This window comes from Rhineura floridana, chromosome 6, assembly GCF_030035675.1.
Source record: "Rhineura floridana isolate rRhiFlo1 chromosome 6, rRhiFlo1.hap2, whole genome shotgun sequence".
Taxonomy (NCBI): domain Eukaryota; kingdom Metazoa; phylum Chordata; class Lepidosauria; order Squamata; family Rhineuridae; genus Rhineura; species Rhineura floridana.
This window is the reverse complement of record NC_084485.1, coordinates 70569027-70641115: the sequence shown is the minus strand read 5'-3', so window position 1 is coordinate 70641115 and position 72089 is coordinate 70569027. Positions and strand designations below refer to the sequence as shown.

At 43.3% G+C, this 72089-nt stretch overlaps 2 protein-coding genes across 2 annotated transcripts; both read right to left on the bottom strand.

Moving 5' to 3' along the window:
• Positions 1 to 25849: 25849 nt before the first annotated feature.
• Positions 25850 to 45090, bottom strand: LOC133386677 (gastricsin-like). Its single transcript, XM_061630387.1, has 9 exons — positions 44825 to 45090; positions 32438 to 32588; positions 31429 to 31546; positions 31163 to 31281; positions 29955 to 30154; positions 28526 to 28648; positions 27852 to 27999; positions 27349 to 27447; positions 25850 to 26172 (listed from the first exon to the last, which is right to left on the bottom strand). Exons 2-9 carry the CDS (start codon positions 32561 to 32563, stop codon positions 26017 to 26019), a joined length of 1089 nt encoding a protein of 362 aa, XP_061486371.1. The 5' UTR covers positions 32564 to 32588; positions 44825 to 45090; the 3' UTR covers positions 25850 to 26016.
• Positions 45091 to 51711: 6621 nt separating this feature from the next.
• LOC133386676 (gastricsin-like) lies at positions 51712 to 61808 on the bottom strand. Its single transcript, XM_061630386.1, has 9 exons — positions 61753 to 61808; positions 57721 to 57871; positions 57083 to 57200; positions 56817 to 56935; positions 55607 to 55806; positions 54178 to 54300; positions 53504 to 53651; positions 53002 to 53100; positions 51712 to 51955 (listed from the first exon to the last, which is right to left on the bottom strand). The coding sequence occupies exons 1-9, from the start codon at positions 61806 to 61808 to the stop codon at positions 51800 to 51802; spliced, it is 1170 nt and encodes a 389-aa protein (XP_061486370.1). The 3' UTR covers positions 51712 to 51799.
• Positions 61809 to 72089: the final 10281 nt, after the last annotated feature.

The window sequence follows — 72089 nt, the reverse complement described above, 5'->3', positions numbered from 1 at the left end:
CCATAAAGGACCCCCCTTCTGGCCCATGAAGGAACCAGGTTTTCACCCCAGCACCAAGTATGATGCAAGCTAAACTATTCTGGGATAGTTAGCCACCAACAATGTCCTCTTTCCCTCACCCTGACAATAAAAGATACAAGCTGTGGCCAATGAAGGACCCCGCTTCTGGCCCACGAAGGACCCCACTTCTACCCATAAAGGACCCTGCTTCTGGCCCATGAAGGAACCAGGTTTTCACTTCAGCACCAAGTATGATGCAAGCTAAACTGTTCTGGAATAGTTAGCCACCAACAATGTTCTCTTTCCCTCACCCTGACAATAAAAGATGTAAGGTGTGGCCCATGAAGGACCCCACCTCTGGCCCATGAAGGACGCCACTTCTGGCCCATAAAAGACCTGGCTACTGGCCCATAAAGCACCCCACTTCTGGCCCTTTGGGGACCTGACTTCTGGCCCATAAAAGAACCAGGTTTTCACTCCAGCACCAAGTATGATGCAAGCTAAACCATTGTGGGGCAGTTAACCATCAAGAATGTCTTGTTCTCCTCACCCAGACAATAAAAGATGTAAGCTGTGCCCCATGAAGTACCCCGCTTGTGGCCCATAAAGGACCCCGCTTGTGGCCCATAAAGGACCCTGCTTCTGGTCTATGAAGGAACCAGGTTTTCGCCCCAGCACCAAATATAATGCAAGCTAAACCATTGTGGGGCAGTTAGCCACCAACAACGTCCTCTTTCTCTCACCCTGAGAATAAGAGATGTAAGCTGTGGCCCATGAAGGACCCCGCTTCTACCCTAAGAAGGACCCCATTATGGCCCATAAAGGGCCCCGCTACTGGCCCATAAAGGGCCCCGCTACTGGCCCATAAAGGGCCCCGCTACTGGCCCATAAAGGGCCCCGCTACTGGCCCATAAAGGGCCCCGCTACTGGCCCATAAAGGGCCCCGCTACTGGCCCATAAAGGGCCCCGCTACTGGCCTATGAAGGAACCAGGTCTTTGCCTGAGCACCAAGTATGATGCAAGCTAAACCATTGTGGGGTAGTTATCCACCCGCAACATCCTCTTTGTCTCACCCTGACAAGAAGAGATGTAAGCTGTGTCCCATGAAGGAGCCCGCCTCTGGCCCATAAAGGACCTTGCTTCTGGCACATAGCGGACCTCGCTTCTGGCCTATGAAGGAACCAGGTTTTGTCCCCAACACCAAGTATGATGCAAGCTAAACCACTGTGGGGCAGTTAGCCACCCACAAGGTCCGATTTACATCACCCTGACAATAAAAGATGTAAGCTGTGGCCCATGAATGACTCTGTGTCTGGCCCATAAAGGACCCCGCTTCTGGGTCATAAATGACTCCATTCCGCCCATAAAGGACCCCGTTTCTGGCCCAAAAATGAACCAGGTTTTCGCCCCAGCACCAAGTATGATGCAAGCTAAACCATGAAGGACTCCACATTTGGTGCATAAAGTAACCAGGTTTTCACTTCAGCGCCAGGTATGATGCAAGCTAAACTATTCTGGGGCAGTTAGCCACCAACAATGTTGGCTTTCGCTCACCCTGACAATAAAAGATGTAAGCTGTGCCCCATGAAATACCCCGCTTGTGGCCCATAAAGGACCCCGCTTGTGGCCTTTGCAGGAACCATGGTTTCACCCCAGCACCAAGAATGATGCAAGGTGAACCATTGTGGGGCATTTAGCCACCAACAACGTCTGCTTTGCCTCACCCTGACAATAAAAAATTAAGCTTGGCCCATGAAGAACCCCACTTCTGGCCTATGAAGGACCCCCCCCTACTGCCCATAAAGGACCCCCCTACTGGCCCATAAAAGCTATAACATCCTCAACAACAACATTGACAACAACATCATCACCAACAACACCATCAACATCAAGGCGGGGGGCCATAAATAAACTATAACAACAATAATAGCATCATCATCATCATCATTGACAACGACATTAGCATCAACATCATCAATATAAATAAACTATAATAATAACAATAACATCATCAACTCACCTTTGCAGGCTCGTCCTCGTCCAGCAGGGTGGCGGGTGCATCTTCTTCAAAAAGATTGTCATCGTCATCAATAACAGCATCAAGAACATCAACATGAGCATCAACATCAACATCAACATTAACAATATGTCATAGTGATCGTCGTTTTCATTGTCAGTCGTCAACATTGCAATCAATATCATCAACACGTCATCATGATCGTCATTGTCAACTTCAACATAACCATCAACATCATCTGAAGCAATAACATCCTCAACAAAAACATCATCAACAACAACGCGTCATCGTTAACATCAACAACAATAACATCCTCAACAAAAACATCATCATCATCATGATCAACACATCACCATCATCAACATCAACATGAGCATCAACGTCAACAACATCAAGGCAGAGCAACAACAACACGTCGTCATCATCATCATTGTCATAGTCGTTGATATCCAGATAATCCGTTTCATCCAGGAATCTCTGGAGCTGGGAGGCCACCACACGCTCTATTACCTTACCCAGAAATGGAATGGTGGACATTGGCCGATAATTATCCATTATAGAGGGACACAGGGAGGGCTTTTTCAGCAACGTCCTCACTACAGCCTCCTTCAGGCACATTGGAACTCTGCTTTGTTGTAGGGAGGAATTAACCACTCCTCTCACCCACTTGTCTAGTCCCCCTGTGGCACTTTTAATGAGCCAGGAGGAGCAAGGGTCTAGCAGACATGTGATGGCTCTCACCTCTCCAAGGATCCTGTCCACATCCTTGGGCTGCACAAACGGAAAAGAATCGATTATTATTGGGCAAGCAGAAGCCAGAGCTACATCCCCTGAGACTGTATCAACAATAGTATCCAAGTCGGAACAAATCTGAGCAATTTTATCTGCAAAGTGCTGTGCAAATTCTTGACAGCGGGCTGTTGAGTAGTCTGTATTACCCTCACGAGGGCCAGAATGTAAAAGACCCCTGACCACTCAAAACAGCTCCGCTGGACGGCTCCCTGTAAACGCAAGGTGGCAGAAAATAATAATTCCTTTGCTGTCCACACTGCCACGGAGTAGGCAGACTCGCTCCAGGTCTTCTGCCAATGTCGCTCTAGTCCCCGTCATATAGGTTTCATCACCGCCAGTCCACCACCAGGGGGCTGGTTTGGATCCACTCTATAAGAGGGGACACTCAGGAGCGATCGTGACCACCGCCCTGGCCAACATCAACATCAAGATCAACATCATGAACAACATCAACCCACTCACCAGCTTCAGCATCCTGGCCGCCATCAACATTGCAGGTACGCCGTGGATCGCACTCATCCAGCAGGGTGGCAGGTGCAGTTTCTCCAAAAAGCTCTATGTGGCTGCATCAACATCAACAACAACATCTACATCAACAACATCACAGTATAGTGACAAATCCAGAAGTGCAGAGTCCCCTCATGATAATCATGCCACGGCCCCTTGCTCACTTACTCTCGGTCGTCATCTCCACACTCCTCGGTCCTTCCCGTGTGTGCCTTCTCCCACAACAACAAAAGTTCCTAGAAGCCAATCAGCATGGAAGGGGAGTGTGTTAGTTACTGAGAAGAGTCTTCTCAGTGGCTCTCATCTTCTTTCACTCTGATCGGCTTCATTCAGCAGGAAAGAACAAGGAAGCATGTTAGAATATTCTTCTCAATGGCTAACACACTTCCCCTTCATGCTGAATGGCTTGTAGGATGCTGAAGACATAGGGACCCTGCTCCCAAAAAAGTATGGGGTCTAAGACCCCCTGAGGCCCCGTATGAATACATCCCTGGTCTTCAGGATATGACAAAAGCTGTACACTGAAGGTGCCAGAAGCATCTCTACAGGGAGAGAACTGGACAACTTAGGGCCTGCCACAAAGAATGCCCTTTCCTGGCTCACCACCAGCCAAACATCTGAGGGTGATGGAACTACCAAGAGAGCCACTTCTGCCAATCTCAACACCCTAGAGCAGCCTTTCCCAACCAGTGTGCCTCCAGGTGTTCTTGGACCACAATTCCAACTTTTGTGACCATTGGCAATGCTGCCTAAGGCTGACGGGAGCTGTGGTCCAAGAACATCTGGAGGCACACTGGTTGGGAAAGGCTGCCCTCGAGGGTGTGTAGGGAAGGAGATAGGCCCCAAACATCTGAAACACCAAGTCATTTAAACAAGCATAAGCACCTTGCATCAGGCCCAAAAAGAACCATAGTCGTCATCCTTCCAAGAATGCACCACCCTTGATGTCATACCATCTAAGGCTGATGGGAGTTGGAGTCCAACAACATCTGGAGGGCACAAGGTTGCCTATACCTGGCCTAAGAGAGATGCTCCAACCTAGAACTCTGTGGGTGACCACATGGGGGCACACATGCACAGCGATGGGGGCTCCCCATTCTAACCCCTGGGAATCTCTCTGCCTTCTGCATTAACAGATTTCTACTGAGATGTGGTAAGGCCCAGGTTGAAAGTCTCACTGCTGGGAAGCAAAGGCAGAAAAATATCTTCCCAGAGTGCCACCATTGAGGTCACTCCCTACTGTAAAAAACAAACTGGAGGAGAAAGAGGGGGATCACTGCAGCAATCAAATTTCCTGAAGCATCGTACCCAAAGATATCCCCACTGTGCAAGTAATAATTTGACATTCAGCTCCACAGGCCACCAACAATGTCCTCTTTGCCTCACCCTGACAAGAAAAGATGTAAGCTGTGGCCCGTGAAGGACCCCGCTTCTGGCCCGTAAAGGACCCCGCTTCTGGCCCGTAAAGGACCCCGCTTCTGGCCCGTAAAGGACCCCGCTTCTGGCCCGTAAAGGACCCCGCTTCTGGCCCGTAAAGGACCCCGCTTCTGGCCCGTAAAGGACCCCGCTTCTGGCCCGTAAAGGACCCCGCTTCTGGCCCGTAAAGGACCCCGCTTCTGGCCCGTAAAGGACCCCGCTTCTGGCCCGTAAAGGACCCCGCTTCTGGCCCGTAAAGGACCCCGCTTCTGGCCCGTAAAGGACCCCGCTTCTGGCCCGTAAAGGACCCCGCTTCTGGCCCGTAAAGGACCCCGCTTCTGGCCCGTAAAGGACCCCGCTTCTGGCCCGTAAAGGACCCCGCTTCTGGCCCGTAAAGGACCCCGCTTCTGGCCCGTAAAGGACCCCGCTTCTGGCCCGTAAAGGACCCCGCTTCTGGCCCGTAAAGGACCCCGCTTCTGGCCCGTAAAGGACCCCGCTTCTGGCCCGTAAAGGACCCCGCTTCTGGCCCGTAAAGGACCCCGCTTCTGGCCCGTAAAGGACCCCGCTTCTGGCCCGTAAAGGACCCCGCTTCTGGCCCGTAAAGGACCCCGCTTCTGGCCCGTAAAGGACCCCGCTTCTGGCCCGTAAAGGACCCCGCTTCTGGCCCGTAAAGGACCCCGCTTCTGGCCCGTAAAGGACCCCGCTTCTGGCCCGTAAAGGACCCCGCTTCTGGCCCGTAAAGGACCCCGCTTCTGGCCCGTAAAGGACCCCGCTTCTGGCCCGTAAAGGACCCCGCTTCTGGCCCGTAAAGGACCCCGCTTCTGGCCCGTAAAGGACCCCGCTTCTGGCCCGTAAAGGACCCCGCTTCTGGCCCGTAAAGGACCCCGCTTCTGGCCCGTAAAGGACCCCGCTTCTGGCCCGTAAAGGACCCCGCTTCTGGCCCGTAAAGGACCCCGCTTCTGGCCCGTAAAGGACCCCGCTTCTGGCCCGTAAAGGACCCCGCTTCTGGCCCGTAAAGGACCCCGCTTCTGGCCCGTAAAGGACCCCGCTTCTGGCCCGTAAAGGACCCCGCTTCTGGCCCGTAAAGGACCCCGCTTCTGGCCCGTAAAGGACCCCGCTTCTGGCCCGTAAAGGACCCCGCTTCTGGCCCGTAAAGGACCCCGCTTCTGGCCCGTAAAGGACCCCGCTTCTGGCCCGTAAAGGACCCCGCTTCTGGCCCGTAAAGGACCCCGCTTCTGGCCCGTAAAGGACCCCGCTTCTGGCCCGTAAAGGACCCCGCTTCTGGCCCGTAAAGGACCCCGCTTCTGGCCCGTAAAGGACCCCGCTTCTGGCCCGTAAAGGACCCCGCTTCTGGCCCGTAAAGGACCCCGCTTCTGGCCCATAAAGGACCCCGCTTCTGGCCCATAAAGGACCCCGCTTCTGGCCCATAAAGGAACCAGGATTTCGCTCCAGCACCAAGTATGATGCAAGCTAAACCATTGTGGGGCAGTTAGGCACCAACAATATCCTCTTTGCCTCACCCTGACAATAAAAAGTGTAAACTGTGGCCCATGAAGGACCCAACTTCTGGCCCATGAAAGAACCAGGTTGCACTCCAGCACCAAGTATGATGCAAGCAAAACCATTGTGGGGCAGTTAACCAACAATAACGTCCTCTTCGCCTCACCCTAACAATAAAAGATGTAATCTATGACCCATGAAGGACCGCACTTCTGGCCCATATAAGACCCCGTGTCTGGCCCATATAGGAACCTGGTTTTCACCCCAAAACAAGTATGATGCAAGCTAATCCATCATCAGCTACAACAAAAACACCACCATATCTTACTCATATAAATCAACTATAAAAATAACAATTATAATTACATCAACAACATCATCACCATCATCATCAAGGCAGGGTATAGATAAACTATAATAATAAGAATAAGAATAAGAACAACAACAACAATAATAATAATAACAACTCCACTCACCAGCTTCACCATCCTGGCCACCGTGGCGGGTGCAGCTTCTCCGAGAAGATCTACGTGACTGCAGCAGCAGCAGCAACATCAACATCAACATCACATCATCATCATAGTCGTCAACATTGTCATCAACATCATCGACAACAACACGTAATTTTCATTGTCATCATCAACATCAACAACATCTTCAACATCAGCAGCAGCAGCAGCAACACATCATCATCATCATCGTAATCGACATCATCATCAATATCAACATCAACATCAAGGTGGGGTATAAATAAACTATAACTTCCTCAACAACAACATCGACATCATCACCAACAACACCATCAACATCAAGGCACGGCATAAATAAACTATAATAATAATAGCATCATCAGCATCATAATCGACAACAACATTAGCATCAATATCATCAATATAAATAAACTATAACAATAGTAATAATAATATCATCAACTCACCTTTGCAGGCTCGCCCTTGTCCAGCAGGGCAGCGGGTGCTGCTTCTCCGAGAAGATCGTCATCGTCATAATCAATAACAGCATCAAGAACATCAACATGAGCATCAACATCGACATCAACATCAACATGTCATTGTGATTGTCATTATCATCGTAATTGTCATAGTCGTCAATATTGCCATCAACATCAACATCAACAACACATCGTCGTCAACGTCAACATCAACAGAAACATCAACATCATCATCTGAAACAATAACATCTTCAACAAAAACATCAACACGTCACCGTCATCGTCAACATCAACATCAAGAATAACATCCTCAACAAAAACATCATCATCATCATGATCAACAACAACACATCACCATCATCAGCATCAACATCAACAACATCAAGGCAGAGCAACAACAACACGTCATCATCATCATTGTCGTCATTGTCATAGTCGTCAATATCCAGATAATCCGTTTCATCCAGGAATCTCTGGAGCTGGGAGGCCACCACACGCTCTATTACCTTGCCCAGAAATGGAATGGTGGACATTGGCCGATAATTATCCATTATAGAGGGACACAGGGAGGGCTTTTTCAGCAACGTCCTCACTACAGCCTCCTTCAGGCACATTGGAACTCTGCTTTGTTGTAGGGAGGAGTTAACCACTCCTCTCACCCACATGTCTAGTCCCCCTGTGGCACTTTTAATGAGCCAGGAGGAGCAAGGGTCTAGCAGACATGTGATGGCTCTCACCTCTCCAAGGATCCTGTCCACATCCTCGGGCTGTACAAATGGAAAAGAATCCATTATTATTGGGCAAGCAGAAGCCAGAGCTACATCCCCTGAGACTGTATCAACAATAGTATCCAAGTCGGAACAAATCTGAGCAATTTTATCTGCAAAGTGCTGTGCAAATTCTTGACAGCAGACTGTTGAGTAGTCTGTATTACCCTCTCGAGGGCCAGACACTCAGGAGCGATCGTGTCCACTGCCCTGTCCAACATCAACAACAACATCAACATCAAGATCAACATCATGAACAACATCAACCCACTCACCAGCTTCAGCATCCTGTCCGCCATCAACATTGCAGGTACGCCGTGGATCGCACTCATCCAGCAGGGTGGCAGGTGCAGTTTCTCCAAGAAGATCTACGTGGCTGCATCAACATCAACAACAACAACATCAACATCATCATCATCATCATCATAGTACAGTGGCAAATCCAGAAGTGCAGAGTCCCCTCATGATAGTCATGCCACGGCCCCTTGCTCACTTGCTCTCGGTCGTCATCTCCACACTTCTCGGTCCTTCCCGTGTGTGCCTTCTCCCACAACAAAAGTTCCTAGAAGCCAATCAGCATGGAAGGGGAGTGTGTTATATACTGAGAAGAGTCTTCTCAGTGGCTCTCTTACCTCCTTTCACTCCGATTGGCTTCAATCAACAGGAAAGAACAAGGAAGCATGTTAGAATATTCTTCTCAATGGCTAACACACTTCCCCTTCATGCTGAATGGCTTGTAGGATGCTGAAGACATAGGGACCCTGCTCCCAAAAAAGTATGGGGTCTAAGACCCCCTGAGGCCCCGTATGAATACATCCCTGGTCTTCAGTATATGACAAAAGCTGTACAGTGAAGGTGCCAGACGCATCTCTACAGGGAAAGAGTTGCACAACTTAGGGCCTGCCACAAAGAATGCCCTTTCCTGGCTCACCACCAGCCAAATATCTGAGGGTGATGGAACTACCAAGAGAGCCACTTCTGCCAATCTCAACACCCTAGAGCAGCCTTTCCCAACCAGTGTGCCTCCAGATGTTGTTGGACCACAATTCCATCTTTTGTGACCATTGGCAATGCTGCCTAAGTCTGATGGGAGTTGTGGTCCAACAACTTCTGGAGGCACACTGGTTGGGAAAGGCTGCCCTCGAGGGTGTGTAGGGAAGGAGATAGGCCCCAAATATCTGAAACACCAAGTCATTTAAACACAAGCATAAGCACCTTGCATCAGGCCCAAAAAGAACAATAGTCATCATCCTTCCAAGAATGCATCACCCTTGACCACTGATGTCATACCATCTAGGGCTCATGGGTGTTGGAGCCCAACAACATCTGGAGGGCACAAGGTTGCCTATCCCTGGCCTAAGAGAGATGCTCCAACCTAGAACTCTGTGGGTGACCACATGGGGGCACAAGTGCACAGCGATGGGAGCTCCCCATTCTAACGCCCTGAGAATCCCTCTACCTTCTGCATCAATAGATTTCTACTAAGATGCGGTAAGGCCCAGGTTGAAAGTCTCACTGCTGGGAAGCAAAGGCAGAAAAATATCTTCCCACAGTCCCACCATTGAGGTTACTCCCTACTGTAAAAAACAAACTGGAGGGGGAGAAAGAGGGGGATCACTGCAGCATTCAAATTTCCTGAAGCATCATACCCAAAGATATCCCCACTGCGCAAGTAATAATTTGACATTCAGCTCCATAGGCCGTCTTGGCTGAGCATGTAAACATCATCATTAAACAGGCCCCCCCTCCCGGCCTTGTGTCATACAGGTTGTTTCTCTAGTCACGGATCTGCAATCCCAGCAGTCACCAACCCCGTTAAAACCATTGCGGTGTCCTGTTGGCCTTTGCAGAAGCTGAATTAAACATTAGCAACTCCATTTGGGTCAGCCTCACGTTCCTACATAAGCAGAACTCTTCCAAGGAAAGAGAAAGGCTGCCTTTGAGCAAGCGAGACATCCACTTACCAGAGACAAAAAGGACATTTGGTCCCTGACTGAACAATTAGGATAGCCTTAGGGTTGAACGAATAATGCAGCTTTGGTCTGGGAAGAACGGGCATTAGCCAGAAGATGATACAGGGCAACCAGTTAAGACCAGGCTGAACACAGGGCAACCACAGCAGAATTAAGAGTCTGTTCTCCAGCTGATATAGGTTTTGCCAGGTAAAAGCTGAGTCACCTACCCTGTGCTGAGCTTCTAGGATTCTGGGGGCCTATGTTGATTGATCCTTGTTGGAAACTGGCAGCCCTCCAGAAGGTTACACTACAGCTCCCATCATCATCACCCCTACCTGCTGGCCATGCTAGCTGCTGGGGCTGAGGGACACTGGAATCAAACAACACCCGAAGGGTCCCCCGCTACCTCTGGCATAGGCAAGATGAAACTAGATGGAGTAATGGCCTGGCTCTGTAGAAAACAGCTTTCTATGTTTATTAAGGGGAGTATTCACACGTTACTCTGTACCCAGGTAGAAGCCCCCTGTACCTGGGTACAGCTGCTCTTGAGAAAGAGTTTACACGTAGTGATTTCAAAAATCACCACATGTACAGGTACCCTGAAAAAGGACATCTTCTGCTCACGTGGTGATTCTCCCTGCATGCTGTCCACGTGGAGCTGATCGTGAGCAATTTGTTTTTCTCCCCTGGACAGCCTGAGCCTTTGTTCTAGCAGCAGCAGCCGCCAATCAGAAATGGGCTCAAGCAAACGTCAGTTGCTGGAGCCACAGAGCGGGAAAGAAGAATGAAGCTAAAATGGAGGCAAGGGAAGGGAGACCAGCCTGAAGCAACGAATGAGCTTGAGGGAAGGAAAGAGGCAAAAAACGGGGGGGGGGAGAGCTTTGAAGGACTCACTGCAATTTTTAAAAAGTCTACTCAGAAGTAAGTGCCATTGAGTGCAGTGCTTCTGTGTGCTGGCAATGAGTGAGTTTGAGGAAAGGACAGAGGGGGAAAAATGGAGAGGAGAGAGCTTTGCAGGATTCACATTTGAATTTTAAAAATGTCTACTCAGAAGTAAATCCCACTGAGTTCAGTGGGGCTTACTCCCAGGTAAATGGAGTGACTAAACATGTGAGAGGGACTTGTCAGGAAGCTAGAGCTAGGTTTAAAAAATAAGTTTGTTTTACAAACTTCAATGGAGTTTAAGCCTCTTGTGGGCTCAGACAAGTGGAAACTGCTATTTTGAGAGAAGGGCAGAAGAAAGGAGCAATCAGAAAGCTAGTGAAGAGAGACAAGGGGGAGAGATTATGAGGGCTCGCACTGTAATTCTAAAAATGTCTAAGAAGTAAGTCTCACTTGGTTCAATGGGGCTTACTCACAGGTAAGTGGAGTTAGGATTGCCTAAAAAAAAGGAAGTGTTCTGTCACAGAAGCTAGAGCTAGGCAAGGACTGTTTACATTGTTAAAGTACAATGTGGAATACGTAGTCCTGCACCTCTCAAATATATCCTCAGAATAGGTAGTTTAGGCTGAGAAGGTGACTAGCCCAGAAGTCACCCAGTGAGTTTCATGGCTGAATTAGGGTTTGAATCCTGGTCTCCCAGGCCCTAGCCCAGTACTCTTATCACTACACTACACTGGCTTTTGCAGAACTTGTACACTACAGTACCTCTATAAATCCAATATAAATTACCCACTATACTTCTCTTCCTTGGTCTTTTAAAACCTATTGAAATCAATGGTAAGGTAAATTCTGTTGTGTGCTTTCTATTTCCTCCTAAAGGTCAAGAAAGAGAAATGTAGCCAAGACTCTTCCAATAATTTGATGATATAGGTCAGCAGTGATACATGGGGGGGGGGAGAATGGTAGTGGCACAGAGATGGCAAGGTTGGGGGTACTTTGGTGGAATGCAGCACAAGCTTGCAGGTGTGTGCCCACATGCTGCAGGATGGTGGTGCCACCAGCCCTGAACTTGCAGGCGCCCTGTCCCATTCAGTGAGTGGCAATGTTGCCATTACTGAGAGAGCACTGCTACTGCAGAGTCAGGGATCCACCCTGCGTTTTACTAGAACCTCAAGAACCACCAACTGCAGCCAGCTGCAAAAGACATTCGTCTAGTATGAAAGAACATGGTGTCTGAGAAGCTGCTGAGCACAGGGTTATCAGAACTGAGATGAGCTCACAGTCTTTCCACACATAGATCTATTCCTACTTTCCACAAGTATTCTTAATTTCAGTTGTCAAATTTCCAAACAGATGTGTGTCCTTTTGTTGCTATTGTTAAACAACTGGAAGCCAGAAGCGCTTGCCAATTAACTACAAATCTCTCAGGGATCTACCAATAGATTACAGTCTATCTTCTGGCCATCCCTGCATTAAATCATTTGTATGGGCACAGACCTACCTTGCAGGGTTGTTGTAGCATGGTTCAAAGGAGTGCTTGCAAGAATGAAACTACAATAGCAGAGGTAAGACTCTTCAAAACATTGCCAAACAAGGCATTCTCAAAAAAGCAATGTCACCTTTCTACTGTGTATCCAGAAATTGAGAAGAAAAAAATTGTGGATTTGCTCATCTCTCTGCAGCTCTTTTCTATATCAAGTGTCGTGCATCAAAATTAGACACACCTGATGGTCAAACACATGTTAATGGCTGCCTCCATCAGAAACTGCTGTCAGAAGCAGCTGGATCACATGGTTTTATGGTAACACAAACCTGCCTTGTAGGGTTGTGATGTTTTGTTTATTTATTTATATATTATTTGATTTATATCCTGCCCTTCCAGCAGGAGCCCAGGGTGGCAAATACTCTATGGTTCGGATGGTTAGACTAGATCAGGATCTAATACTCTAGATCAGGATGGTTAGACTTCAGGTTTTTTGTATTGATCTTTTTATTATTATTATTACAAAAACCCAAGATCCAGCAACCAGAGCAAGCCACAAAATATATGCACTTAAGAGTTAAATAATTCTTAGCCCAGGAATTTGTTTGGAGTTCCAAAACTGAACTGAGCTCACAGTATTTCTTCTGTGAGTCATCCCGACATACACCAATACATTTTGATCTACGTTCTGCCCACCCTGCATTTAAAGTGCTATCCAAAAGCTAAATATTATGACATAGATCAGTGGTTCCCAACCTGGGGGGTGTGAAGTAATCCGGAAGGGGCTGCGAACAGTAAAGAAATTAATTATTATTTTTAAAAAGTCTTCACTCCCTGGACACTGTCTGCTCCCCACTGCCGCTGCAGATGACACCTCCTCCTTGCTCCAAATGAGGAGGGAGGAGTTTTGCTGAAGTGCTAGAGCATCTTTCAGGTGCACCAAAGGCAGGCATCTGCCTCTAAAATACATAGCAGACACCAAAGGAGGCTGAGGGTGGAGCTACCAGAAAGAAGAGGGAATTACTACCACTGACTGCCGTCTCCTCACACTACCACTACTGATGACGTCCTTACTCAGAATGAGAGGGCTTTTTGTGAAGCAAAAAGAAGCAAGGCTGCAAGGAAAGGCCGCTTTCCTCCTTCCCTCCTGGCAGCCAAGCTGCCTTCCTGGAGGGAGTTTTATGTAACATAACAGGAGGAGGTCACAAAACATTTTGAGCTCATAAAGGGGGTCCTGTACTCATAAAGGTTGGGAACCACTGACATAGATCATAAAAAAAAGATACTGATGATCACTTTTTGATACTGAGCTACAAACATTTCTACTGAACAACCACAGCCCAGAGCTTTCCTGTTTCCCAAATACCAGGAAAGGTTTTCCAGGGGACAGAGTATGTTACAGCGGGAGCAGTAGGCTGGAAAGCCCAATTGATAAATAATTTTCCCCACCTTTATATTTTGAATGTAGTTTTGTGTATTAAAACGCACGACATCCTCAAGAAAGAATCAGGTGTACCATGTTGGAAGAATAGTTTCAGTTCATAATCTTTTAAGCAGCTTGTTTTTGTTGCAGCCCCCTCAAAATATTTTCATATATAAACATTCAATATATTTAGGTCTGCACTTTCACACATTTATCTATGAGTAAGTCCTATTGATCTCTATAGGACTGTATAGACATGTATAGGATTGTTCCATGAAAGCCTACATCAAAAACCACACATACTCTAATAACAGGCAATGAAAAATGCAATATTTTATTATAATTATGATAGTTTCAGGTTAGTATTGTCTTTTTAAAAGTTGGTGTTTTGATTTTAAAAACTTAAGAATCTGCAGGAAAAATGAAAAGAGTAAAACTACATTCCTGTTTCTGCCAACACACTTTCTATTGAATGCACCCCTTGATAAGAAACAGTTTCAGGAAGTATAACAAACCCAGCATGCCTTGCCTTGTTGCCAGTAAAAGGGAATTGCTTCAATGGCGCTTTTAATAAGTGTCATTGAAGCCATTTTCTTTCCCTGGCAGCAAATGTGTATATAATAGACTGTACACTCGTTGAATGTTACATGTGAATAACTGTACGAGTGTACAGCCCAGCTACTTGTGTACCCAGGTACACAGATTGTACACTCGTTGACTATTACATGTGAATAACTGTACGAGTGTACAGCCCAACTACTTCTGTACCAGGTACACATACTGTACACTCGTTGACTGTAACGTGTGAACAGGGCCATAATCATCATAATCATAATATAATTTATATCCCAGCCTTCCGCCTGAAAGAGCCCAGGGCAGTAAAGCAATTAATTATTATTATTTTTAAAAAGTCTTCACTCCCTGGACACTGTCTGCTCCCCACTGCCACTGCAAATGACACCTCCTTGCTCCAAATGAGAGGGGAGGAGTTTTGCTGAAGTGCTAGAGCATCTTTCAGGCACACCAAAGGTATAAAATACATGGCAGAAACCAAAGGAGGCTGAGGGTGAAGCTACCAGAAAGAAGAGGGAATTACTACCACTGACTGCCGTCTCCTCACACTACCTGATGCCCTTACTCAGAATGAGAGGGCTTTTAGTGAAGCAAAAAGAAGCAAGACTGCAAGCCAAGGCTGCTTTCCCCCTTCCTTCCTGGCAGCCAAGCTGCCTTCCTGGAGGGAGGTCACAATTTTTTTTGAGCTTATAAAGGGGGTCCCTTACTCATAAAGGTTGGGAACCACTGACATAGATCATAAAAAGAGATACGGATGATCACTTTGATACTGAGCTACAAACATTTCTACTGAACAACCACAGCCCAGAGCTTTCCTGTTTCCCAAATACCAGGAAAGGCTTTCCAGGGGACAGAGTATGTTACAGTGGGAGCAGTAGGCTGGAAAGCCCAATTGATAAAGAATTTCCCCCACATTTACATTTTGAGTGTAGTTTTGTGTATTAAAACGCATGATATCCTCAAGAAAGAATCAGGTGTACCATGTTGGAAGAATAGTTTCAGTTCATAATCTTTTAAGCAGCTTGTTTTTGTTGCAGCCCCCTCCTCAAAATATTTTCCTATAAAAATATTCAATATATTTAGGTCTGCACTTTCACACATTTATCTATGAGTAAGTCCTATTGATCTCTATAGAACTGTATAGACGTGTATAGGGTTGTTTCACGAAAGCCTACATCAAAAACCATACATACTCTAATAACAGGCAATGAAAAATGCAATATTTTAATAACTATAATTATGATAGTTACAGATGAGTATTTTCTTTTTAAAAGTTGGGGTTTTGATTTTAACAACTTAAGAATCTGCAGGAAAAATGAAAAGAGTAAAACTACATTCCTGTTTCTGCCAAAACTCTTTCTATTGAAGGTACCCCTTGACCAGAGCTTGGAAGTAACTAGTTACAAGTAACGAATTACTTGTAATTCATTACTTTTTTGAGTAACGAGTGGGTAATCCCTTTACATTTCGATTCTAATAGAACTAGGTGTAATTTTACTACTTTTGTGGAGTAATTGTAACGTTTCCAGAGTTACTTTTGGGCATTACTTGGGGGGGGGAGAGCAGGGGAAGTCTTCTGCTCCTCTGATTTGTGGATGAAAATCATGTGCCTCAAACTGGGCTTCTGTGCAGTGTCGCTCTTTCCTCATGCTCTGTGGATGGGTAGGAGGTGACAAGGGAGGAGGTGGAGAATGAGACGGAGTGGAGTGGAGAAAACAATTATTTAAAAAAATGGGTAGTGGTGGTGAAGAATGGAGTGGGGTGAAAAAGGATCTGGAGGTCAAGAACATGGATAAAGGAGGAGAAGGAGGCAGCAGCAGAATGGAGATAAAGAACTGTGGAGGTGAAAGATGACTCTCTGTGTGTGTGCGTGTGTGCCTGTGTGAATACTGTGTTTGCACTTGGCACACAAAGTGGCCTCCACCACCCTCTCTGGCTACTGGGCTGCATTTGTAGTATTTTAACTTTTTTGCATCTCAGGGGAAAATGTTTGCTTGAGTGAGTGTCCCTTAGTTGGTGGCAGGGCAGGGTCTGGGAGGTGGTTAAGTGAGAGAGATTATGCTGGCTGGTTGAGTGGGGGGGTTGCACTTGGTTTGATGTGCAAAGATCTGAGTAGTGGCCTCTGCCTCCCTCCCCACCACCCTTACCAGTGGAGAGACCACCATTGCTATCTTATGGATACAAATAATTATTCTGCTACCTCTGTATGTGTTTGTTTATTTTTAACGTTGTTTTAGGCAGCAGCCAAGGCCAGCATCTTGTAGGCTTTTTTTTAAAGTAACTGAAATGTAATTGTAGTGATTACTTTGGAGGAAAAGCAAAGTAATCAGTTACTTTCAGAGCAATTGTAATTGTAACAGTAATTACTACTTTTTTGGGCCATGTAACTGTAACTGTAATTTATTACTTTTTAAAATTAATCTTCCAAGCTCTGCCCTTGACAGGAAACAGTTTCAGGAAGTATAACAGACCCAGCATGCCTTGCCTTGTTGCCAGTAAAAGGGAATTGCTTCAATGGCACATTTAAAAAGTGTCATTGAAGCCATTTTCTTTCCCTGGCAGCAAATGTGTATATAACAGACTGTACACTCGTTGAATGTTACATGTGAATAACTGTACGAGTGTACAGCCCAGCTACTTGTGTACCCAGGTACACAGACTGTACACTCGTTGACTATTACATGTGAATAACTGTACGAGTGTACAGCCCGACTACTTCTGTACCAGGTACACAGACTGTACACTCGTTGACTGTAACGTGTGCACAGGGCCAGAGAGACACAGCAGTTCAGAGAGGAGCTGAAAAATGATAGCAGTTTGAATATAATAAAGGAAAAAGCCCTCCAAAACAGAATCCCCTTTACAGAGACTCTGAGGGATCAAACTGTGTGGGAGAATGGTGTGCTGTACAGGCTGTGGTTGCCTAATGAATGGGAGAATCACTGTGAACCAGTGAAACAATTGGTGGTACCTAGCAAATTTAGAGCCAGATTGCTAGAGGTAGCCCATGATGTCCCATGTTCAGGACACCTTGGAATAAAGAAGACCAAGAAAAGATTGGCTGCACACTATTATTGGCCCAATATTTCTAAAGACGTCAAACAATATTGTTTATCTTGCAACATATGCCAAAAGGTGGGGAAAAGTGGAGTAAAGACAAAAGCACCATTGAAACCCCTTCCTATAATAGGACAACCCTTCTATAGAGTGGGAATAGATTTGGTGGGCCCTTTTTCCAAACCCACAAGGCATGACAAAAAATACCTATTGGTGGTGGTGGATTTTGCCACCAGATACCCAGACGCTGAAGCACTAAGATCCGTGGAAGCCCCTGTAGTGGCAGAGGCTTTATTAAAAATCTTTATGAGACGGGGTTTCCCTCATGAAGTGTTGACGGATCAAGGCAGTGTATTCATGGGAGAAGTGATGCAGTGTATGTGAAGGTGTTGTGGACTAAAACATTTAAAGTCAACTACTTACCATCCAGCAACTAATGGGTTAACAGAGCTTTAATGGGGTTCTGAAGGGCATGATAAGAAGTTATGTTCAAGATGACCCACAAGACTGGGATGAACGTTTGGGGTGCTTCTTATTTGTATACAGAGAAGTCCCTCAGGAGTCAACAGGGTTCTCACCCTTTGAATTGATGTTTGCTAGAAAAGTGAGGGGACCTCTGGAACTGTTAAGGGATTAATGGGAAGGGACCCTGGGAGAGTACAAAACATCTGTGGTCGATTTTGTATTAGACTTCCGCAACAAATTAGCATCAATGATGGAAGTTGTGCAAAAGAATTTAAGTCAAGCTCAGCAGAAGCAAAGTTACTGGTATGATAGAACAGCCAGAGAGCGTGTGTATGATGTGGGAGATATGGTTATGGCATTCATACCCAGGAAACACGATAAATTACAGGCCAACTGGGAGGGACCATATACCATAATGGAAAAGCTTGACAGTGACTTATGTGATAACCACAGACCAATTAAAAAAGCATAAAGTGGTTCATGTAAATATGTTGAAACCTTATCACACCAGGGATGCAAAGGTGTTGCAAGTTACCTTATTCCCTGAAGGAAGTGGGCCTGATTTACCAGATTTGGGTCAGGAAAGTAAGGCAGAAGATGGGATGGATCAGTTGGAATGGTCGGGGGAAGTCGATGGAAAAGTCCAAGAAGAAATAATGAGTGTGTTGAATGAATACAGGGAACTTTTCAGTAACAGGCCTGGAAGAACCAGTGTGGCAAGGCATAGTATTGACACTGGAAATCATCCCCCTATTAGATCTGCCCCTTACAGAGTGAATGGGAAAGTGTTGGATGAGATATGAAAGGAAGTACGAAAGAAACAAGTGAGAGCATTTTTAGGTATGGCTGGTTTTTACAGAAAGTTTATAAAGGGGTTTGGAGAGATAGCAACCCCACTGCATGAGTTAACACAGAAAAAGTGTGCTGAGTGTGTGAGATGGGATGAACGGTGCCAAAAGGCTTTTGATCAACTGAAGCAAGCGCTGTGTCAGGGTCCGATATTGATAGCTCCGGACTTTGAACAACCGTTTATAGTGGCAACAGATGCATCTGATTTGGCTCTTGGAGTTGTGCTGATGCAAGAGCAAGAGGGCATCAAGCACCCCATTGCCTACTTAAGTCGCAAACTGTCGTCAAAGGAAAGAAACTACTCTTCAGTCCAGAAGGAGTGCCTGGCAGTCGTGTGGGGCCTGGGAAAGCTGAGACCCTACATCTGGGGAAGGAAGTGCATGGTCATCACGGATCATCGTGCGTTGCTGTGGCTGGACACTATGAAAAATAGCAACACCATGCTGCAAAGGTGGTCCTGGGCACTGCAGGAGTACCAGATAGACTTTGGTTACATCAAGGGAAAGGACAATGTGTTGGCAGATGGACTTTTGAGGCAGATGGCAGATACTACAATCAAGTGAGCAAGATGTAACATATAAAGGACACTTTACCCCAAAGTGATGGACACTTGTATATAAACACGGCGTATTAGTCCTGGGTACAGGAGAAATACTCTGCTGTTATTTAAGGGGGGGGGATGTGATGTTCCTGTAGGTTAAGCATCTGTAAATATGTTAAGTGCGGGTCTATTAGGTGATGTATGGTAATTGACTGAGAGACAAAGGGGGAGTACATGGGTGAGAAGCTGAAGTATGCTGGATGATGATTGGTTGAGTGGCTGGTTGGCTGAAGGTATAAATGGAGGTTTGTGAGCGATGGGGGGAGAAGTTGTTGAGTAGGTTGGAGTGAGGTCGTTTGGTGAGGGTTGGTTGGCAGAGTTCTGAGGGAAGTTTAGATTGTATTTGGCTGATATTTAAAGAGTATATATATGAACAGAAACAAAGAATGACCATATATGAAACCATACGCTTGTGAAACATTCCTAAAGTAATCTTGTTATTTCCTGTTGTTAGTAAATAAATACTTATTTGGTTTACCAAAGGCCTGATCCTTGGCTGGGGGAATATACAGACCAGAGGGGAGGGCAAGGTAATTACCAAGGCTGAACAGAAACTGTATCTAATGGTGGCAGCGGTGAAGGGAGATATTGTAACAAGTCAAGTATCCAGAGCAACCCAGAGTTGTATGCTTTATATATAAAGATACAAGGGGGTTGGGAATAGCATAGGCACACAGTCACACAGCAACAAGCTATAGAGAGACTTAAGGCAAAGTCTCTGGGAGTATTGGTTACAGGAAGTGACTGGTGGTGCTGCCTAGCAGTGGGATCTAGTGAGATCTATGCTAGAGCAGAGTGAGAAACCATATAAAGGATGGTCCTGACTGGTGGTGTCCCTGGTGGTGCCTAGTAAAAGGCAGTAACCAAAAACAGGTGGGAACCTGACAAGGAGAACCAGGGAAGGATGTCACAGAGTCCAACAACATCTGGAGGGCACAAGGTTGCCTATCCCTGGCCTAAGAGAGATGCTCCAACCTAGAACTCTGTGGGTGACCACATGGGGGCACAAGTGCACAGCGATGGGAGCTCCCCATTCTAACCCCTGGGAATCCCTCTACCTTCTGCATCAATAGATTTCTACTAAGATGCGGTAAGGCCCAGGTTGAAAGTCTCACTGCTGGGAAGCGAAGGCAGAAAAATATCTTCCCACAGTCCCACCATTGAGGTTACTCCCTACTGTAAAAAACAAACTGGAGAGGGAGAAAGAGGGGGATCACTGCAGCATTCAAATTTCCTGAAGCATCGTACCCAAAGATATCCCCACTGCGCAAGTAATAATTTGACATTCAGCTCCATAGGCCGCCTTGGCTGAGCATGTAAACATCATCATTAAACAGGCCCCCCCTCCCGGCCTTGTGTCATACAGGTTGTTTCTCTAGTCACGGATCTGCAATCCCAGCAGTCACCAACCCCGTTAAAACCATTGCGGTGTCCTGTTGGCCTTTGCAGAAGCTGAATTAAACATTAGCAACTCTATTTGGGTCAGCCTCACGTTCCTACATAAGCAGAACTCTTCCAAGAAAAGAGAAAGGCTGCCTTTGAGCAAGCGAGACATCCACTTACCAGAGACAGAAAGGACATTTGGTCCCTGACTGAACAATTAGGATAGCCTTAGGGTTGAACGAATAATGCAGCTTTGGTCTGGGAAGAATGGGCATTAGCCAGAAGATGATACAGGGCAACCAGTTAAGACCAGGCTGAACACAGGGCAACCACAGCAGAATTAAGAGTCTGTTCTCCAGCTGATATAGGTTTTGCCAGGTAAAAGCTGAGTCACCTACCCTGTGCTGAGCTTCTAGGATTCTGGGGGCCTATGTTGATTGATCCTTGTTGGAAACTGGCAGCCCTCCAGAAGGTTACACTACAGCTCCCATCATCATCACCCCTACCTGCTGGCCATGCTAGCTGCTGGGGCTGAGGGACACTGGAATCAAACAACACCCGAAGGGTCCCCCGCTACCTCTGGCATAGGCAAGATGAAACTAGATGGAGTAATGGCCTGGCTCTGTAGAAAACAGCTTTCTATGTTTATTAAGGGGAGTATTCACACGTTACTCTGTACCCAGGTAGAAGCCCCCTGTACCTGGGTACAGCTGCTCTTGAGAAAGAGTTTACACGTAGTGATTTCAAAAATCACCACATGTACAGGTACCCTGAAAAAGGACATCTTCTGCTCACGTGGTGATTCTCCCTGCATGCTGTCCACGTGGAGCTGATCGTGAGCAATTCGTTTTTCTCCCCTGGACAGCCTGAGCCTTTGTTCTAGCAGCAGCAGCCGCCAATCAGAAATGGGCTCAAGGAAACGTCAGTTGCTGGAGCCACAGAGCGGGAAAGAAGAATGAAGCTAAAATGGAGGCAAGGGAAGGGAGACCAGCCTGAAGCAACGAATGAGCTTGAGGGAAGGAAAGAGGCAAAAAACGGGGGGGGGAGAGCTTTGAAGGACTCACTGCAATTTTTAAAAAGTCTACTCAGAAGTAAGTGCCATTGAGTGCAGTGCTTCTGTGTGCTGGCAATGAGTGAGTTTGAGGAAAGGACAGAGGGGAAAAAATGGAGAGGAGAGAGCTTTGCAGGATTCACATTTGAATTTTAAAAATGTCTACTCAGAAGTAAATCCCACTGAGTTCAGTGGGGCTTACTCCCAGGTAACTGGAGCGGAGCTTCTGTGTGAGCAATGAGCTTCAAGGGAAGAAAGGAGGAAAAATGTCTACTCAGAAGTAAATCCCACTGAGTTCAGTGGGGCTTACTCCCAGGTAAATGGAGTGACTAAAAATGTGAGAGAGACTTGTCAGGAAGCTAGAGCTAGGTTTAAAAAATAAGTTTGTTTTACAAACTTCAATGGAGTTTAAGCCTCTTGTGGGCTCAGACAAGTGGAAACTGCTATTTTGAGAGAAGGGCAGAAGAAAGGAGCAATCAGAAAGCTAGTGAAGAGAGACAAGGGGGAGAGATTATGAGGGCTCGCACTGTAATTCTAAAAATGTCTAAGAAGTAAGTCTCACTTAGTTCAATGGGGCTGAGGGATACTGGAATCAAACACCCGAAGGTTCCCCCGCTACCTCTGGCATAGGCAAGATGAAACTAGATGGAGTAATGGCCTGGCTCTGTAGAAAACAGCTTTCTATGTTTATTATAATCATCACAATCATAATATAATTTATATCCCAGCCTTCTGCCTGAAGGAGCCCAGGGCAGCAAACATGAACGAAACAATTCATCAGAAAAAATAAAAGCACACTAAAAACATTCTAAGATGCCATTATAGTTAAAAAGATTCTAAAACACTGTTCCTAAAAAAACACCAAAAAACATTCTTTCAGCAGTGACCTTTGGGTTGCCAGTAAAACTCCAAGTGATGCCTTCAGGGGCTGGGGTCCCAGTTACAGAAGATATAAAGTTACACCAAAGTACTCACCCAAGGACATCAGGGTTGCAGATGTAGCACAGGCCAAACAAACCAAGGTCAAGCACAGCCCAGAGAAACAGTTTAGGTCCAAATGTGATCCAGAGACAAAGCCAGGCAACACTGCAAGGTCAATGACACAGGACATTCAGGCAAGACACAATTCAACAAGGCAGGAAGACTAATCACAAGCTAGAGACCAGAAACCTGTGTTGCTTCCAAAAGCTGGAATGCTCAAAGGGGAGGCCTTATATCCTCTGGCATTCTAAACCATACCCTAACCACAGCTGCAGATAGTGGAAGAGTATCAATTATTACTTACTCACTCCTTACTCATGAGTAGACCAATGAGTCAGGTTTCATGGACACATACCTTGCCATCACTCTTCAGCCTGGACCCGAAGGTTCTTGCACCATCACTCTAGAGCAGCCTTCTAAACCTTTGGGCCCCCAGATGTTGCTGGACAACAACTCCCATCAGCCCCATCCAGCATGGCCAATGGTCAGGAATGATGGGAACTGTAGTTCAGCAACATCTGGGGACCCAAAGGTTTCAAAAGGCTGCTTTAGAGGATGCGGGAGGCAATTCCATAAGAATGTAAGAAGAGCCTGCCGGATCAGGCCAAAAGGACCCATCTAGTCCAGCCTCATGTTCTCACAGTGGCCAACCAGATGCCCCAATGGGAAGCCCACAAGCAGGACCTGAGCGCAAGAGCACTCTTCCCCTCCTGTAGTTTCCAGGAACTGGTATTTGGAAGCATACCACCTCTGGCCATGGAGGCAGAGCGTAGCCACCCACTCCCTCTTCTGACAGTTCCATGGGTTCATCATCAGGTATCAACCCAAAGGGGCCCTCAAGGGGGCCATCAGCGTTGGATTCAGGGGGGGGCTGCCTGCTCCCCAAGGTCCTCAATCTGTGGAGTGTCTGGTTCATCCTCTGAGGACTTTATCAACAACTGGCCCGGTATCCAAGATGGAAACCGCCCTGCCTTCTGCTCTATCTTTCAGCTCACAAAGCTGCAACCCAATACATGCTTACCCAGGAGTAAGTCCCATTGAACCTAGTGGAGTTTACTTCTGAATAGACACATATTGGATTGCAGCCTAAGCTGTTTGTCCCTGACACACACACACTGCATCTCTTTATGGCTGCAATCTCGTACATATCCCTATTTAAAGAATAATTTAATTAAGTGGAAGAAAATGTAATTAATTTTAATTGTTGATGATCATTCATTTTCCCTTTATTAATATATATATATATATATCTCAGTGCCCAGTTAATGTTGTATAATAGGGTAATTAAATTCTCTTCTAAGAACTAGTTAATCTTCAAATGCTTTGGACATGGCAGAGCTCAGTGACCCTTGGGGGCTTTGAGATTGGAATTGACTCCAACAGCTGTCAGGAATCAGAGAAGAGTGTCTCTGAACATAGGCAAAGTTAGGCACAAGAGTAGATGGGGAGGAGTGAGCAAAATGTAGTGGTGACGGGGGGGAGGGGAGCCCACTTTCTTAAATCTTGGGAGCCAGGAATCGGGGCAAATCATTCCACTGCAGAAGCTACCATACCGACTCTCTCGCTTTTTCCAGCCCTGCTATTAATTTTAAACAACGCCCTGAATGTTTTAAGACCAAGATGAGTGGTTCAGTTAGGTAGCTATAGCCAATGCCAGCCCAAGTCAGAGCAGACCCATTGAGGTTAATGGGCATGGCTAACTTAGGTTCATTCATTTCAATGGGTCTACTCTGAGTAGGACTTGGTTGGCTACAACCCAATGATCTTATGGATGGGAAAGGGCCTCTTTGGGTGGTGTGAATTAGGGACCCCTATTCCCCCTTACAAAGGTACCATTCTTAGAGTAGTATAACAATCCATCCCTCTTCCCAGGGAACCCTGAACAAACTTTGTAGCTCTGTGAGGGGAATAGGGGGGTCTCCTCGCAACTCTCAGCACCCTGAACAAACTATACTTCCCAGGAGTCTTTGGGAGAAGCCAGGACTGTTTAAAGGAGCATGATAATGCTTTAAATGTACAGTATAGCGCTGCTAAGGCCATTAAGGGAATTGATGAATGGCTTCCCTGCGGTGAACCAGAAACACACACACACACAACCAGTTGATAAGACGGGGCACCTCTACTGTTTTTTATCTCTATGTTGCCCTGCCAGCATTTCCCTTCAGCACCCTGCCCAGGAGGAAGGACGGACTCTGCTGATTGGCCGAGCCATTGCCCACCCACAACATCACTGGCCAGATCTCAATACACTTCCCATTGCTGGGACTGCCTTCATCTATTTTCAAATGGATGCACTGCAGGGTAATACAGAATCAATCTTTCAAAATAAAACTAATTTCTCAAGAAATGCTTTTCATGAGCAAAAGATCTAGATTACGTGTGGAGTAGACTACATAGAAAAAAATAAGTACTCAGTCTTCATTGATTCTAGAATAAAATGTCATGCATATGCAGTCCTACTGTCTGCTTCCAGTTACTTAATCAATTATTGATCTATAAGAGGACCTCTGTTCTTATAATGCTGTCCACCAGTTTTCCTGGAACAGATGTGAAGCTAACCAGTCTGTAATTTCCCAGATCCCTTCTGGATCCTATTTCAAAAATTGGTGTTACATTGGCCACTTTCCAGTCCAAAGGTATGGAGGCCGATCTCTGGGACAAGTTACATATTTTTATTAGATCAGCAATTTCCCATTTCAGTTCTTTAAGTACCTTTGGGAGGATGCCACCAAGACTTGGTGATTTATCAGTTTCTGATTTGCCAATAAGGCCTAGAACTTCATCTCTTGTCATCACTATTTTCCTCAGTTCTTTCCTATGAAAGTTCAGGCACAGAGATCTGCTCTACATGCCCTGAGAAGACACACACAAATAATTTGTACAACCTCTCTGCAATCTCCTTATCCTTCTTTAGCACACCTTTGATTCCCTTGCCATCCTAGAGTCAAACTGCCTCCCTAGTTGTATCCCTTGCTTCTAACGTATGTAAAGAATGTTTTGTTGTTGGTCTTTTTGTTGTTGTTGTTTTCTACCATTTTTAAAACTATCATAGCTGTTTTATGATATGTCTGTAAATCACCTTGAGACATATATCAAGAACTATTTATTATTGTTATTGTTAGTCTCACCAGCAGGTCAGGCAAAAATTCACACAAATTGAATTAATATTTCTGTAATTATTTTTTATTTGCTTGCACTTTGGAGAGAGCAGTCAAGTTGTGAATTTTCACAAGAGAGGTTTCAAATTTTGCAGAGAAAACACATTCAAGTCCTTAGAAGAGAAATCCGGTGAGTTATAGAATGAAGAAGCAGATGGAATGAAGCAGGAACAGGCTTGGAGCAGCACAGAAGGCTATTGGGAGTGTTTATGCTGCTGCTGCAAAGCCAACCTGGTTGTTGCCCACATCAAACACAGAGTAATAGGACCTGAGGAAGACATCACCAAGGATCCATAGAGGCTGCCCATTCTGGGATGGCAGGTAAGTGGGCATGATGCCGATGCTGCAGTAGCCACTATTGTTCTGTGAAGGAAAAGGCACAGGCCTGAGTTAACTCTCTTTGGCTTGGAAGCCTTTGTCAAAGTTGTTGCATAAATGTGAAGTTCCAGAGTCACGAGGAAACTTAAAATGCGAACACTAAACTCCAATATTCAAACATTTATTATTATTATTGTTACTATTATTATTATTATTATTACTACTACCACCACCACCACCATCCACCCTTCACCAACAGGTCCCAACAATTTAAAATTCGACATTAAAACCAGTTAAAACAAATTACAGGTATTGGAATAGGGTGGGTCCTGAAAACACATATCTCAGGTGTCTTCAGCATAAGGCGGAAACTATATAATGAAGGTGCCGGGCACACCTCTCTAAAGAGAGAATTCTACAACCTAGGAGCTGCCACAGTGAATGCCCTCTCCTGGGCCACCACCACTAGGGCTTTTGAGGGGAGCAGAACTACCAAGAGGGGCCCCTTTTACCCCCTAACACCTGAGAAGATCTGTAGGGAAGGAGACAGTCTCTCAGATGAGTTATTTAGGGCTTTAAATGTCTGAATGTTGAATTTTAATATTTTTTATATCTTCTTTTTGGTTGATACTTGGTTTTTATTAGAAAGGTATCAGTTTGCATGCAGATCTGTAACAGCAGTTTTGTAAAGAATAACTACACACAAATGTGTAATCACTCTGCTCTGCAGTTCTGAAACGGAGGATACAAACAGCAGCCGAATAAATCAGAGCTTGGAAAAGTTACTTTTTTGAACTACAACTCCCATCAGCCCAATCCAGTGGTCATGCTGGCTGGGGCTGCTGGGAGTTGTAGTTTAAAAAAGTAACTTTTCCAAGCTCTGCAAATAATGAATGGTACAGTCATGTTCCCAGCCCTGGTACTCTGTCAGTTCCATCTCTAGGGTACAAACAGCTTACACCTACATCCTCCTACTGGCATAGATACTGACTACATTTCCCAACGGTTATGCTAAGGATTGCTTTAAGTCACATTTTTCTGTATCTGTAGACCAACTCCATATAGCAAAATCACGCGTGAAGTAAAGCACATGAATTTGTTTAGCCAGAAGCAAGTACTTTGATTGGGCAACTCGCTGTAAGTAGTAAAGAAATAAAGACCATTTCTAGCATCTGCTGAAAATGTCTAGCATGACAGCGACTGTTCAATCGTATCTCATACCTGAAGGACATAGGCAGAAGGGCTCAGAGGGAAATTGTTTCCACTGATGACAAAAGTAATGGTGGGTAAGCTTTCAATGTTGCCACAGCTGACTACATACTGTGAAAGGAGAAATATGATGAGAGGTAAGATGCAGTCTATTTCAATCACTTTTGAGCTTTAAACATCCCCCCCCCAAGGATTCTAAGGGAACCCTTTCCTGGTTGTTAAAATGGAAATGTAGATCTTCTATGGTTTATTCCAAGTCAAGCTGAATGTTTGTTGGCAAGGAGATAATCTAGGAGTTTTTGGATATTTGATAACGCTCTCCCTCCCTGCCAACTGAATAAGAGAAAATATTGCCCTGGGTCTAGGGAACTTGCCTGGTATTTTTGAGCTATACTTATATGTGGATTCAAACAGCTAGAACATACTAACTTTTATGGATGCTGATTGTCAGCATTCTCAGGTTACTGAGAGTGACTAGTCCTGCTTCCTATACACACTTGTTCCCCCGCCCTTACCTCGCCATTGCTGTCCTGCTCAGCTCCAATGTATTCCATCAACGTTCCAAAGATCTGCTGTGGAGCAGTGAGGAGGGATGTTCCAGTATCCACAATCCCCTGGCATCCTTGGCTGCACCAGTCACTGATCTGGGTGCCAATATAGAAGCTAGAGAAAAAAAGTTTGAAATATGTCAGCAGTTCTAGTCCTGTTGGATGATGAAGCAAGGAGGCCCAAGGCCAAAAGATGTCACACTTCCTTGCTTGCTTTTGATGTTTTCATGGTATCATCGAAGCTGCCATGGTTTCCTCTTAATTGAAAATGAGTGCTTCTTAACCAAAAGCAGGATTGTTGTCTTGCTTAGGTTTTTGTAATTGGACTATAATGATCACACTTCTGGTTCCCGGATTCTCAGACAAAAAGGGAGGTTTGCACCACAGCCAAAAATAAATTAAATAAGAAATGTTTGCACTTGGTTGAGCTATAATCTTCAGATGGGCTGTAAGCAAAGGATATGTTCTTTGGATCTTGTTTCATGAGGTGCTGCTGAAAAAAACCCTCAACTGATCCAAGAGAAATAGATCTAAAGAGTCCAAAATCGGAAAGCAAAGCACAGTTCACAGTGTTCAGTCACAAGCCTCCACTAAGGTCTGATGACGGTCCCAGTAGACAGTACCAATGAGAATAGCCTTACCTTTCAATTCCAATTTGCCAGTAAGCTTCTTGGGTGACTGGAGTCCAGACAATCTGGCCAGAGTACAGGCTGGAATCAACTCCTCCCAAGACAAGTTCACCACCACTCTGGGAGCTCTCTTGCCTAACAGGACAAATGCACAAGAGGAAAAACACTTATTTATTTACCTACAGAGATTCCCCTATGACTGAGTTATATGAAAGTCTGCCGATCTAAAGGACAGAACAAAACCCTGAATGAGACAGAAGGTTGGATTCAAACTTAATAATGCTTAGAGTGGACCAATTGAAATCAGTGGGATTCAAGACTAGAGTAGAGTGGGCCTGCTCTAGGTGTGACTAAGGCTGAATCCTAACTCCACTTATGTGGAAATAAGCCCCATTGAATTCAGTAGGACTTACTTCTAAGTTGACGTGGTTAGGATTGCACAGTAAGCCTGGATTCAACCCATATTCCCACTGACTGCTTCTAAAATCAAAGGTTATGTGCACAGAGCAGCAAAATATCTCCTTCATTTTATGTTTAAGTTATTTTGCATTGAATGTCTGCATAGATGTGTGGCCATGCAAACACTTCAGGAGTAATGTAATCAAGATCCATCATCACTGGGATATAGTTGTGAGAGTCTTGGACTAGGACCTTGGGCCAGTCATTCTCTCTCAAGGTAGTTACCCAGCACAAGCATTTGTATTAAGTGGTTGTGTGTATTTGACATTTTCAAAAATCCCATTACTCTTGTAAATTATCTGAGTAAACCTGTTGAAACTGAAAGCTGTAGTTGAAAAAGAATGAGCCATGGCCATTTGGGAGAGACGTCACTGGATAGTGTCAAATTGGAATGAATGAGATTATTATAGAAATGAGTCAATCATTCCCCATGAGTTTCTCTTCGTTTGTCAAGTTTGCCTATCCCTGATGGAGGAAGTTGCACTTCAAGGTTAAAACAATGGCAACAAAACAGGACAGTGGCTTTTTGTTAATATTGACTTTTACTAAAAAAAAAAAAATAAGGATGCTTGAGGAATTTGCTTTGTGAATTCCAGTATGACCTGACATGATCTGCACCTCCCAGACTAACATGTGGATTACAACACAGTTATCCTTCAGATTTCACCTTTCTTTGAAATTTTCAGTGGAGGGGGTTTTTTTACTCAAAAAGTGCACATTTTAGGATAAAATATACATTTTGTGAAAAATATATTCAAAAATAAGTATGTAAATATGAATGTTCATGCAGATTTTCTAAATTTGTGGGTTAATGCAGAAACAGGATGAAAGAGACTTATGAATGAACAAATGCAAAAGGTGATATAGATTGGAAATAGACCAAACCATACATGCCTAGTGAAAGGTGCTCTGAGAAATTTATAAGAGGGATAGGCAGAGGCAAGGCAAATGGCAAAGGAAAAAGAAACATCTCCTTTCTTACCCACTCAAGTAGAAGCTGAAAACAGGAGCATCAAGAAGGTTCTCCTGCATCAGTCCCTGCATTACAGTGGTGGCACTACCAGCAGAAATAGCAGGGTAAGCCAAGCCCAGGATGCCATCAAACTGGGCATAGACAAAGTTAGAGCCAGGCTCAGTCTCACTCAGGCCAAATTCCTGGCTGGTGATGGAAATGCCTTGAATCTATAAGGGAATGGTAAGAAAAAGTCATCACAATAAAGTAGAAAAAGCACACTACAAAGAGGGAAAAAGTAACCTGCCAGAAGAGCCCAGCATCAGATAGCCCAACAAAATTTAACAAATGGGGATATTACTGGAAAACTAACTTATTTTTTATTCAGACAGCGAAACAAGTGATCTAAAGGGACTGGAGTCATTCAAACTATCTGGGAACAGGAAACCTCTCTGGGCTCATAATTAAGATGAGGAAGTTGAGCTCTCAAGAATTCCTCTCTTGATTTTCTGATCATTTGGCATAGAGGGACTCCATAGCCATACATACAGATAGCAGATAGCTCTCTTCTCTTATTCCTTGAAAAATCTTAATAGACTAATCTAATAAATCCCTGGATTAGCTAATCAGTATTATGAATGGGGCACTGAGGTCACTGCACTAGCACAATGTCACTACCATTTCTGTTGTTTCAGAAGTGAAATATCAGTTCTCATACTATTGTGGCAGAGAATGTAGCACCACTATAAAGTGGACAACTGCCATCAATAAATCTGGCAGAATGAAACCACGCAAAGTTGTTACGTGTCATGGAACTGGGAAGGAAAAGGGACATGGTGGGCAGAAGTGACAACAGGTTTGAGAACGACTGCCCTATATCATTGAGAATGTGCATATATCTTCTTGCCTGATATATAGTAGTAACTCCATGATAGTATTGAAAGTGATGCACATTACAGAACTGACCTGCTTTGTTTAGGATGCTGCCATAGCTACAATGCATAGATTGTCTTGATGATGATGCTCTTTCATCAAGCTCATGGGGTGCTATTAAAGACTATTGAGGTTGGCTAAAATTGACCTCCAAATATAGTCATCTGTGTGATCTCAGTGCATTGCATTAGGCATGTTAGAATGGATTCCTTCCTGGCCACTGTATTAGGATCTGTTTCTGTTGCAGAAAACACTAATCCATCAGTTGAAATAAATGCCATTCTTTGAGGAGCACTGCTACTTACTGTTACAGTATCATAGCCAAAGAGTCCAGTGAGACTACCAGTTCCATACTGCAAAGAGAAGGTCTGGTCATTGGTGGAATAAGTAGAAGACTGGCTGGGATTGAACAATGGATGGTTTGCTAGTGGTGAAAATTGGAGAAAAAGACAAGTGTCACTTTTGAGCTCATAACAAAGCCAGGCTTAAATATAATGTGTGTCTCTTCCCAGTTGTGAAATATTTTTCATTCTCTTATCATTGGATTGGAGATGGAGTGGAGGATACTCACTGCAAGCCTCACTGTTGCAGTAGACAGATGACACCCAGAGGTTGGATGACCCAGTGTCAAAGAGTACCAAGAAGTTCTGGGGTGGAGTTCCAATGCTGATCTGTCCATAATAGGACATCTAGAGAAAGGAGGACATTGTCATCCACAATGACCTCTCCACATTGATATCCACATAAATTCTCATCACAAAAAAAGAAACCAAAAAGTACCCTTGATATTTGTTCAGCAAAAAAAAATAAAAAAATTCTCAGATGTATTTCATGTATCCTTAAACAACAGTATTTTAAGGACAATATATATTTCAGAGTTTATTTTATTTATTTGTTTGTTTCATTTTTAAACCGCCCATAGCGAATAGCTCACTGGGCGGTGTACAAAAGGATTAAAATACAAAATATCATAGTAAAAACAGCCGAACAATAATAAACACAAACAGAAACCACAGAAATATAAAAGTAAACACATTAAAATGCCTGGGAGCATAGCCAGGTCTTAACCTGGCGCCGAAAAGATAGTAGCGTAGGCGCCAGGCGTATTTCTTCGGGGAGGCTATTCCACAATTCAGGGGCCACTACAGAAAAGGCCCTAGATCGTGTAACTGTCCTCCGGGCTTCCTGATGTGTTGGTACCCGGAGGAGGGCCTTAGCTGCTGAGCGAAGTGACCGGGTAGGTTCATAGTTAAAACCCTTCTAACTGATTCTGATAACTTTTGAAAGTTTGTAAAAACACAGTTCACATGGCCATATCACCATGCATTTAAAAATAATACAATCATGTTTTCAGTGTCTGATTGCGCCCCAGTGTTAGTCACCTGCTAGGTGTCTTCCATATTATAACATTTCATTTTTCTCCATTTGAGTTCTCATCCTCTCCCATATCTTGTAATTTAGAGTTATACACAACTAGGACCACAATTCCACTCTCAAAACTCAAGATAAAATTCCCATGGTTTCTAATAGTGCTGTATTAGGACTAAAGGAGTCCTAAGGATTAGGAGCCAAATACTCACGTCCATGTAGTTTGCCAGGGGCTCGTAACCAGTGGCAAAGTTGTTGAAATACTTGCTGGCAGGGTCATAATGATTGTTCTTTAGGAACTCTTTAAGGACACCTTTCTCTTTCATCACCTCCCGCATGGACTTGAACTTTTTCAGGGGAACCCTGGAGGAGATGAAGTAGGCATAGAGTCAAAGAAGCAGCTGTAAATTTTTCCCACATTGTATGCTCATTCAAATATCTTTAGACCATTGCAGGAATTTTCTAGCCTGAACCATGTAATCCCTTGGGCAGTTATTAATTTCTGTCTGATCCTATCAAGGTTCAATCTAACCTGACACTTCCTAAAACTTGAGTGACCACACTACACACATACACACCATACCTTTAAAGCACATTCAAAGCACATCCCCCCCAAGGATCCTGGGAACTGTAGTGTGCTGGGAATTGCAGCTCTGTGAGCTACAGTTCTGAGGATTCGAGGGGGGGGACTTACTTTAAAAGTGTGCTGTGTGCACAGCCTTACTCTGACACTGTGTGTTTTTATCATGGACTGGAAAGCTGAGAGTGGCAGCTGTACAGGTTCTTCCACCAGCCTTCTTTTCCATGCATCGGTTCTATGATCTGAAATTTCAACTTTTCTCCCTGCCTGAAGGTACTCTGTCCATCTTTAAATCTTACTTATTATTCAACCAACACCTGCAGTTACGCCAATAAAAAGGTTATAAGCTAAACAATTTTGGATCCAGTCTTTGTCCTTCTGAATAGTTCTCTTTTCTTCCTATCCATCTATTTTAGATTATGATATCTCAGTCAGGGGTGACTAACCTTGGCTCAAGGGTGGCATTCATCCATGGCTAATCCTCTGAGACTGCATGTCAAGCAGTAGGTGTGGCCAAAAGTGGGTGTAGCCACTTCACAGTCTCACATGCACACACACTCACATATGACACATACAGAGAGAGAAGCACACAGCACCCTCCTCAGCTGATCTATGCAGATTAACTGTTGCCCCATCCGCTTATCAATTAATGTTATATCTGATGATCAAGGAGGAAGCAATTAGCATCTCAATCAAGGCAGTGGGCTGGACCTCTCTTCCATCCTTTTTGCCACCACTGCCAGAATTGGTGGAGTCTTGGAGGATCAGAAAAAAATTGCTTGGGGATACATATTAGGCCTTTCCTGCTGTAATGGAAAGAAGAAGGCACTGTTTTACAGTGGTTCTGATCCTATTTCCAAGGTTGTTTTCAGAGAATAGCATTGGGTTATTGTCTTTCGACCCCATGGCAGTTGTGCTGTGGGGTTCCGCAGGGTACCATTTTGTCCCCCATGCTGTTTAACATCTATATGAAGCCCTTGGGAGCAGTCATCAGGAGATTTGAGGTGAGGTGTCAGCAGTACACTGAGGATACCCAGCTCTATTTCTCTGCAACATCTGCATCGGGAGAGGCCGTGCAAGCCCTGGACCGCTGTCTGGACTCGGTGGCGGGCTGGATGAGGGCCAATAAACTGAGTCTGAATCCTAGCAAGACGGAGGTACTGTGGGTTAGTGGTTCCCGAATTCTGATAATTGGCCAGTTGCCTGCTTTGGATGGGGTCATACTCCCTCTGAAAGAGCAGGTCCATAGTCTGGGGGTGCTCCTGGATTCATCTTTGTCGCTACAGGCCCAGGTGACCTCAGTGGCTAGGAGTGCCTTTTACCAGCTTTGGCTAGTAAGACAGCTGCGGCCATTTCTGGACCAGGATAGCCTGACCACTGTTGTCCATACACTGGTAACCTCCAGGCTGGATTACTGTAATGCACTCTATGTGGGGCTGCCCTTGAGGTTGGTCAGGAAGCTGCAGCTGGTGCACAATGCAGCGGTGAGACTGCTCACTGGGGCAGGGTATCAGCAATATGTCACCCCGCTGCTGAAAGAATTGCACTGGCTACCTATTAGCTACTGAGCTAAGTTCAAGGTTCTAATTTTGGTGTACAAAGCCCTATACAGCTTGGGACCCAGATACCTGAAAGACCGTCTTATCCCTTATATACCCAGTCGATCACTGTTCTCTGCAGGTGAGGACCATCTTATCAGGAGGTCCTTTCCGCACAACATAGGAAACGGACCTTTAGTATGGGAGCACCTACCCTTTGGAATTCCCTCCCCTTAAATATTAGACAGGCACCATCTCTGTTATCTTTTCAGTGCCTACTAAAAACCTTCCTCTTTCAACAAGCCTTTTAAGTTGAGACCTTATCCCAGTTTGCATCTATGCTGGAATTTCTTTTTAATATATTTTTTAAACCTTTTTTTTAATGTTTTAAACTTTTTTAAAAGATGTCTTCAAAGCCTTTTTAAAAATGCTTTTAAAGATGTTTTGTTTTAATGTATTTTAAAGTCTGCTTTTATGATGTTTTAAAGTATTTTTAATGCTTTTGTTTGCTGCCCTAGGCTCCTGCTGGGAGGAAGGGTGGGATATAAATCAAATAATAAATAAATAAATAAATTGATCCTACCTACTGTAAGTAGCATGATGATATGGCTATTAACCAGCATTGCTAAACCTGGAACCTCCTTATTCACAATTTCCAGAGAAGTAGTTGTATTAGTTTGCATAAAGACTATTTAAGATGCCACAGAACTCTTCTGTTGTCCTTCAGTATTCATAGCATAATGCTGATTTGCTGAGGACAAAGGATGGCTATCACCATCATGCTGTCCGTGTGAACTTCCCAAGGGCATCTGCTTTTATTCATGAACTAGATGCGTCGTTAATCTAATTTAGCTGAGCATTTCTTATGATGAGATACTGAAAAAGGCCCGCATAGGAAACATATATTCAGTACATCTGTAGTTCTGGTAACTCATCATAAATACAAAAGAAAGAACATTAACAGTGCAGTTCTTCCTATGCATGTCTACTGAGAAGACCCACTGAGTGCAACAGGAATTTTTTTCAGGTAAGTGACTACACTACTGTTTTAGAAATGTATCTTTTGTTCTCACAGATGTTATTGGAAAATGCCATGCATCTTTGCAAGGAATGTCGTGTTAATTTTATTCATATTTCTTGAAAAATTCAAATGACAGAGGTTTTCTGTTTAAAAATCTGGGCTTCAGTTGCTTGAGGTATTCCGTATTCAAATAAAATATTGCAGTTTTAGAGTTTTAAAAAGTTCAATGACAAAATGCTCTGTGTTGCACTTTATGAATATATTTTCCACCTAGCAACTCAAGAGAAGGCTAGTGCTATTACCTAAATTGGGGTAGCTGGATGTTTTTGGACGACAATTCCCATCATCTGTGTCCATTAACTATGCTGGCTGGGGCTGATGGGAGTTGGAGTCCAACAATATCTGGTGGGTATAATGTTGGCTATTCCATTATCTAAATGTTATGGTATAGGGTCCCAATCCAACTAAAATTAGTCCTGATAAACATCCCAAGCCTATACAGATACACTCAGAAATAAATCTGACTGAATTCAATGCATAATTAAGAAGATATAGGATTGCTGCTTAAATCCAATGGAAAACAATGGAACTCAAGCTAATCATCAAGATTAACTGGGTCCATAGGTTTTTTAAAAACTTAGGAGCAATCCTATGTGCACTTATCTGGGAGCAAGCCCCACTGAATGCAGTGGGACTTACTTTTAAATAAAGTATAGATTGGATTGAGCCGCACATCATGACTTGACTTGGATTGGAGCTGTAGGCTATAAAATATAAATAACAGAACTTGTTAAGTCACAGACATGGACAATAGATAGATACTCTTTTACAACAAAAAATGCATAGGAAGGACAGCACTGTTAACTCTTTTCAAATGTAAAATCAACCATTGGTCGACATGGGGGCTAGCCTAAAAAAAATTAGTCAGTAACAAAATACATATAGTGAGTTTAACACACACTAGGGGGTCTCCTTAATCAAAAGCTATTGCTAAACATCCTACTGTACTGCTGTTACCACCCTGTTCTTTTTTCCTGGCTACCACGCACAACCGAAGCTGAAAAGCAACCAGGAAGGTTGCACTATGCCATTATTCCATACTTACCTGACAATGCCCTCACAGAGGTGAAGGCACACCAGGGCAAGGATCAGCCACTTCATGGTTCTCTTTTCTTGTGTGCAGTTTCTTAAGAGAATTCTTTAGCTACTGCAGTTTGGTCTTAAGACACTAAGTGAGTGTTAGTGGAGTAGGGTCCCTTCTTATATACCCTGAACGATAGTGTTTTCTCCACCCACATGCAGCAAAGTCATAGATCCGAACCTTATCAATAGGTCAAACAATACTCTACTCTAAGATTCTACTCAAAGGCATTAAGAGGATTTTTATCTCAAGAACAATGATTTGATCAGAAAAGCAAATGATGATTTATGCTAAGCCCATATTTTAGAAGCAGGGGTTGGCACCGGTTCTTATCATCATGCATTCAGATCTTTTTAAAACACAACAGCCCTGCAAACTACATCTCTGGGGTGCACTTGTTTTATCTTTTACTTGTTTGAAGTATGATAGTTATGGTGTGTGTTTTCATGAGGGAGGGTGGGGAGAAAGGTTCACATGTGGAATTTCAATTAGAATGGAAAAATATGTGGCCATAATGTTATCTCCATTGTTTCCATCCAAGGTCTTAATCCATAGCATGTCAGCATCACAAGAACCCCCATACCATACCAATCCAGATGGAAAGTCCAGTTCTTCGACTTGAGCAGAAAAGGCCCACACTGGGTTACAAAGATTCAGTCCCACAGAATGAGCAGAACAGCAGGATAGAACATTGGATTGTGTGATATAGTGGACTACATGCTAAACCACATTAGGAAATGGAAAGTTTCCGTATATCAGTTCAGACTATAGACTATTTGTCCCTCTGTTGTCTCCTCCTCTGATGAGTAATAGCCCAGGCCTGCAGGGTCACAGGCAGAGGTCTTGCCCCATCACCTTCTGCCTGATCTTTTAAACTGGAGATACCAAAACTTGAATCTGGGACCTTATACAATTGCATTAGTGCTGTATTGGGAGCACAGGCTGCAGTTCAGCACACTACTGCTTAAAATACTATAACAGCCTTTGCCAACTTGGTTCCATCCAGAATGTTTTGGACTACGACTCCCATCAGTCCCAGCCTGTGCTGGCTGGGGCTGGTGGGAACTGTAGTACAAAACATCTGGATGCAACCAAGTTGGCAAAGGCTGAACTGTAGGGATATTGACCATTGCATCTGTAGTGTATTGGCCCACCAGGCTTGCCATACCAGGAACTGCTTCTTTCCATGGAACTTTACAGTTATTGGTTGCTCAAGGGCATCCCATCAGTCTCCTTGGCTTAGACTGGTTTGAGCCATTGGGCATTGCTCTCATGGGGGTCCACCAGATTGGTGAATCATTATGGGATAGCATCCTAAAATTATTTCAAAGCTGTTTTTGATAAAGGTCTTGGGAAATATAAGGGGCCTCCTATTAGTTATTCTTGGATCCTACTGTGGCCCCCATCCGTATGAAACCCCATTGTGTTCCGTTTGCACTGTGAGCAAAGATTGATGCTGAACTTGATTGCTTCATAAAGCAAGGCATCTTGGAGCCAGTGACACACCCTATATGGAAGACGCCCATTGTCACCCCATTGAAGGCCAATGGCAACATCTGCATTTGTGGTGACTACAAGTACACTATCAATAGAGCTCTGCATCAGCATCCATATCCAATCCCAGTGGTGAGTCATCTTTTGGCATCACTTTCACAAGGAAACATTTTTGCGAAGTTTGACCTAGCCCAGGCCTATCAGCAACTGTCTATGGATGATGCTATTGCCGATGTTCAGACTACCACTCATCATGGAGCATTCAGAGTAAAATGCCTCCAGTTTGGTGTTTCTGTGGCCCCTGGAATTTTTCAGAGCTAATGGAGGACATTCTCAAAGGAGTGCCAAGTGCCATACCGTATTTTGATGATGTCTTGGTTGCTAGCAACTCCATTGCTGAACTTGCCTCACGGAAGTGGGATGTACTGCACAGTTTTGCTGTTGCTGGTCTCCGGGTCAAGCATGAGAAATGTGTATTTGGTGTTTCCCAAATTGAATTCCTTGGCTACAGTATTGATGCTACTGGCATTCGGCCTATCCCAGAAACATTTAAAGCAATTCATGAAGCTCCAGTGCCCCATAATAAATGGAACTCCAAGCCTTCTTGGGACTCCTGAATTTCTATCATGCCTTCTTGAAACATAAGGCTACAGTGGCAGAACCATTGCATCGCCTTCTTGACAAGCATGCTGCATGGCAGTGGACACTGCATGATAAGGCTTTCCGTGATGTAAAACACCTGTTATTGTCTGACAGTGTCTTGGTGCACTATGATGAACGGAAGCCCTTTGATTCTCATATGTGATGCATCTCCATATGGTATTGGAGCCGTTCTGAGCCACCAACCTGAGGTGCCTATCGCTTTCTACTCCCGAACAAAGTCTTCAACAGAACAAAATTATGCCCAAATTGATAAGGAGGCCCTGGCTATTGTGGCTAGTGTAAATAAATTCCATGACTTTGTCTATGGTCAACCATTCACTATTGCTACTGACCACAAGCCGTTATTGGGATTGTTTGTCCCTAACCAGCAGACGCCTCAAATATTATCTCCACGCATGTTGCGGTGGGCGATTTTCCTGAACGCGTATGACTACACATTGCAAAGTTGGCCTGCCAGGAGCATTGCCCATGCTGATACTTTGAGCTGCCTTCCTCTCCCTTCTGCTGGGGTTGATGAAACCCCTCCGCTGGACATGCTGTTGTTAGAGTCATTACTGGAACCACCCCTCCATGCTGGAATATTGCCACTGCATCATCCAAGGACCCAGTTCTTGCCCGTGTTCTCAACTGGGTGTGGAGAGGATGGACATTAGGGAAGCTTGAGGAGAAATTCAGATACCATTTGTATCCAAACAACATGAACTATCAGTGCACAAGGGATGCCTGCTGTGGGGAAATAGAGTTGTCATTCCTACTGTGTTGAGACATCGGGTGTTGGAGGCCCTACATGTCAGACACCCTGGGATAGTGCGAATGAAGGCTCTGGGGTGCAGCTATGTATCGTGGCCTAAGATGGACAGCGAGATTGAAGAATGCATCAAGAGATGTGAGAAGTGTCAGGTTTCAAGGCCAGCTCCGCCCCAGTGCACCCATGGGAATCGACAAAAACAGCTTCATATTAACTTTGCAGGATCCTTCCAGGGACAAACTTTCTTGATTGTTGTTGATTCATACTCCAAATGGTTAGAAGTGGTTCCTGTATCGTCTATGACATCTTGTATTGATATCAAGACCTTACGCATGCTTTTCACAACACATGGGTTGCCAAACACCATTGTCTCAGACAATGGAGCCCAGTTCACATTTATGGAATTCTTCACATTCCTGGATAATGGACTGATTTGCAGAGCTTGGAAGGTTACTTTTAAAAAGTAATAAATTACAGTTACAGTTACATGGCCCAAAATTACCGTTACAATTGCAATTGCTCTGAAAGTAACTGATTACTTTACTTTTTCTCAAAAGTAATCACTACAGTTACATTTCAGTTACTTTTTTAAAAAAAACACCTACAAAGTGCTGGCCTTGGCTGCTGCACATCTAAGTAGCCTAAAACAACATTAAAAGTGAACACACACATCAAGAGGTAGAATAATTATTTTTATCCATGATAGCAATGGTGGTCTCTCCGCTAGTAAGGGAGGTGGGGAGAGAGGCAGAGGCCACTACTCAGATCTTTGCACGTCAAACCAAGTGCAACACACACACCCCACTGAGCCAGCAAGCATAAACTCTCTCATTTAATCACCCCCTGGACCCTGCCCTGCCACCAACTAAGGGACACTCACCCAAGCAAACATTTTCCCCTGAAATGCAAAAAAGTTAAAATACTGCAAATGCAGCACAGTAGCCAGAGAGGGTGGTGGAGGCCACTTTGTGTGCCAAGTGCAAACACACAAATGTCATCTTTCACCTCCACAGTTCTTTATCTCAATCCTGCTGCCGCCTCCTTCTCCTTTATCCATGTTCTTGCCCTCCGGCTCCTTTTTTCCTCCACTCCATTTTTTAAAAACAATTGTTTTCCCCACTCCACCATGTCTCACTCTCCACCTCCTCCCTTGTCACCTCCTACCCATCCACAGACCATGATGATAATGAAAGTTAAAGAGGAAACCACAAAAGCAGGACTACAGCTGAATGTCAAGAAGACTAAAATAATGACAACAGAAGATTTATGTAACTTTAAAGTTGACAATGAGGACATGGAACTTGTCAAGGATTATCAATACCTCGGCACAGTCATTAACCAAAATGGAGACAATAGTCAAGAAATCAGAAGAAGGCTAGGACTGGGGAGGGCCGTTATGAGAGAAGTAGAAAAGGTTCTCAAAGGCAAAGATGTATCACTGAACACTAAAGTCAGGATCATTCAGACCATGGTATTCCCGATCTCTATGTATGAATGTGAAAGTTGGACAGTGAAAAAAGCAGATAAGAGAAAAATCCACTCATTTGAAATGTGGTGTTGGAGGAGAGCTTTGCGCATACCATGGACTGCAAAAAAGACAAATAATTGGGTGTTAGAACAAATTAAACCAGAACTATCACTAGAAGCTAAAATGATGAAACTGAGGTTATCATACTTTGGACACATCATGAGAAGAGCAGATTCACTAGAAAAGACAATAATGCTGGGAAAAACAGAAGGGAGTAGAAAAAGAGGAAGACCAAACAAGAGATGGATTGATTCTATAAAGGAAACCACGGACCTGAACTTACAAGATCTGAACAGGGTGGTTCATGACAGATGCTCTTGGAGGTCGCTGATTGATAGGGTCGCCATAAGTTGTAATCAACTTGATGGCACATAACAACACCACTTAAGAGCAGAATATGTACAATACAACAGTGGCATACCTAGCATATTTGACACCGAGAGCGGTCTGTCGCAGTAATTAATAATAACATTACAGTTTCTGTTTTCGAGCCTTAACTTTTGCAAATCTGTTAATGACTTCGTCAAAATAATAAAATAAAAAAATCAGAATGAGATGCCTGTTGTTGGCACTTCTGCTTTTGTATCCTGTGTCCATGATCTTGTCCAGCTCCACAACAGACACAAAAGCAAGAGGGTGAAGGAAAGTTGCTCCCATCTCATTATGGAGAAATTTTTTTTAAAAAAAAGCCAAATAAGACCTACCCCCCACCATCCCCACTGGCAATCTCTAGCAAGTGTAGCACATTTTGGGAAGAGCACACTAAAGGCATCTCACATTTGGCTTTGCCCCTGGCCCTGAGAGACTGGCTAAACTTGACACACACATCAGGGGCTAAGCCAGCCACAAGTACCTCAGTGTTTTATTCTCTTTGGACACCCAGAGCAATAAAAAAAAGACATTGCTCTAGGCTGCAGCAATAAATGCAGATATGTTGGCAATTTCGTTTTAAGGAACAAGAACCCCCAATCTTCAGGGTTGGTTTGTTTTCAGATGAGGGAGAAACAGGGGGAGAAAAAAGACCAGGGCCCACCTAGTCAGTGTTTGGAGCATCTTTCCATTTACATGGCCCTCTAATATACCCTGGAGAGAGAGGGCTACTAACCAGCACCAGGTGGCTCCCTGACCCAACAAAAGCCACCCAAGCATGGCGCTTAAGAATCTAGGCAAATGCTGCTGCTCTGCTAGGAGGCCACATTTGAAGTAATACTTTCCATTTTAAAATGCTGTGCTTCAAGAGTGACCAGATGAGCATGGCACGGGGCATAGTGGCCAGTTCAACTCATGGCACCATGTCAGATGTGCATGCTGTCTCAAAGATTCTAGATTCCTGCACACTTGTCACCTTTGCACTAAAATGACCCCCTCCTCTCCTCTGCTGGGAAGACAGAAGACTGGCTGCATCAGCAAAAGAGCAAGATTTTGCTTCTGGTCAGAATTTCCTACCCACAAAGCCCCCACCCCCCAATTACACAGAGTACTTGTCAGTCTGATGCAGCTACAGTGGAGCAATACTTTAGTGCAGCTTCGGCTACGTTATTTTGTGGTGTTACTAGACAAAACATATTCACTTTGAAAGGTGCTGCCAGGAAGCACCTGGTTCTAGCACAGACCTCTAAGGAATGGGCTAGGTAAGGTTGCCATTTTCCAGTTGAGGAAGAAATGAGGGTAACTCTGTTCCTCAGGGAAAGAAAGCAGGATGGGAGTTGCAAGTGCAGCTTCTGACTATGAGCAAAGAGGGCCTGTGCTTGCCCTGGTGCCTCCAGGCAGTCTGTTGCTGGTCAGGCTGGAAGGGAATTCTTAAGAAGTCTACAGGTTGAGCTCTCTCACTCCTTCTGCCTGCAGATCAGGCCAAACATCAAGCATGCTGGGTGGGGCACAATTTAAAGCAACACTATTTGGACCTAAAGCATGTGCCTGATATACAAGGCATGCACAACTCCTGGAGGGTACCAGATGGGGGGGAGAAGCTGTTTTTACAATACTTTGGTGTTATGGCAAAAGGAAGTTACTCTGCACACGCTCAGGGGCTTCCTCTTCTATATTGCTATATTGGAATTGAGACTCCAGAGAAGGTCGATTGAGAGGGAAGGGAGGCTCCAGTCAACCGATGGGGTGGGGCTGCTGCGGGGAGGGCAGCGGACAAGGAGGCCCCCCCTCCCAGCCAAAATCCCTGCTTCTCCGCTGCAGCTGCCCCGTCTTGGGTGGCCTTTGGTCCTGCAGGGCCGCCGCAATCAAGACAGGCTCTCCGCCGTCAGGGGTGAGTGAAGGGCTCCGTAACCTGCTTCGGAGTAAGCCAGGCTCACTGGAGGTCTGTGCAAGTGGGTTTCAGTGCGGGCCGCGCCTTGGCCAGGGGGAATGACCCAAGGGCCGGATGGTGGGGGGCTGCTCTCTCTGTCTCTCTCTCTCTCTCTCTCTTACATATACACACACACTGCCCGTGCAGGATCTCTCTTTGAAGCAAGAAGCACCCCCCCATCCGCTGCCCCTTCAGAACTCAGAAGGGGGGGTAAGCAGGATTTGGGATCACGCAGATACCTTTCTGCACAAGCCGTCCCCCCACATATCCCCTCATGGCGCCCCAGTTTTCCCCGTCTGGCCTGCAAGAGCAAACGGCCATTTGAAAATTCTTTTTCAGGCTTGGGGGCGCATGCTCTGACACTCACCCACCCCACTGGGCAATGCACTCCCCTTATTGCCTACACCAGGGGCCCCGCCCGCCAGCCACTGCACACATATACCTTCACTCACTTCCACAGCTACTCACCTCCATTCTGCTGCTGCTACCTCCTCCTTCATCCTTGCCGTTCTGCACGGTTTGGCTCTCCACTTCCTCCCTCGTGCCTCCTAACACAGAGCACGAGGGAAGAGCTACACCGCGCAGAAGCCCAGTTTGAGGCACATGTCTTTCTTCCACCATTCCACCAATCACAGCAGCAGAAGACTTCCTCTGCCTCCCGCCCCCCCAGTAACGTCCAAATGTAACACAGAAAAGTTACAGTTGCAGCTGAAAAGTAACGAAATTACCACTCGTTCTCTTACAAGCAAAATGTAACGAAGTTACCCTCTCGTTATGCAAAAAAGAAATAAATTAGAAGTAACTCATTATTTCTAACGAGTTACTTCCAAGCTTTGATGCCCACCCACATCACTGGGCAGATCTCAATACACTTCCCATTGCTGGGACTGCCTTCATCTATTTTCAAATGGATGCACTGCAGAGTAATACAAAATCAATCTTTCAAAATAAAACTAATTTCTCAAGAAATGCTTTTCTTGAGCAAAAGATCTAGATTACGTGTGGAGTGGACTACATAGAAAAAAATAAGTACTCAGTCTTCATTGATTCTAGAATAAAATGTCATGCATATGCAGTCCTACTGTCTGCTTTTGGTTACTTAATCAATTATTGATCTATAAGAGGACCTCTGTTCTTATAATGCTGTCCACCAGTTTTCCTGGAACAGATGTGAAGCTAACCAGTCTGTAATTTCCCAGATCCCTTCTGGATCCTATTTTAAAAATTGGTGTTACATTGGCCACTTTCCAGTCCAAAGGTATGGAGGCTGATCTCTGGGAAAGATGGCGATCTAGGAAGATGCACAGTGAGGAGCTCTGTCTTTCTGACCATTAAGGAACCTAATTAGCTATCAAACACTCAGAGTTGGTGGACTGAATAATAGACTAATAGCCTGTTTCCAACTGCCCTAGAGCAACTCAAATAATTTCTGGCTGACCTTGGAAGATTATTCTATTCTGTTTCAAACAACATTTAAACAACATTATCTGAGGAGAAAAGATAAAATGGCGAAGGGTGAATTTCTTCCAACTGCTTTTGGTCTTATTGAAACCTCATAAATTCCAACATTATAGACAATGTACTTACCATACTCAGATGGTCGGGGATCTTTAAACATAAATCTATTGCAGTACTTATAACCTTATCTTTGAAGAAAAGGCAATAGCGTGGGGTTTGATTTGAATGAAAACAAGTTGGCTGGCAAACAAATGACCTTGAATTCCAGCAAATAGAATGGTCTTTTGGCTGAACGTCATAAATAATATCTTTAAGGTGTCCAAATAAATCAGTTTTCCGCAATGGTGCTAACAAGAGAAGGGAGGAAAGCCTTAGGAAATACTCCCTCCTTTGAAAGCCTGCCAGAAAGGAAGCCAAAGAGGAGGAGAAAGGATAAGGAAGTAGTTACTCCACTCCAAATGCTGCCAGATAAAGCTCATAATAGTCAGCAAAAAATAACAAACTTTTTCCCTAAAATGATACAACAACAAAATGTGAACAATGAATTGTCTTTAGATGCTTTCCCCTTGGACTGGTCCATCACTACCAAAGGTGTCTCACAGGGGATAATGAGAGAATCCCCAGCCTTAAGTCTGGCTGAAGAAATAGCCTTGGCTGAGTGTCAAGAGGTAAGCAGCCCCATATCACCCATAGGAATCAGCAGAAAGGCGATTTCATTAGACACCCGAGAGTTTTCTCCAGACATTCTTGAGAAAGACTGTGTAGATTTATTACAAGAATCACACCCAGATTAGGGTATCATCCCTATAGGAGACACCCTGATGGGGCTTTCATCGACAAATATTCCTGAGGTGGAGGAGAATGTTAGCCCTCCCCTGACACCATTCCATCAATTTTCTCAAGCAGACCCTCTTGGTCAGAGTCTTCCCTTAAAGGGATGGCTGTTCATGCTCGCGACTGAGATGGAACATATGAAAACTTTTTTAAGAGAATGTAATCAGCTACTAACAACTTTAGTGAATTTACAACAAAAGATTTCTGTACCTTTACATTTAAAGACTGCTGAGCAATCCTCAACAACAAATGCTCCTTTAAAATCTGGTTCCTCTTGGACTAATTCTAATCAACGCAAAGCTATTATCCGGAGTAAAAGTAAAGGAAAAGGCAAAAGCAGACGAAATACAATAAACGTAAAAAAGAGCAAAAATGTAAAAACTCAAAAGCGTTTAAAAGATAAAAAAATGAACTTCAAGAGGCTGTTTGATTTGCTGGACAAAGTCCCAACAGAAAGCCCAAAGAAATCAAGACCTTTGCCAGTAAAGAAGTCAACCAAGGTTAATACATTTAATTATATGGGAGACCACCCTAACTTCTGCCCCTCTTCGCCTCCTCTTCCGACACTCAGAAACAAGTCCATCATCAAAACGAATGACTATATGCCCCAACAGGATCCATGGCTTGATGTACTTGTGAAAGAACAGGCAAGAGCGAATAAGACAACTGCAGTTAAGCTTCCGCAGTGGAATCTGGTATTGAATACCCGCAAGCTGGTGTTCACAAACTACCCCAAACCTAGGGGATTCGTTTTGCCAGAAGAGAGAAAACGCCATCTCATGAAAACGCTGCAAAGGGCCCTTTCTTTACCTTTCAATTTATATGATATTGAACAGGTAGAATATATATACTATAATGGTTATAGGGCCCGAGCAGTGGTCACCTTCTCTAGACAAGAGATTGTTACGTTCATTAGGCATAATAAAGAGGCTCTAGCTAATCAGAGTTTAGCAGTACAAAGATTCTTTGAAAACCAGATCTCTCCGAGGAATCTAATACCCGGCTTACAAAAGAAAAACCCCCATACGGTGGAACAGCTCACCCCTAGCTTACTGATTGATCTGGAGCCGACAAAATTACTTAACAAAAAAGAAGAAGATATATCACGCTCCTTGCAATTACAGGCTTCTTTAATTGATGCTCCGTGCAGCTTATATTCACACAAAAAAAGTTCTCAACCTGAGTTTAAAACTGATATTCAGATCGGCTTGGACCCTTCCGAGATATCCCTTAGGAAATGTGACTCGATTACAGAGACAGTAACTGGTCCAGCGAAGGCACAATTTCAAAATGCACATCAAACAGAAGATCGGACAAATAACTCCATCAAAAATGAGGAACAATCTTTGCTATATTCTTTTGGATCTCTACCTTTTAATGAGAGGAAAGACATATTAACAAGACTTGAAAATCTCATTGCTCCATTGCTCGATATGCACGAGTTGGAGTACCTGAAGATATCTACTGCATCCCATGAGACCGAAGAAGAGAAGAAGAAGAAACTGGAGACCCAAAGAAAGGCTACTAATGGACTAGGCAAAAAATCTCCATCACAACAACGCCAACAACAACAAGAATTACAACTACTCATCACATCATCATCACAACATCATCAAACTCCTCCCAGGTCTCGTATGATAAACAAGGTTAATAGTGACAATCCATTAATGGTGGATTATCCATCTGTGAACTATTTGACAGAGGGGGCTTTAGACCCAAATTTTAAAATAGCTGCTAAACAACTATCAGTCTGTCATAGAAACAATCAAGATGATTATGTAAAGACACTTCAACAGCTCCCCTCAAGTCCATCGGAAATGCAGTGTGAGAGATATTATGACTACTCTAACCCGATTGTTCAGCCTTATGATTGGCTGGCTGTACAGTATTTGGAAACTTATGAGATCGGATCGCCAATCAGAACGACCAGTCAAACAATTTCAATCACTCCATCACTGATATCTTTAAAAGCCTCGGTTGTCAACTGTTGTGTTGCACCGTCGTCTTTAACAGATGATATTCAAGAATGTGAATGACTGAGTCGTCCACTTTTCTATCCTTCCCTGAAAATTCTCTCATGGAACATAGTGGGGTGGAAATCTAAATCCAGTGATCAAAGCCTCCTGGCATATTTATCCAAATTCGATATAATTTTATTACAGGAGACTTGGAGTGTGGACCAGGTATACATAGACGGTTTTGTTACATTCTGTACTCCAGCCTTGCCTAAAGTTATTAAGGGGAGGGCCAGACAAGGCCTGAGTATCTCGGTCTCGTCAAAATTGGATGTTAAGCTTACCGAGCTCACCGCCTTTGAGATAGAGGGTAATGGTCTTATGGCATCAACGCTACTCCTAGAATTTAGATCATCACAAATATCTATATTAATATTTAATGCTTATTTCACCCCCTCCTTAAATAGAGAAAACATTTTGTTAAACTGGACAACTTTCGAATCTTTATATGTTTACTGGACGTCCATATATCCATCAGCACATTCAATTCTGGCTGGAGACTTTAATGCTAGAACTGGCTCCTTTTTAGCTGAGGTTCCACAACCCGGCTTCCTTATAAATGTGGATAAGAACCATCTGAGAAGCAAGGCTCGTCGATTTAGAGATACCCTTTTGAACCTAGCTGGCACTGCCCTTCTTCAGTTTGTATCAAAACATCATTTACATATTCTAAATGGCTCTTATGAGGATGAATGGGGGGAATTTACTTTTCACTCTACCCAAGGATCCAGTGTGGTAGATTAGATAATAATCCCCTCTACGAAGGATTATTAGGGCTACCACTTCAGCGTAGCAGATCGTACAGATAGTGATCATTTGCCTTTAGAATACTCCTTCACAATTAGAGGGAATATTTATCTAGCAACCCAGCCCGAGATAATTTCAAACTTAACAACCTCGGACATATACAAAAGAGTTAAGTGGCTCCCCCAATATACTAACAAATTGCTTCAAATAGTAAAATCCTCTCAAGTAATACAAATGACATCCCAATTGGCAATAACTGGTAGCCTAACTGAAGGCTTGGCTATTTATGAACAACTGATAAAAATAATCCTACTCGAGCTATATGGATCCAATAAAACTAAACCTAGTCACTTAAAAGTTCCACGAAATAGATGGTTTGATAGGGACTGCAGAAATTTAAAGAGCTCGATCGCTGCAGTATATCGCCAATACCGAAGAAATAACGAACGTCTTCTCCCAAAAACATTCTATAGCCTTCGCAAAGAATATAAAAACCTTATAGCCAAAAAGAAGCGAGAAGCAATGAGAGAACATTGGTGCCTCCTTGAGGCAGCTCTTGCCTCTCGCAGCTCAAAAACATTCTGGCAAATAGTATCTGGTGCCTTCCCAAAACAAATTGATACACAAGAATGTTTTATTTCCGCTGCTACTTGGGAACAGCATTTCCACGAAGTGTTTAACAGCAAGGACGACCAAAATACCTTACATTTACTCCCGGATCTGATCCATATCCCTGAGTGGGATCCCGTGGAAATAGACACTATTGCGGAATTAATTTCTCAATTAAAAAATGGAAAGGCAGCTGGCCCAGATGGTATCACTCCAGAATTACTTAAAAGTAATATTACTTGGTGGGCACCCATGCTTGCCTCCCTCTTCACATTAATTAATAGATCTGGAATAATTCCAATTTCTTGGCGTAAGGCTATTATAATCCCGATTTATAAGCAAGGCTCTAAGAATATTCCAAACAATTACCGCCCTATTAGCCTTTTGTCTGTGGTGGGCAAGATATATTCGAGTTTTTTGGGTACAATCCTGAATTTATGGATTAACTCTAACAAAATCTTGAGCCAAGCCCAGATAGGATTTAAATCAGGACACTCTGCACTGGATCACCGCCTGTTATTGTCTCAGCTATCCCAAAAATACATCAAGCAAAGCCGAGGCAAACTATTTGTCGCTTTCATAGATCTTAAAGCCGCTTTTGATTCTATCCCATGTGGCCGGTTGTGGAAAAAATTAGAATCTTTCCACATTGACAGGAGATTGCTGCGGCTGATAGCAACTTTATATAACAACACTACGGCTCGGGTTCGCTGTAATCGCGCAGAACACCTTTCAAGGGAGATATGCTCTACACAGGGAGTGAGACAAGGCTGTGTACTTGCCCCAGTGCTGTTTAATCTCTACCTGGCAGATATTTTGTCTGCCCTGGCCGATATTCGATCTCATGCCCCCAAAGTAGGAGGAGAAAAGGTGCCAATTCTGCTATACGCAGACGATATGGTGTTATTATCTCAAACCCGTATAGGACTAAATAGATTATTAAAAAATTTTGCTACCTATTGCCGAGAAAACTCCCTAACAATAAATTATGCGAAAACCAAAGTTATGATCTTTTCTAAGAAAAAGTCAGATTCTCATGGCATCTGGGACCCAACAAAATAGATCAGGTTAACTCCTATAAATATCTAGGGCTTTGGTTCCAAGAAACGGGGTCATGGAATTCTCATATCGTACATCTAAAGGCAAAAGCAACAAAAAAATTGGGCGCCATTGTCCAATTTTATTTCTCCAATGGTGGAAATTGTATTCCTGCAGCTATACGTCTCATTAAATATAAAATCATCCCGATGCTGATGTATGGTGCACCTATCTGGGCTCCATATTATAAAGGTCGATTGGATTGCATTCTTCATCCTGCCTTAAGATCTTTATTTGGGGTTCCCAGATGTGTTTCTGGGGCCTCACTACATTTGGAAGCTGGGATAAATTCCCTTACCTGTTTAATTTGGCTTTTCACTATCTATTTTTGGCTTCGTTGTGTTAAGATTTTAACTCCAGAATCTTATCTAACACAATTTTTAAATAATTCTAATTCAAACGCATCATGGTCACAGCTGGTTGTGAAAAAGTTAACATCATTTGGTCTCTCCTCTATAGATTTGCTAAAGATGGATTACAACATTGCTAGGTCGGCTGTGAAACTTGGACTAACCGACATAGATAACCAAAATCTAATCAGCTTAGCTAATGGACCCTGTTCTCCCCAGGCTTTGGGTTTAAATATCTTTCCCTGCCCTCAACGGATGAAATATTTATATTGGCTAACTGTACCAAAATACAGACGTGCCTTTACGCTAGCCCATTTCAATGTTATCCCCTCTAAACTTCTCCAGGGTAGATTTGATAAAACACCAAGAATTTTAAGATACTGCCCTTGCAAAGATACTGAGATTGAAACTATTTCCCATGTTCTGTTTTACTGTAAACTATATGATCAGATCAGAAATGATCTTTTATCCCCAATATTTTTTAAAATATCCAGGCTGATCTAAAGACATACTACTAACAACCCTTCTTTATGGACAGGACGTCAAAATCACGCTAACCGTGGCCAAATTTATAAACCAGGCTATGCAGATTAGAAAGGATTTCTGTGGATCTTCACAATGAGAAAGACAATTTCAAATTGGTGATTTTAATGTATTACATTAAATTATATATTGTAATATCCATGATTATTATTGATTTTGCGGAGGTCTATGGATCGTGCAATAAACTGTTGTTGTCTGGGACAAGTTACATATTTTTATTAGATCAGCAATTTCCCATTTCAGTTCTTTAAGTACCTTTGGGAGGATGCCACCAAGACTTGGTGATTTATCAGTTTCTGATTTGCCAATAAAGCCTAGAACTTCATCTCTTGTCATCACTATTTTCCTCAGTTCTTTCCTATGAAAGTTCAGGCACAGAGATCTGCTCTACATGCCCTGAGAAGACACACACAAATAATTTGTACAACCTCTCTGCAATCTCCTTATCCTTCTTTAGCACACCTTTGATTCCCTTGCCATCCTAGAGTCAAACTGCCTCCCTAGTTGTATCCCTTCCTTCTAATGTATGTAAAGAATGTTTTGTTGTTGGTCTTTTTGTTGTTGTTGTTTTCTACCATTTTTAAAACTATCATAGCTGTTTTATGATATGTCTGTAAATCACCTTGAGACATATATCAAGAACTATTTATTATTGTTATTGTTAGTCTCACCAGCAGGTCAGGCAAAAATTCACACAAATTGAATTAATATTTCTGTAATTATTTTTTATTTGCTTGCACTTTGGAGAGAGCAGTCAAGTTGTGAATTTTCACAAGAGAGGTTTCAAATTCTGCAGAGAAAACACATTCAAGTCCTTAGAAGAGAAATCCGGTGAGTTATAGAATGAAGAAGCAGATGGAATGAAGCAGGAACAGGCTTGGAGCAGCACAGAAGGCTATTGGGAGTGTTTATGCTGCTGCTGCAAAGCCAACCTGGTTGTTGCCCACATCAAACACAGAGTAATAGGACCTGAGGAAGACATCACCAAGGATCCATAGAGGCTGCTCATTCTGGGATGCCAGGGCAGAGGGCATGATGCCGATGTTGCAGTAGCCACTATTGTTCTGTGAAGGAAAAGGCACAGGCCTGAGTTAACTCTCTTTGGCTTGGAAGCCTTTGTCAAAGTTGTTGCATAAATGTGAAGTTCCAGAGTCACGAGGGAACTTAAAATGCGAACACTAAACTCCAATATTCAAACATTTATTATTATTATTGTTACTATTATTATTATTACTACTACCACCACCACCACCATCCACCCTTCACCAACAGGTCCCAACAATTTAAAATTCGACATTAAAACCAGTTAAAACAAATTACAGGTATTGGAATAGGGTGGGTCCTGAAAACACATATCTCAGGTGTCTTCAGCATAAGGCGGAAACTATATAATGAAGGTGCCGGGCACACCTCTCTAAAGAGAGAATTCTACAACCTAGGAGCTGCCACAGTGAATGCCCTCTCCTGGGCCACCACCACTAGGGCTTTTGAGGGGAGCAGAACTACCAAGAGGGGCCCTTTTACCCCCTAACACCTGAGAAGATCTGTAGGGAAGGAGACAGTCTCTCAGATGAGTTATTTAGGGCTTTAAATGTCTGAATGTTGAATTTTAATATTTTTTATATCTTCTTTTTGGTTGATGTTTGGTTTTTATTAGAAAGGTGTTTGCGTGCAGATCTGTAACAGCAGTTGTGTAAAGAACTTTAACTACACACAAATGTGTAATCACTCTGCTCTGCAGTTCTGAAACGGAGGATACAAACAGCAGCCAAATAATAATGAATGGTACAGTCATGTTCCCAGCCCTGGTACTCTGTCAGTTCCATCTCTAGGGTACAAACAGCTTACACCTACATCCTCCTACTGGCATAGATACTGACTACATTTCCCAACGGTTATGCTAAGGATTGCTTTAAGTCACATTTTTCTGTATCTGTAGACCAACTCCATATAGCAAAATCACGCGTGAAGTAAAGCACATGAATTTGTTTAGCCAGAAGCAAGTACTTTGATTGGGCAACTCGCTGTAAGTAGAAAAGAAATAAAGACCATTTCTAGCGTCTGCTGAAAATGTCTAGCATGACAGCGACTGTTCAATCGTATCTCATACCTGAAGGACATAGGCAGAAGGTCTCAGAGGGAAATTGTTTCCACTGATGACAAAAGTAATGGTGGGTAAGCTTTCAATGTTGCCACAGCTGACTACATACTGTGAAAGGAGAAATATGATGAGAGGTAAGATGCAGTCTATTTCAATCACTTTTGAGTTTTAAACATCCGCCCCCCAAGGATTCTAAGGGAACCCTTTCCTGGTTGTTAAAATGGAAATGTAGATCTTCTGTGGTTTATTCCAAGTCAAGCTGAATGTTTGTTGGCAAGGAGATAATCTAGGAGTTTTTGGATATTTGATAACGCTCTCCCTCCCTGCCAACTGAATAAGAGAAAATATTGCCCTGGGTCTAGGGAACTTGCCTGGTATTTTTGAGCTATACTTATATGTGGATTCAAACAGCTAGAACATACTAACTTTTATGGATGCTGATTGTCAGCATTCTCAGGTTACTGAGAGTGACTAGTCCTGCTTCCTATACACACTTGTTCCCCCCCCTTACCTCGCCATTGCTGTCCTGCTCAGCTCCAATGTATTTCATCAACGTTTCAAAGATCTGCTGTGGAGCAGCAAGGAGGGATGTTCCAGTATCCACAATCCCCTGGCATCCCTGGCTGCACGAGTCACTGATCTGGGTGCCAATATAGAAGCTAGAGAAAAAAAGTTTGAAATATGTCAGCAGTTCTAGTCCTGTTGGATGATGAAGCAAGGAGGCCCAAGGCCAAAAGATGTCACACTTCCTTGCTTGCTTTTGATGTTTTCATGGTATCATCGAAGCTGCCATGGTTTCCTCTTAATTGAAAATGAGTGCTTCTTAACCAAAAGCAGGATTGTTGTCTTGCTTAGGTTTTTGTAATTGGACTATAATAATCACACTTCTGGTTCCCAGATTCTCAGACAAAAAGGGAGGTTTGCACCACAGCCAAAAATAAATTAAATAAGAAATGTTTGCACTTGGTTGAGCTATAATCTTCAGATGGGCTGTAAGCAAAGGATATGTTCTTTGGATCTTGTTTCATGAGGTGCTGCTGAAAAAAACCCTCAACTGATCCAAGAGAAATAGATCTAAAGAGTCCAAAATCGGAAAGCAAAGCACAGTTCACAGTGTTCAGTCACAAGCCTCCACTAAGGTCTGATGACGGTCCCAGTAGACATTACCAATGAGAATAGCCTTACCTTTCAATTCCAATTTGCCAGTAAGCTTCTTGGGTGACTGGAGTCCAGACAATCTGGCCAGAGTACAGGCTGGAATCAACTCCTCCCAAGACAAGTTCACCACCACTCTGGGAGCTCTCTTGCCTAACAGGACAAATGCACAAGAGGAAAAACACTTATTTATTTACCTACAGAGATTCCCCTATGACTGAGTTATATGAAAGTCTGCCGATCTAAAGGACAGAACAAAACCCTGAATGAGACAGAAGGTTGGATTCAAACTTAATAATGCTTAGAGTGGACCAATTGAAATCAGTGGGATTCAAGACTAGAGTAGAGTGGGCCTGCTCTAGGTGTGACTAAGGCTGAATCCTAACTCCACTTATGTGGAAATAAGCCCCATTGAATTCAGTAGGACTTACTTCTAAATTGACGTGGTTAGGATTGCACAGTAAGCCTGGATTCAACCCATATTCCCACTGACTGCTTCTAAAATCAAAGGTTATGTGCACAGAGCAGCAAAATATCTCCTTCATTTTATGTTTAAGTTATTTTGCATTGAATGTCTGCATAGATGTGTGGCCATGCAAACACTTCAGGAGTAATGTAATCAAGATCCATCATCACTGGGATATAGTTGTGAGAGTCTTGGACTAGGACCTTGGGCCAGTCATTCTCTCTCAAGGTAGTTACCCAGCACAAGCATTTGTATTAAGTGGTTGTGTGTATTTGACATTTTCAAAAATCCCATTACTCTTGTAAATTATCTGAGTAAACCTGTTGAAACTGAAAGCTGTAGTTGAAAAAGAATGAGCCATGGCCATTTGGGAGAGACATCACTGGATAGTGTCAAATTGGAATGAATGAGATTATTATAGAAATGAGTCAATTTTTCCTCATGAGTTTCTCTTCGTTTGTCAAGTTTGCTTATCCCTGATGGAGGAAGTTGCACTTCAAGGTTAAAACAATGGCAACAAAACAGGACAGTGGCTTTTTGTTAATATTGACTTTTACTAAAAAAAAAAAAATAAGGATGCTTGAGGAATTTGCTTTGTGAATTCCAGTATGACCTGACATGATCTGCACCTCCCAGACTAACATGTGGATTACAACACAGTTATCCTTCAGATTTCACCTTTCTTTGAAATTTTCAATGGAGGGTTTTTTTTACTCAAAAAGTGCACATTTTAGGATAAAATATACATTTTGTGAAAAATATATTCAAAAATAAGTGTGTAAAATATGAATGTTCATGCAGATTTTCTAAATTTGCGGGTTAATGCAGAAACAGGATGAAAGAAACTTATGAATGAACAAATGCAAAAGGTGATATAGATTGGAAATAGACCAAACCATACATGCCTAGTGAAAGGTGCTCTGAGAAATTTATAAGAGGGATAGGCAGAGGCAAGGCAAATGGCAAAGGAAAAAGAAACATCTCCTTTCTTACCCTCTCAAGTAGAAGCTGAAAACAGGAGCATCAAGAAGGTTCTCCTTCATCAGTCCCTGCATTACAGTGGTGGCACTACCAGCAGAAATAGCAGGGTAAGCCAAGCCCAGGATGCCATCAAACTGGGCATAGACAAAGCTAGAGCCAGGCTCAGTCTCACTCAGGCCAAATTCCTGGCTTGTGATGGAAATGCCTTGAATCTATAAGGGAATGGTAAGAAAAAGTCATCACAATAAAGTAGAAAAAGCACACTACAAAGAGGGGAAAAGTAACCTGCCAGAAGAGCCCAGCATCAGATAGCCCAACAAAATTTAACAAATGGGGATATTACTGGAAAACTAACTTATTTTTTATTCAGACAGCGAAACAAGTGATCTAAAGGGACTGGAGTCATTCAAACTATCTGGGAACAGGAAACCTCTCTGGGCTCATAATTAAGATGAGGAAGTTGAGCTCTCAAGAATTCCTCTCTTGATTTTCTGATCATTTGGCACAGAGGGACTCCATAGCCATACATACAGATAGCAGATAGCTCTCTTCTCTTATTCCTTGAAAAATCTTAATAGACTAATCTAATAAATCCCTGGATTAGTTAATCAGTATTATGAATGGGGCACTGAGGTCACTGCACTAGCACAATGTCACTACCATTTCTGTTGTTTCAGAAGTGAAATATCAGTTCTCATACTATTGTGGCAGAGAATGTAGCACCACTATAAAGTGGACAACTGCCATCAATAAATCTGGCAGAATGAAACCACACAAAGTTGTTACGTGTCATGGAACTGGGAAGGAAAAGGGACATGGTGGGCAGAAGTGACAACAGGTTTGAGAACGACTGCCCTATATCATTGAGAATGTGCATAAATCTTCTTGCCTGATATATAGTAGTAACTCCATGATAGTATTGAAAGTGATGCACATTACAGAACTGACCTGCTTTGTTTAGGATGCTGCCATAGCTACAATGCATAGATTGTCTTGATGATGATGCTCTTTCATCAAGCTCATGGGGTGCTATTAAAGACTTTATTGAGGTTGGCTAAAATTGACCTCCAAATATAGTCATCTGTGTGATCTCAGTGCATTGCATTAGGAATGTTAGAATGGATTCCTTCCTGGCCACTGTATTAGGATCTGTTTCTGTTGCAGAAAACACTAATCCATCAGTTGAAATAAATGCCATTCTTTGAGGAGCACTGCTACTTACTGTTACAGTATCATAGCCAAAGAGTCCAGTGAGACTACCAGTTCCATACTGCAAAGAGAAGGTCTGGTCATTGGTGGAATAAGTAGAAGACTGGCTGGGATTGAACAATGGATGGTTTGCTAGTGGTGAAAATTGGAGAAAAAGACAAGTGTCACTTTTGAGCGCATAACAAAGCCAGGCTTAAATATCAAGTGCGTCTCTTCCCAGTTGTGAAATATTTTTCATTCTCTTATCATTGGAGTGGAGATGGGGTAGAGGATACTCACTGCAAGCCTCACTCTTGCAGTAGACAGATGACACCCAGAGGTTGGATGACCCAGTGTCAAAGAGTACCAAGAAGTTCTGGGGTGGAGTTCCAATGCTGATCTGTCCATAATAGGATATCTAGAGAAAGGAGGACATTGTCATCCACAATGACCTCTCCACATTGATATCCACATAAATTCTCATCACAAAAAAAGAAACCAAAAACTACCCTTGATATTTGTTCAGCAAAAAAAAATAAAAAAATTCTCAGATGTATTTCATGTATCCTTAAACAACAGTATTTTAAGGACAATATATGTTTCAGAGTTTAAACCCTTCTAACTTATTCTGATAACTTTTGAAAGCTTGTAAAAACACAGTTCACATGGCCATATCACCATGCATTTAAAAATAATACAATCATGTTTTCAGTGTCTGATTGCGCCCCAGTGTTAGTCACCTGCTAGGTGTCTTCCATATTATAACATTTCATTTTTCTCCATTTGAGTTCTCATCCTCTCCCATATCTTGTAATTTAGAGTTATACACAACTAGGACCACAATTCCACTCTCAAAACTCAAGATAAAATTCCCATGGTTTCTAATAGTGCTGTATTAGGACTAAAGGAGTCCTAAGGATTAGGAGCCAAATACTCACGTCCATGTAGTTTGCCAGGGGCTCGTAACCAGTGGCAAAGTTGTTGAAATACTTGCTGGCAGGGTCATAATGATTGTTCTTTAGGAACTCTTTAAGGACACCTTTCTCTTTCATCACCTCCCGCATGGACTTGAACTTTTTCAGGGGAACCCTGGAGGAGATGAAGTAGGCATAGAGTCAAAGAAGCAGCTGTAAATTTTTCCCACATTGTATGCTCATTCAAATATCTTTAGACCATTGCAGGAATTTTCTAGCCTGAACCATGTAATCCCTTGGGCAGTTATTAATTTCTGTCTGATCCTATCAAGGTTCAATCTAACCTGACACTTCCTAAAACTTGAGTGACCACACTACACACATACACACCATACCTTTAAAGCACATTCAAAGCACATCCCCCCCAAGGATCCTGGGAACTGTAGTGTGCTGGGAATTGCAGCTCTGTGAGCTACAGTTCTGAGGATTCGAGGGGGGGGACTTACTTTAAAAGTGTGCTGTGTGCACAGCCTTACTCTGACACTGTGTGTTTTTATCATGGACTGGAAAGCTGAGAGTGGCAGCTGTACAGGTTCTTCCACCAGCCTTCTTTTCCATGCATCGGTTCTATGATCTGAAATTTCAACTTTTCTCCCTGCCTGAAGGTACTCTGTCCATCTTTAAATCTTACTTATTATTCAACCAACACCTGCAGTTACGCCAATAAAAAGGTTATAAGCTAAACAATTTTGGATCCAGTCTTTGTCCTTCTGAATAGTTCTCTTTTCTTCCTATCCATCTATTTTAGATTATGATATCTCAGTCAGGGGTGACTAACCTTGGCTCAAGGGTGGCATTCATCCATGGCTAATCCTCTGAGACTGCATGTCAAGCAGTAGGTGTGGCCAAAAGTGGGTGTAGCCACTTCACAGTCTCACATGCACACACACTCACATATGACACATACAGAGAGAGAAGCACACAGCACCCTCCTCAGCTGATCTATGCAGATTAACTGTTGCCCCATCCGCTTATCAATTAATGTTATATCTGATGATCAAGGAGGAAGCAATTAGCATCTCAATCAAGGCAGTGGGCTGGACCTCTCTTCCATCCTTTTTGCCACCACTGCCAGAATTGGTGGAGTCTTGGAGGATCAGAAAAAAATTGCTTGGGGATACATATTAGGCCTTTCCTGCTGTAATGGAAAGAAGAAGGCACTGTTTTACAGTGGTTCTGATCCTATTTCCAAGGTTGTTTTCAGAGAATAGCATTGGGTTATTGTCTTTCGACCCCATGGCAGTTGTGCTGTGGGGTTCCGCAGGGTACCATTTTGTCCCCCATGCTGTTTAACATCTATATGAAGCCCTTGGGAGCAGTCATCAGGAGATTTGAGGTGAGGTGTCAGCAGTACACTGAGGATACCCAGCTCTATTTCTCTGCAACATCTGCATCGGGAGAGGCCGTGCAAGCCCTGGACCGCTGTCTGGACTCGGTGGCGGGCTGGATGAGGGCCAATAAACTGAGTCTGAATCCTAGCAAGACGGAGGTACTGTGGGTTAGTGGTTCCCGAATTCTGATAATTGGCCAGTTGCCTGCTTTGGATGGGGTCATACTCCCTCTGAAAGAGCAGGTCCATAGTCTGGGGGTGCTCCTGGATTCATCTTTGTCGCTACAGGCCCAGGTGACCTCAGTGGCTAGGAGTGCCTTTTACCAGCTTTGGCTAGTAAGACAGCTGCGGCCATTTCTGGACCAGGATAGCCTGACCACTGTTGTCCATACACTGGTAACCTCCAGGCTGGATTACTGTAATGCACTCTATGTGGGGCTGCCCTTGAGGTTGGTCAGGAAGCTGCAGCTGGTGCACAATGCAGCGGTGAGACTGCTCACTGGGGCAGGGTATCAGCAATATGTCACCCCGCTGCTGAAAGAATTGCACTGGCTACCTATTAGCTACTGAGCTAAGTTCAAGGTTCTAATTTTGGTGTACAAAGCCCTATACAGCTTGGGACCCAGATACCTGAAAGACCGTCTTATCCCTTATATACCCAGTCGATCACTGTTCTCTGCAGGTGAGGACCATCTTATCAGGAGGTCCTTTCCGCACAACATAGGAAACGGACCTTTAGTATGGGAGCACCTACCCTTTGGAATTCCCTCCCCTTAAATATTAGACAGGCACCATCTCTGTTATCTTTTCAGTGCCTACTAAAAACCTTCCTCTTTCAACAAGCCTTTTAAGTTGAGACCTTATCCCAGTTTGCATCTATGCTGGAATTTCTTTTTAATATATTTTTTAAACCTTTTTTTTAATGTTTTAAACTTTTTTAAAAGATGTCTTCAAAGCCTTTTTAAAAATGCTTTTAAAGATGTTTTGTTTTAATGTATTTTAAAGTCTGCTTTTATGATGTTTTAAAGTATTTTTAATGCTTTTGTTTGCTGCCCTAGGCTCCTGCTGGGAGGAAGGGTGGGATATAAATCAAATAATAAATAAATAAATAAATTGATCCTACCTACTGTAAGTAGCATGATGATATGGCTATTAACCAGCATTGCTAAACCTGGAACCTCCTTATTCACAATTTCCAGAGAAGTAGTTGTATTAGTTTGCATAAAGACTATTTAAGATGCCACAGAACTCTTCTGTTGTCCTTCAGTATTCATAGCATAATGCTGATTTGCTGAGGACAAAGGATGGCTATCACCATCATGCTGTCCGTGTGAACTTCCCAAGGGCATCTGCTTTTATTCATGAACTAGATGCGTCGTTAATCTAATTTAGCTGAGCATTTCTTATGATGAGATACTGAAAAAGGCCCGCATAGGAAACATATATTCAGTACATCTGTAGTTCTGGTAACTCATCATAAATACAAAAGAAAGAACATTAACAGTGCAGTTCTTCCTATGCATGTCTACTGAGAAGACCCACTGAGTGCAACAGGAATTTTTTTCAGGTAAGTGACTACACTACTGTTTTAGAAATGTATCTTTTGTTCTCACAGATGTTATTGGAAAATGCCATGCATCTTTGCAAGGAATGTCGTGTTAATTTTATTCATATTTCTTAAAAAATTCAAATGACAGAGGTTTTCTGTTTAAAAATCTGGGCTTCAGTTGCTTGAGGTATTCCGTATTCAAATAAAATATTGCAGTTTTAGAGTTTTAAAAAGTTCAATGACAAAATGCTCTGTGTTGCACTTTATGAATATATTTTCCACCTAGCAACTCAAGAGAAGGCTAGTGCTATTACCTAAATTGGGGTAGCTGGATGTTTTTGGACGACAATTCCCATCATCTGTGTCCATTAACTATGCTGGCTGGGGCTGATGGGAGTTGGAGTCCAACAATATCTGGTGGGTATAATGTTGGCTATTCCATTATCTAAATGTTATGGTATAGGGTCCCAATCCAACTAAAATTAGTCCTGATAAACATCCCAAGCCTATACAGATACACTCAGAAATAAATCTGACTGAATTCAATGCATAATTAAGAAGATATAGGATTGCTGCTTAAATCCAATGGAAAACAATGGAACTCAAGCTAATCATCAAGATTAACTGGGTCCATAGGTTTTTTAAAAACTTAGGAGCAATCCTATGTGCACTTATCTGGGAGCAAGCCCCACTGAATGCAGTGGGACTTACTTTTAAATAAAGTATAGATTGGATTGAGCCGCACATCATGACTTGACTTGGATTGGAGCTGTAGGCTATAAAATATAAATAACAGAACTTGTTAAGTCACAGACATGGACAATAGATAGATACTCTTTTACAACAAAAAATGCATAGGAAGGACAGCACTGTTAACTCTTTTCAAATGTAAAATCAACCATTGGTCGACATGGGGGCTAGCCTAAAAAAAATTAGTCAGTAACAAAATACATATAGTGAGTTTAACACACACTAGGGGGTCTCCTTAATCAAAAGCTATTGCTAAACATCCTACTGTACTGCTGTTACCACCCAGTTCTTTTTTCCTGGCTACCACGCACAACCGAAGCTGAAAAGCAACCAGGAAGGTTGCACTATGCCATTATTCCATACTTACCTGACAATGCCCTCACAGAGGTGAAGGCACACCAGGGCAAGGATCAGCCACTTCATGGTTCTCTTTTCTTGTGTGCAGTTTCTTAAGAGAATTCTTTAGCTACTGCAGTTTGGTCTTAAGACACTAAGTGAGTGTTAGTGGAGTAGGGTCCCTTCTTATATACCCTGAACGATAGTGTTTTCTCCACCCACATGCAGCAAAGTCATAGATCCGAACCTTATCAATAGGTCAAACAATACTCTACTCTAAGATTCTACTCAAAGGCATTAAGAGGATTTTTATCTCAAGAACAATGATTTGATCAGAAAAGCAAATGATGATTTATGCTAAGCCCATATTTTAGAAGCAGGGGTTGGCACCGGTTCTTATCATCATGCATTCAGATCTTTTTAAAACACAACAGCCCTGCAAACTACATCTCTGGGGTGCACTTGTTTTATCTTTTACTTGTTTGAAGTATGATAGTTATGGTGTGTGTTTTCATGAGGGAGGGTGGGGAGAAAGGTTCACATGTGGAATTTCAATTAGAATGGAAAAATATGTGGCCATAATGTTATCTCCATTGTTTCCATCCAAGGTCTTAATCCATAGCATGTCAGCATCACAAGAACCCCCATACCATACCAATCCAGATGGAAAGTCCAGTTCTTCGACTTGAGCAGAAAAGGCCCACACTGGGTTACAAAGATTCAGTCCCACAGAATGAGCAGAACAGCAGGATAGAACATTGGATTGTGTGATATAGTGGACTACATGCTAAACCACATTAGGAAATGGAAAGTTTCCGTATATCAGTTCAGACTATAGACTATTTGTCCCTCTGTTGTCTCCTCCTCTGATGAGTAATAGCCCAGGCCTGCAGGGTCACAGGCAGAGGTCTTGCCCCATCACCTTCTGCCTGATCTTTTAAACTGGAGATACCAAAACTTGAATCTGGGACCTTATACAATTGCATTAGTGCTGTATTGGGAGCACAGGCTGCAGTTCAGCACACTACTGCTTAAAATACTATAACAGCCTTTGCCAACTTGGTTCCATCCAGAATGTTTTGGACTACGACTCCCATCAGTCCCAGCCTGTGCTGGCTGGGGCTGGTGGGAACTGTAGTACAAAACATCTGGATGCAACCAAGTTGGCAAAGGCTGAACTGTAGGGATATTGACCATTGCATCTGTAGTGTATTGGCCCACCAGGCTTGCCATACCAGGAACTGCTTCTTTCCATGGAACTTTACAGTTATTGGTTGCTCAAGGGCATCCCATCAGTCTCCTTGGCTTAGACTGGTTTGAGCCATTGGGCATTGCTCTCATGGGGGTCCACCAGATTGGTGAATCATTATGGGATAGCATCCTAAAATTATTTCAAAGCTGTTTTTGATAAAGGTCTTGGGAAATATAAGGGGCCTCCTATTAGTTATTCTTGGATCCTACTGTGGCCCCCATCCGTATGAAACCCCGTCGTGTTCTGTTTGCACTGTGAGCAAAGATTGATGCTGAACTTGATTGCTTCATAAAGCAAGGCATCTTGGAGCCAGTGACACACCCTATATGGAAGATGCCCATTGTCACCCCATTGAAGGCCAATGGCAACATCTGCATTTGTGGTGACTACAAGTACACTATCAATAGAGCTCTGCATCAGCATCCATATCCAATCCCAGTGGTGAGTCATCTTTTGGCATCACTTTCACAAGGAAACATTTTTGCGAAGTTTGACCTAGCCCAGGCCTATCAGCAACTGTCTATGGATGATGCTATTGCCGATGTTCAGACTATTACCACTCATCATGGAGCATTCAGAGTAAAATGCCTCCAGTTTGGTGTTTCTGTGGCCCCTGGAATTTTTCAGAGCTAATGGAGGACATTCTCAAAGGAGTGCCAAGTGCCATACCGTGTTTTGATGATGTCTTGGTTGCTAGCAACTCCATTGCTGAACTTGCCTCACGGAAGTGGGATGTACTGCACAGTTTTGCTGTTGCTGGTCTCCGGGTCAAGCATGAGAAATGTGTATTTGGTGTTTCCCAAATTGAATTCCTTGGCTACAGTATTGATGCTACTGGCATTCGGCCTATCCCAGAAACATTTAAAGCAATTCATGAAGCTCCAGTGCCCCGTAATAAATGGAACTCCAAGCTTTCTTGGGACTCCTGAATTTCTATCATGCCTTCTTGAAACATAAGGCTACAGTGGCAGAACCATTGCATCGCCTTCTTGACAAGCATGCTGCATGGCAGTGGACACTGCATGATAAGGCTTTCCGTGATGTAAAACACCTGTTATTGTCTGACAGTGTCTCGGTGCACTATGATGAACGGAAGCCCTTTGATTCTCATATGTGATGCATCTCCATATGGTATTGGAGCCGTTCTGAGCCACCAACCTGAGGTGCCTATCGCTTTCTACTCCCGAACAATGTCTTCAACAGAACAAAATTATGCCCAAATTGATAAGGAGGCCCTGGCTATTGTGGCTAGTGTAAATAAATTTCCATGGTCAACCATTCACTATTGCTACTGACCACAAGCCGTTATTGGGATTGTTTGTCCCTAACCAGCAGACGCCTCAAATATTATCTCCACGCATGTTGCGGTGGGCGATTTTCCTGAACGCGTATGACTACACATTGCAAAGTTGGCCTGCCAGGAGCATTGCCCATGCTGATACTTTGAGCTGCCTTCCTCTCCCTTCTGCTGGGGTTGATGAAACCCCTCCGCTGGACATGCTGTTGTTAGAGTCATTACTGGAACCACCCCTCCATGCTGGAATATTGCCACTGCATCATCCAAGGACCCAGTTCTTGCCCGTGTTCTCAACTGGGTGTGGAGAGGATGGACATTAGGGAAGCTTGAGGAGAAATTCAGATACCATTTGTATCCAAACAACATGAACTATCAGTGCACAAGGGATGCCTGCTGTGGGGAAATAGAGTTGTCATTCCTACTGTGTTGAGACATCGGGTGTTGGAGGCCCTACATGTCAGACACCCTGGGATAGTGCGAATGAAGGCTCTGGGGTGCAGCTATGTATCGTGGCCTAAGATGGACAGCGAGATTGAAGAATGCATCAAGAGATGTGAGAAGTGTCAGGTTTCAAGGCCAGCTCCGCCCCAGTGCACCCATGGGAATCGACAAAAACAGCTTCATATTAACTTTGCAGGATCCTTCCAGGGACAAACTTTCTTGATTGTTGTTGATTCATACTCCAAATGGTTAGAAGTGGTTCCTGTATCGTCTATGACATCTTGTATTGATATCAAGACCTTACGCATGCTTTTCACAACACATGGGTTGCCAAACACCATTGTCTCAGACAATGGAGCCCAGTTCACATCTACGGAATTCTTCACATTCCTGGATAATGGACTGATTTGGCATGTCACTTCAGCCCCTTTTCATCCAGCAACCAATGGCCAGGCCGAGAGGATGGTCAGGACAACAAAGGATGCATTGAAATGGATTGTAGAAGGTGACTGGGACAGATGCCTTGCAAGTTTTCTCCTGACACAACACATCACACCTTGTGCCACAACTGAAAGGAGCCCAGATGAGCTATTAATGAACAGATGACTAACGACTCTGCTTGATCGGTTGCATCCTGACTTGACCGAAGACCGACCAAGGGAGTCCATTGAAGTTCAAGAACCTACACGGGTGTTCACCCCAGGTGACCCTGTGTATGTCAGGAACTACGGTGCTGGTCAAACATGGATTTCTGCCACTGTGACCCAAGCCACAGGCCCATTGTCCTACAGGGCTCAAACACCAGACAGCCATGTGTTATGTCGACATGTGGACCAGATGAGAGAATGAAGCCCAGCTCCATCAGTTCTCTCTCAGGGTGCTGGAAATTCTCAAGTGGAAAGAGAAAATGAGCCAGTAGCTGCTCCTGATGCCGGACAAGAGCAGTTGCGCCTGGACCCAGAAGTGAACCAGCATGAACCAGAGCCAAATGGGGAACCAGGGAATGCACTAGCAGCTTCAATGCAAAATTGTCATTGATCGACCCGCACCAGGGCTCTTCCCAAGTATCTTCAGGACTACAAAATCTAGGGGGGAGGGGTGTAGTGTATTGGCCCTCTAGGCTTGCCATACCAGGAACTGCTGAGTCAGCCCCAGGCTGTGGCAGTTTCAGTTCCAGGCCTGCCTTACAAGCAGCACCATGCTGTGGGCGTTGTTCTCTGTATCTAATTAGTTATAGTGAAGTTCTTGTTATTGTTTAGATCCTCTGTGTGGCCTCTTCTTTCATGATACTTTCCGGCATCCATAACAGGCCTTTGTACATCACTTGACATAAGTAAAGCAAGGTCCCAGAAAGGAGCCTGCCACACATCTAAGAGTCATGCAAACTAGCCCTTGCACAAATATGCAATAGCAACTATATAGACAGAAGGATGCATCTTAGTCTGGTGTCTCAGCTTTGACCATTCCGCCTTGGGTGCCCCTGCTAGAAGTCTAGCCTCTTGGTCTAGACTTCTGATGGTATTGCTCTCAGCTTCTTCAGCACTCTCAAACCCCCTCATCACGTTATATAAAACAGCTGGCTTCAGGACTTCTACTGAAGATACATTTTCAAAATCATGGAAATGCTTTTGTCCTCTTTTACTGTGTGTGATACACACTTTAAAAAATACTGTATAACCATTTTTTCCAGGGTTTTCATAGCACTCTTCAGGAGGTAACTTTAACCAGCCTGGCTGAACGGAAGTAACACATGAGCTGCTCTTGTCCTACTTTCACATGCACTACTGGACATAGAAACATACGAATCTGCCTTTATCTAAGGGCCCCTCCAAGACATCCTTTTTATTTACATTCATGATGATTTGTGCTCATGATAGTATTGGGACTATTATACTCAGTCCTGTTTTCAATTTTGTTTGCACCTGCAAAACTGTTGGGGTGGACATACTGCTTCATTTCTAATCAGTGCATGTTCTGTACCTTCCTGCTGAAATCCTGAAACTTTTTATATCACAAATGTTCTGGGGGAGTTTTTGTTGTGCTATAACACAAGAGTGCCTCTCCAGCCAGCAATAATGCAGGAACACTGGGGAAGCATTGCCAGACAACTAATAAAGTGGAATGATGTGTAGACAGTTCAGTATAAATCCACCACTAATGCATTATTATTGCATCAGTAAGATTTAGCAATATACCCCCCCCAAAAAAGGAACCCTTATCTGAAGGAGCCCTACATCAGAACATTGGTCTGTCCAGGTCAGTATTGTCTGTCCAGGATTTCAGACAGCAAGATCTTTCCCAGCCCTACCTAGAGATGCCTGGGATTAAACAGGAGATCTTCTGCATGCAAAGTGTGTGCTCTGTTGCTGAGCTATGGGCCTTCTCCATATATCTAATTTGTGACGAGTCATTCACTCCCCTTCCATCCTGGTCACAGCTTCAGAGCTATTTTCAAGGTTTAAAAAAAATTAACTTACATGGACGAGCAATCATATCACATTGAAGGAACATAAGAAGCTGCCTTATATGTACTGAGTCAGACCATGGGTCCATCTAGTTCAGTACTGTCTACACTGACTGGCAGCAACTATCCAGAATTTCTGCCAGCCTTCCTGGAGATGCTGAGGATTGAAGTTGGGACCTTCTGCATCTAAAGCAGACACTTTACCACTGACCTACAGTCCTTGCATGGAAAGAGAAGAGTGTGCAGCTGTCCACTCCTATGGCAGGTGCTCTGTTATTCTTGTGTTAACTTATTTTCCCTTGGGGAAACACGGGCTTCTCTTCTCCTTCCCCTTCTATAGTCATGCCTGTCTCAACGGATTGTGATCTAGTTCAACTCCCTCTTATTTCAGGGCTTTTTCTTGACCATTTAATATCCACTTAGCTTTTCATTCCACTGCCTGATAAACAAGCCCTATTTCCACCACACTCTTCACTTTGGCAGCCTTCAAATACATTTGAAATCTTATCCAAGGTGGAGAGCAAATCCTGTTTTGGTTGTGTAAGGTCAGCCAGAAGCAGAGACTTTCTGGTTACCAGATAAGTAGTTACAAGTGCCCACCTGGCACCATTCACCTCGACCAAGATATGGCATTTAGTTCACTTATGTGTGCCACGTGGCAAATTTAATGCCTTCTGCAAATTTAATTATAAAAAGGGCAAAGATAAACAGCCATTCAATTAAGGGGAACCTTATCACACATGATATGCAGTGGAAACAGTTCGCCATGTAGTTCATAATTGCAGTTCTCAAGGTAGAATATCTGGGGAAAGTATATTAAAATGTGTGTGCACACACCACACTGGATGTCACCTGCTCTGATTTACATTTGCAAGATTTCCAACCCAACAACAGGAAAGTTGGGCACTATGAATGAACTACCTTTTTCTACCAAAATGAGCAATAATGCAGTTGCATGTAGCATCAAGCCAATAGATCCCACCCCAGCTACCACGTGTCCTAATATTCATCTTCAGTAGAGATGGGGAAGAAACTCAGTTCTGTTTATATTTAAAGGTGAATCTATCAAATCTGTACTTTCCAAAACAACTGGAGAACAAAAACACAGACATCCTTTGACATTCACGCTTATCCAAAAGTTGCAGTGCAGTTGGACAAACAATATTTACAAAAAGGCTAGGAGAAAGTGTACATAAAAATGAATATATTTGTAAAAAAGAACATACAAAAATGCATTATATTTGGGAAAGTTGCTTGCACAAATCTGTACATTAGTCAAAACTGCATACAAAAGTGTGTTTATTAGGAGAACTGTGCACTAAAATGTTGATCAATTTTCATGAGGATTTTTTTTTTTTTTTGCTGCAGAAATGTAGAGAACTGAATTTAAGACTAGAAAAATGAGAAACTGAGAGAACTGAAATTGACAGATTCTTCCATCTCTAATCTTCAGACACATCCAGAGATGGACCTATTTAGAATGATCTGATTCTCCACAGTGGCATTTATTCCTAAGGCTAGGGAACATTGTGTTTGTTTTCAGGCACCCTGAAGTATTAATATTTATAGTGCTCATTCTAAGACATCCTAAATTTGTTCCAGACTCACCCAACTAAAAATTTAATCAACATCACAGTTTACCGCAGGCAAGTTTGTGCTTCTAAGGCTTAGACCTGCTTTTATATCTGCCTACTCCAGGAATAGGGAACAGGATCTGGCTGGTGGTCTGAATCCTCCACTCCTCCAGCCCTGTGGGCCCGCTACCCCAGCCCTGTGGGCGAGCCTCACTCACCTGTCATTCATCTGACGTCACCACGATGTCAGCTGACCCAACTTCAAAATGAAAGAATCAAGATCACATTCTTCCTTTCTTCTTTTACAGCCTGGCTTGAATTCAAGGTGTCACCCCAAAGGAAAAAATATTCCTTTGAGTTCAAGGTGGGCTGCAAATAAAGACCTCTGTTGAAAGCAGAGTTTGTAGTCATTACCAATCAGACCATACTCCTTTTCCTGCTACAGAAGTAAAAAAGAAGCCTGTTTTGCACCTGTAATCTTCATACTTTTCACACCAGGACCCAACTTGCTACATGGGATCCAGTGCACCTTTTTTTCTACGTATGTCTATCACTTATTCTCTGTCTTATTCTACCTTTTTCCTTATTTCTCCCGCATGTTCCCCATTTTTTCTGTTTTGCCCTTTCTTTCCTCTTCTCTCTCTTAAAAAAGCCAAGAGAGACAATAGTGCTTGTATCCCTGGTACAATCCACTTTAGGCTGGCCTAAGATTAGTTGAAGAACAATAGTTTATTCAAGCAGTAGATATGGCAGGGTTCCGATTTTTCCCCTTTGTGATAAGACTTGGAGCTGTTAACAGCCACATGGTGTGGAGAAATTCAACAGGGGCTGCCCTCCCCATAATTCCATCTCTATGCTACATTAATAGGATTTCTGCATGTCATGCAGTTGTTTAAGATACAGAGCCTCTATGTTGGAATCTGATAGAACAGAGGTAGAAAACAATTTTTATGTCAAGGGCCTCAGGGGTAATTTGTTGGGAGCTGCATGCCAAGAGTGCACAGGGCTGAAACCAGTGGTGGGTGGGACCAGAGCCAAAATTGGAAAAGGACCCCCCTTTCTCCAACTCCCATCTACCAATCTCTTCTCTTTCTGCCACCTCCTTTTCTACCATTCTCCTCACCTCATTTGCCACCTGAATTGAAATTAGGGTGTGGACCATATGAAAATAGGCCAAGGGCCACAGTTTGCCTGCCCCAGCTACCACAGAAACTGCCAATGCCAGGAAACAGTCCATGGCAAGTGAAGTTGTTACAAAACAATTCTTCTTTGAGCCGGGGAAACCCATTTGCCAATTGAGTTTACATGAAGGTGGAAGTTGGACAGACTGTGATGCCCTCATTCTGTGAAGGCCTTCCTGACTTTTGCGGCCCATCATATTAGCATAGCTATCAAAGACCTAGGCATTCACCTACATCTTAATTAGATGCCAAGTCTTAGATGTACACAATTAAAATACTTTATGGTGAGGTAAGGTGGATGTTGTATCTTGTTCTGTTTAGATCAGCCAAAAAGTCCACGGAAATATCCTATGCTTTCAGATCAGAGCAGAGAGATTTCATCCAGACTTACATTTCTTCATTTTAACTAAGACTACTGGACCGAAAGTATTATAATTCACAGTGATAATTAACCAGCCTTGTTGGCTTGTATGTTGACAGACAGTAGTCAATTTGATGTTAGCAGAAAAGTAACCAAAGAATGTCATTTTCACAAAAATGTGAGGGGTCAGACAACCCACTCTTGCATTCTGTCAATGCAGATGGGGTCCTCTGAACCCCGACTAATTTCCAGCATGCTTTAGTGACATTTGAAAGAACTTGAGCTCCATTCAACTTTTTTCAGCCTGAACTCTCTCTCTCTGTATGTGTGTGTATGTATGTTTAATACTGTACTCTTTAATACAAATTCTCAAAGAGGCTTCCAGTAATAATGTTTGCTTGGTAGCAATTCTTACTGATTTCAGAATAAAAAGAAATATAAGAATGTACATTATTATTCAATATAATGATAATGCAAAGATGTAATTGTAGTAAGAATGCAAATAGGTAATCTGCAGCATTTATGGAGTCTTTATTGTATATTTAAATGTTTCCATTGTTGTTTGAGTTGTCTTTGTGTATTTTCTATTAGATGTTTTTAAAATCTTGTCAGCTGCCTTTGTGCAGGATATAACTATGGGTGCTTCCAAACAGGGGATTAATATTGTAAATGGATTGTTCAGATAATCCCAACAGGTTGTGAGCAATATCCCCCCTCCCCGGAAATGGTAAAACCAGATCAAATGGGTAAAAAAACTGCAAACTGGGATTTTTATGCCAACAGTATTATATATGGGTGTTGTAAACTATAATAAAGACATCCCTAGAAGCACCCTATTTTAAACCAATAGTAAGTGTGCATAGGATTACAATCCTATACAAAAGAGGTGGCTAATCTTTTTTGGGGGGCCAAGGGCTGCGTTGGTTGACTCATGGTCAACTCTCTGTGGCCTACATGTCAAAGTGGGTGTGGTCAAATACATGTGAGTGTGACCAATTTTTATTTTATATTCTTAGAAAAGGCATTTGGGGTCTGCATGAGGGGTGGTGTCACACAAAAGTCACAACGGGACTTGTGAGAGAGGTCAGTAAAAATATTTTTTCAAATTAAAAAGTTTGTTTAAAAAATAACTTGGAAGGGCACAAAAAGCCTTTGGCATCACAGTGGAGTATCTATGGGAGCAGTCAGTTAAAAAAATATTAAATTTGATATTTTTTTTCAGACAACAAATTTGGGGAAGCCTTGTGGGCCACAAAAACTTCTGGCATCATGGCATCACAGCAAGGGAACCACAGAAGTAGTAACTTCAATTTTTAAAAATTGAAATTGTTTTTATTTTTTAAATGACAAATTCTGAGGGGTCTTTGGGGGCCAAAAAATACCAGAGGGGGCTGTATGCAGCCCACAGGCGACAGGTTAGCTACCCATACTATACAAGTCAGAAGGTTCCTTACTCAGAAGGAAATCCCAATTGAGTTCATTGAATGGGAAGCCATTGGTGGCTGCAATGTCTCTTCTTCTCAATGGGGGAAGTAGGTGACCAATCTGCTTCTCCATCTGTTTCTTTAGTAAGGATGGGGGAGAAATTCAATTCAGTTTGCACTTCTATCAAATTTGCACTTTCCAAAATGATATGAGAACCAAAACATGTCCATCCGCACTTACCTGAATTTTGCTATGCAGTTCTCCAAGCAAGCAGTATTTACAAAAATGCATATATTACATAAAAGTGTGCATAAAAATGAATATTAGTGAAAATAATGTACAAAAATGCACTATATTTGAAGAACTTGCTTGC

What these genes read in the sequence shown, in the direction of transcription:
- LOC133386676 (XM_061630386.1), bottom strand. Translation starts at nt 61,808, where the DNA reads ATGAAGTGGCTGATCCTTGCCCTGGTGTGCCTTCACCTCTGTGAGGGC. An exon ending in CTGCAAGAGTGAGGCTTGCA is followed by an intron (nt 56,936 to 57,082) that starts GTGAGTATCCTC and finishes TTTCACCACTAG; the next exon opens with CAAACCATCCATTGTTCAAT. An exon ending in AGCAGGACAGCAATGGCGAG is followed by an intron (nt 53,101 to 53,503) that starts GTAAGGGGGGGG and finishes CTCCTTTCACAG; the next exon opens with TATGTAGTCAGCTGTGGCAA.
- LOC133386677 (XM_061630387.1), bottom strand. Translation starts at nt 32,563, where the DNA reads ATGCGGGAGGTGATGAAAGAGAAAGGTGTCCTTAAAGAGTTCCTAAAG. An exon ending in CTGCAACAGTGAGGCTTGCA is followed by an intron (nt 31,282 to 31,428) that starts GTGAGTATCCTC and finishes TTTCACCACTAG; the next exon opens with CAAACCATCCATTGTTCAAT. An exon ending in TTCAGCTTCTACTTGAGTGG is followed by an intron (nt 28,649 to 29,954) that starts GTAAGAAAGGAG and finishes TTGTCCTGTTAG; the next exon opens with GCAAGAGAGCTCCCAGAGTG.